This window comes from Mustela nigripes, chromosome 9, assembly GCF_022355385.1.
Source record: "Mustela nigripes isolate SB6536 chromosome 9, MUSNIG.SB6536, whole genome shotgun sequence".
Taxonomy (NCBI): Eukaryota; Metazoa; Chordata; class Mammalia; order Carnivora; family Mustelidae; genus Mustela; species Mustela nigripes.
This window is the reverse complement of record NC_081565.1, coordinates 7314913-7382980: the sequence shown is the minus strand read 5'-3', so window position 1 is coordinate 7382980 and position 68068 is coordinate 7314913. Positions and strand designations below refer to the sequence as shown.

Genomic DNA, 68068 nt, shown 5'->3' with positions numbered 1-68068 from the left:
CAGCCCTGCCCTTGAGCTTCCTTTGAGTACAGGCCCACCTTGTCCCTCCCCCGCAGCCTGGGAACAGCTAGAAGGTAGTGGTCCAAGTTCAATCTCTCTCTTTGTACTCTCCTATTCACTCAAGGCCAGGCACACAGTGGGTCCCCAAAGCCAGAGTTCTCCTGCATCCCCCCCCAAGTCATCATCCCTCAAGGGTCTCTCTTTGTAGCCCCAACCCTAAGGGGACAAAGGTGAGAAATTCCCTAAGGATTCATTCATCACCCACAATGGCTGGTGAAGTGACCATTCTTTCCCCAAACAGGCAACTCTCTCCTTGTTAGGATCACATGGAGACAAGGACATGCCCAAATGCCCTGGACTTGCAGAGCAGACGAGGATCACACATCCACAGTAGAACTGTCAGTGGGAAGTTCCGCAGGCTCAGATAAAGGTCTTCAGTTTGGTTTTGGCAAAAGACCACTCTCTTTACCATGACATACAAGGCCCTGTACGGTGGGAACTTCCATCTTCTTAACCACCTTCTACCTACCCTGGGCATGCTTCTGATCCCCAATCACATTGAGCTCATCCCTACCTCAGGACCTTTGCACTTGCTGTTTGCTCTACTCACATAGCCAGCTCCTTCCTGTCATTCAGCTCAAATGTTACCTCTTCAGAAAGGCCCATGCTAAGCACTCTATGTAACACTACATGCCCATCCCTCTAAGTCCCCTTCTTGGTCTTTTTCATAGTACCGGTCACAGTCTGAAATCATCCTGTGTACTAACTGGTCCACACACCCACTAGACTCTCAGCTACATGGAGCAGAGTCTGGCCAGTCATGGTCTCGGGCATTTCTAGCAGCTGCACAACACCCAGCACACACTAGAGGCTAGATAATGTCTTTTGAATGACCAAGTGAGGAGAACCAGGAATCCTGGGTCCCCATAAGACCTTGGATAACTCACATTCCCCTCCAGCCTCAAGCTCTGGCTCAGGCCCTTGCCAGAGACCCCAGGTAGGTGAGGGGCTGAACCATCCTTATCTGTGAGTGCAGGACTTAAAGGCTCTGACTCAGTCCTGCCGGGTCCAGAGCCTGGGCCCACGTATGGCCAAACCCCCCGTTTCCTGCTGTGCAGCCCTACCGCTACTGTGCTTCCTCAACGCACCCACCTCCTGACTGATGGCCTCTAATGTGTCAACTTCCTGCTGAGCCAAAACAAGAAATTCTCTGTGACTTGGGCCAGTACGGAGAGCTTGAATAATCATCCAAGGTCACCCAGACCACTAGGGGTGAGGTCAATTGTATACATATTCCAGGAGCCCCCACGCCAGTGCCTGCCCGCTCCCTCCCCGCCCTCCATTTTGCCTCATTTTCTCTGAAGGCTAATGGACTGGCAATGTTTGGTATTAGCTGAATGGCTCTCCCAAGATCCGGTTCCTGTCCTGGGGGTCAGCTATTGACGCACAACATTCCCCCTACCCACCACATTGTCCCTCCTACTCCAAACTCCGGCCACAGTGAAATGTTTCTTTCTCTCAAGTATCAGGCTCTCTGTCACCCCAGACCTTTGCCGTGGTCTGCCATGGCAGACCCTCCCAGGGCTGCATCTGACTCTTCTGGTCTCAGTCAAGAAGATAGAGCCCCACCTTCATCCAGTTATTAGGGGGAGGCCCCTTCCCTCAGCATAGTGCCCCCAGGCTCCTTCATGAGGCTGGGTCACATCAGGCTGCTTCTGTCGCTCTCTCTCCCCAGGCTCTGTGAAGGTGGAATCTGCGAATCTTGCCCCACCCCCGGTTCCCATCACCCAGGAGAGGGCCTGTCACATGATAGGAGCTCAATAAATATTTAATGAGTTAATGAAGTCATTTTCATCCTTCCTATTGTACAGATTAAACCACTGAGGCACAGAGAGGTTTAGCACCTTGCCCTGGTCACAAACACTCAGGCCCCAGAGCAGCTCTAGAGGAAAGGCCTACTTGGGTATGGTGGGATTGGACCAGGGTCAGAGGCCAGACTGGAGTTTCCTGGAGGAAGGAGAAGGAATGATCAGAGGCCATGCAAGTACTGCGTTTCTTTGCTCCTGCTAATTTCCATGCTGCCATACCCTTGGTCTGACCCCTACTCCCACTTCACAGATGAGAAAAATGACTCCCGGTATAGGGAAGAGCTTACTCAAGTTCAATGGTCGGCCTCAACACAGTGTCTTCTAGAGATGCCGGCCCCTCAATCCTCCCCCCTTCTCCCACCTGCATCCCTTGTGCAGGACCGAGGGGGAACACCCCAAAGGGAAACCAGTGAGCAGTAGGTAAGGAGGAGGGCTGGGTGCTTGGGCAGGTCTTTCCACTTACCCAATAGCAAGCCCCTTAAAGTCTCTGGGCCTCAATTTCCCCATCTGGACGACAAAGGCGCTTGGCTGGAGCCTTCAGCCTTGCCCCCTACCCCAAAGCAGGAGGCCAGGGCTGAGGGAGCTGGTGGGTAAGAATACAGGCTCCTGAGTCCAAAAGGCAGAGTCGAGTCCTGGTTCCAGCATTTATTGCTGAATGATCTTGCTCAGTCCCTTCACCCCCTGAGCCTCCATTTCATGGTCTGTAAAAAGAGAATAATAGCTTTTTTTTTTTTTTTTTTTTTTTTTTTTTTTTGAGGGTTAAATGAGCTAACGTAGGAGAGTCCCTGGCACAAGACCAACACGGCATCGCCACCAAGTGAGGCTGTGTTGTCATGGTATTAGTTAGGGGGATACTGCCCTCTGGAGGCCAAAGGCGGAACGGCAGGCGAGGGGAGCCCAACGCTGGTTCCTGGCATGCGCCCATTGTCCAGATGCGGAGAGCCGCGAGCGCGGGTCACTCGGTATGTGCCTCCACCCACTGGCAGAGGCGACGGGCGTAGCGAGCGGGGCTGACGGTAGAGAAGGTCCGGCCCGGGTAGCGCAGCGTCTTCCATAGGTGCTCCAGCCTCTTGCGGAGCCCATAGACCGTGGCCAGATCCACGAGGCCCAGGAAATAGCGTTGCTCCGGCCCGTCCAGGATGTGTAAGGCGTTGGGGGAGTCAGGCAGCAGCCGGCGGTTCTGGGATCCCGGCTCCTCCGGGCTTTGTACCCCTCGCACAGACCTGGCGGCCGACAGGAGAGTGAGGCTACTGCCTCCTCCAGGGGGCCCCAGCAGCCACGGGGCGCCCAGGCAGCATTCTGCGCTGTCCCTGCTCTTCCTCTGTTCATTCCCACAACTCCTGGGTGCCAGGCCTGTGACGTCAGATAAACTGGGAGGCTGAGTAAGGTGTAGACGACGGACTAGAGCTGTTCATTCCGTAGCCACTATCCACATGCGGCCACGAAGCCTTTAAATGTGGCCAGTCCCAACTGAGGTGCGCTGTTAAGTGTTAAATACATGCTGAATTCCCAAGACAGGATGAGAAAAAGAGTGTAAAACACCTCATAATGGTTTATATTGATTTGACGACGAAATGATAAAAATTGGGGGTGTGTTGAATAACAAATATATATATATTTTAATTATCTTTACCTGTTTCTGTTTACTTTTCTAAAGAGGCTAAATTTTTAAAGAAAATTTAAAACCACATGTGTGACTCACATTACATTCTTTCTTTTCAAAATTTATTTATTTGAGAGAGAGAGCACGCACAGAGGGGAAGGAGAAGCAGACTCCCCACAGAGCAGGGAGCCCGCCCCCGGCCCCCCGCCTCCCCCGCAGGGCTCCATCTCGGGATGCCAAGATCAAGATCCGCAGCGAAAGGCAGCCATCTAACCGGCTAAGCCCCTCACCCCGCCCCTCGCATTGCATTTCTGTTGGGTGGTGGCGCTCTAGGACTTTTGGGTCACACAGACACTGGCTCCTCATTTACCTACCATATGACTTTGGCTAAGTCTGGTATTGGGGTGTTTCCTAAACTTCTGTTTGGGGTCGTCCAACCCTGGAGGTTTCAGGGAGGCAGAGCTGAAACTGTGTGAACAAGGTTCAGCCCCAGTTTATAGATGGTGTGAGGGGGCGGTTTGCCTTCTAAATGTATCCCAAATTGGAAGCCGCTTTTGGCTGGGCCCCAGTCCCAGCCAGAAGCAGGTTCAATTCCCTAATTTTGTCCTCTGGGAGGTGGAGGGGAGTTGGGGAAGTGTCGCTGAGACAAATAAGCCAATGAGAGACAAGCCCTGCCCAGACATCGACCAATCAGAACCCAGTGGTCTGGGTGCCTGGGCAAAACACGGATGCTCTTTGCGGTGCGCCTTGGGGATGGGGGGTGGGAGGCGAAAGTTTATCCTGAAAGAGGGGCTGGGAACTGGTAGGCGTGGGCCTGGGGCAGTGGGCACTTACCAGCCAGCATATTTCAATATGACAACAGCCATTATAAGCGAACTGGGGCTTACTGGCTGAAAGATGACCGAAATCTAAGCATCAGCTGGGGATAGAGGGAGCAAAGGAGAAGCTGACCTAGCTTGGATAGTCAGACCTTGGGGGGCAGCGGGGAGGGGAGCGTGTCTGAGACCCAAGGCAGGATTCCACCCTCTGGTCAGGATGTGTCCAGCCAATATGTGGGGAGCCCATAACCTGGATTCAGCCCACACCTCACCCATCTCCAAAGGGTGGGTTGGGGGGCTGGGTGAGAGGATGTCACTTTTCCCTTTTCCACCCACCAGATGATTGGACTTCTTTCCTTAATGTGCCTTCCTTAACCCCTACTTTATTCTGTTCAGCCTTGGAGGACAGAAATCCAAGTAACTAACCAAATACTAACATGAATCCTCAGGAGCCATTCTGCCTCCTCACTTACCCTCTCTGAGCCTCAGTTTTCACATCTCTAAAATGGGAATGAGCCCACCTTAATGAGGTTCGTGGTCAGCATGCAAAGAGCAACAGATACTACTATAAAGCAGGGGACAACATGATGGTGGAGCTAATGGTGATGCCCTTAGGGTTCTAGAAGTGGAAAGACTGGTTTAAAGGTCAAGGGCTTTGTTGGGTGCCTGGGTGACTCAGCTGGTTAAGCATCTGACTGCAGTACAGGTCATGATCTCAGGGTCCTGAGACAGAGCTCCACGCTCAGCAGGGGCTGAGCCCATAGCCCCTCCCCCTGCTTGTGCTCTTTCTCTCTCAAATAAATAAATAAAACCTCTCATTTTATTAATAAAGGGCTCTTTCTAAAGTAGGAATTAAATAGGTCTGAAAACTGCTGTGAAACCTTCAGTGGCTCCACATCCCCTTCAGGATGGGGAGAATTCTTTACACCAAGAAAAGAATCCTTTTCTTGGGCAGATTCTTTACACCAGCACTGAAGCCCTTGTCCAGCTGGATCTCCCTGGCTCAGTCCTGTGCAGTCCACACATGCCCACCAGCCTTGCCAACCAGGCTTCTCCAGCCCTCTACTCTTCCTTCTCCACACACACGCACGCACTTTCCAGTCTCTAAGCCTTTGTGCGGTCTCCCCTCCCCCCATCACCCATCTCTCTCCTGCTCTCATCACCTCATTCTTGCCCTCGCCCCTGTAGGGGGGCCCACCTGACCGTGCGGAAGAGGAGGCTGCCTCTCTCATCCTCGTGGAGATGCTGGAAGGCCATCAGGAGGCTGTAATCGAGCACGTTGAGCTCCCGGAGGAAGGCGGTGTCCAGTTCCATCTGGTGGAGGAGCCAGCTCCGCTGGGGCCCTGCGGGAGCATCAGTGCCCCCACCTGAGTGCTCCTCATGTGTCAGGCAAGGTGCTGAGGGCTCCACACATCTCTGACCCAAGAGGGCAGGTGTCATTAACGGTCCCATTTCACAGATGAGGAAACCCCTCCACAATTTGCCCTGGTTGTCTAGCTCATACAGCGTGGAGGCAGGATTTGAACCCTGCTCTGTCTGACTCTAGAATCCCAGCTCTAAATGGATCAGGCAGAGGGCAGGGCCGGGGACACCCTTCTCACTTGACCCTGAATGGAGGAAAAGAAGGCACAGACTGTCTCCATGGCTCACCCAGGTCGATGGTCTTGCCTTGAAAGTTGAGGTCCTTCAGCACCAGGACAAGGGGGCTACCCTCGGGGGCTGGCTCCACCCATCGGCTCACCTCACAGCCCTTTATGTCATACCTGTGAGTGTGGGGGGTGACAGAAAGGGGGCAACAATTCAGCATTAGACAGACTGACACAGAGGGGGAACCAAGAAACAAGAGCTTCTGCTGGGTGGATGTTTGAACCCTCAGCACAAGCCATTCCATTATTGTCCCCACGTCAGAGATGAAGAAAAAGGCTCAGAGAACTTCTTTGACTTGCCCAAGACCACACAGTAAGTATAGGGCAGAGCTGAGATTTGAACTCAGGCTTTTGGAAGCCCAGTCCAGGCTTTATCCCCGCCTGCGCCTGTCTCTCTGCACCTTGTCATCCCTAGAAGTGTCCCCGACAGGAGGTCCAAGCCTAGACTGCAGCCCCAGAAGGGCTTGTAGGAAGTCCTCCGAGGAGGCAGAGGGTTTGAATCTTTGCTCCTCACGTAGTAGTGGTGTGGGCCTCCCCCTCCTCAGCTTCTCATCTACAAAACAGGGATGATAACCACCCCTGCCCCTCAGAGTTGTTCTGGGAATAAAGTAGGCAATAAATGCAGACTCCCCAAGTGCTCAAGGGACGCTGGTCGTGCCTATCTCTGTCTCCGACCCCCTGGGAGATCTCGGGGATGTGCCTCCCATCTTCTCCCTGGGCCCCAGCTTCGCATCGGCTAGTGAGAATGGGTGCTTCAGGTGGCACACCCCGCCTGGGGCCGGGGCCCTGTGAGGGGACTCGCCTCTCGGAGATGCGACCGGCGGGGTAGAAGACGCTCAGCATGATGATGAAGAATTCCTGGGGGTGGGGGTAGGGAGTGAGGGACGACAGGATCTCACCCTCCAGCCGCCCCCTCTAGCCCGGCCCCCTCGCCTCGGCCTCACCCACCTTCTTTCCCCGTGCCACCCGCAGACTGTGCACTCCTGGAAGGGGAGAGGGCGCCAGGTCAGGGGCCCCCAACTCGACAACCCCTGGTCCATCCCGCCCTAGGCCCAACTCCGGGCCACGCCTCCTCCTCGAGGTCCCGCGTCTCCCGAGCCCTCCCCTCCAGGCCGCGCCCCCGGACCTCTGCCCTAGCTAGGGTGGATGTCCCGACTGGCCCCCGGCTCTAGGCAGCCCCAGAGAGGCGCGGTCCTCAGGCGCCACCCCACCCATATGCCCTCCCGCCCGCGGTACTGGGCGATCTGACCCCGCCCCCTTCGGGAGGCCCCGCCCCAGGGCTCGGCGCGCGCCCACCGAGCCCGCCTTTCCTCTCCCCCCACGTCTAGGACACGCCCCCCCATGGAACTCTGCTCGCAGCCCGACCCACGCGACCAGCCGCCGGACCCGCCCGCCCAGGCTCCGGCTCAGGTCCCCAACGCCCCCCATCCTGGGAGCCGCCCCACTCCTTGGCCCCCTCCCCCGCTCGCTCTCGGTCTTCTGCGCCCCCCCCCCCCCCCCCCTTCCTCCGTCCCGCAGTCCCCGGTCCCCGGCCAGTCGTACCCAGCAACCGGGCAAGGAGCGAGTGTGGGTGCCTCTGCAGATGCTGCACGTAGCGGGGCAGGTGGGCGAGCAGCGCCCGCACCTCCCGACGCCGCTGGGTCTTCAGGAAGAAGCGCTGGTCGTGGCTGTGGGGCGGAGAAAGAGGTCACTGGTCAGGCAGGGCTGGAGCGGCCCCGTTGGGCCCTCTGCCGGAGTGCGGATCTGTCTCCCCTTGTCTGGGCTTGAGGCCTTCCCGCCGGCCCTCACCTCGCCCCGGTCACCCCCCGCCCTCACTCTCCTCCACCTGACCTCTAGCTGGCCCTGACCGTCCCTGACCTGGCCATTCCATTTCCTTTCCACCCATTCCCGTTCCCTCCACCCAGGGACACCACTCCCACCCCTTCCCCACCCCTGCTGCCAGCTCACGACAGGAAGAAGCTGGCCTTGCTCTTGGAGGTGCTGAGGAACTGCAGGTAGGGGCCGCCGGGGCCTAGGGCTGCCTGATAGTCCTCCTCAGCCAGGCCTAGGGAGTGGCGCAGCCAGGCGAAGGCGGGGCCAGCCAGGGTGCCCAGCTCGAAGCCCTGTAGGAGAGGAAGAGCAGCCCCAGCAGTGTCCACAGGGGCCCAGGTGTGTGCTGTAGGCCCTGGCGTGGGAGGATCAGGGTAACCACACTCTTTCTGCAAAGACCTGAGGCAAGCCAGCCCACCCATTACACGGATGGGGAAACTGAGGACAACAGAGAAGGAAGACCAGGACACACCCCACCCCATGCAGCAGTCTTGGGCTTCCTACCTCGTGGACCTGGGTCAGGACCTCAGAGAAATCCTCCTCAGTAGGCGGTCCCTACAGGGAGGGGTGGAGGGGCTCAGGTCAAGTCTTAGCCCCACACTGCCAGCTCCAGGATCTCCAAGAGTCCTGCCCCTGGCCTCACCCCCTTCCCTCAATGTGATTGCTCCAGCAAACAGAGACCAGAACTCAGAGCTTTGTCCATTCACCGAGAAGTACCTGTTGGCCAAGTAAAGCCATCCCAGTGAAAGGGGATGGCCTTAAAGCCAAGGGACCTGCCTGATTCAGTGTGAGAAGGGCAGGATCAGAGAGGCTTCCCGGGGGAGGTGACCTCTAAGCTGAAATCTGAAAGGGGGTGGAGAGGAAGAGCATGATGTTCACAGCAGGGGGAACAGCATTGGTGGTCACCAGAAGGGCAGGAGAGCTCAAGTGGTTGAAATAATTAAGGGAGGGAGGGCGTGTGAATGCAGCTGGACAGTTGGCTCTTGGACTCGAGCCAGCAGGATCCTGAGGCCGTGCTGAGTACTGGGGAGCCATGGAAGATTGTTAGGCAGGTGACGAAATTTAGAAGACTGTCCCCCTTCCTCCCCCCACCCAGGCTCCTACACTCTTCTTGGACCTCTAGTTCCCTGTGCCAGGACTTGGCCTGTGGGATGCGGTCATGCTGTACACTGTGCACATGTGTGCACACACACAAAAACACACATGCTCGCCCTGGCCTGTCCAGCTGCTGAGACTGCAGTCGGGTGACCCTTTCTGCTGAGCCAGCCTGGCCCCAGCCCTGAGCTCCGGGAGGATGGGCCAGGCTGGCGGGATGGGGGTGGGGTCCTTTCTCAGCCGTGCACCCTAGCAAAGCCAGGAGGGCATCAGAGACCATGGAGTACAATATCCACCCCACACCCATTATACAGATGGGGGCACTGAGGACCAAAGAAGCAGAGGACCATCTAGAGTCACACAACAACCACCTGGGTGAAGGGGTTCCTCACATCCCTAGTACAGACTGCACTTTGTGGCTCTCTGGTCTCAGCCCCCACCCCAGCATGTCCCTCTCCCCCTGAACTGAGCCCCTGATTTCCTCCTCGTATAGCCCTCTCTGATCCCCGACCCTGCAGTATGGGCAGGACCTGGCCCCCAAGTGGTCTTGCCCTCAGTACCGGGGAGGAAGGGACACAGATGGGCCACTCACGGTGGGCGGGTGGTCCATGGAGACCTGGGTGGCAGCCCACAGCCCTGCTTGCATCATGCATGTCAGCTGGTGCAGCTCATGCCCCGGGCCAATCTCAAACAGGCCTCGGCGAGCCTGCTTGTCTCGGAGGCGCCAGAGGAGGCCACGGCGGCCAGACGTCGAGGTGGCTGCTCTGCATCCAGCCTCTGGGGAGGGGGCCAGGACCTGGTGGCAGAGGCACAAGGAGAAATGAGCACATGGAAGCATCCCAGAGGGGAAAGACCCAGGTTTGAGTCCCACCCGCAGTACCTGTGAGCCCTCCTATTATCGCTCTCTGCCTCAGTTTCCTCTGTTGTCAAACAGGGATAATGCTGCTACCCCCACCTCACTGGGTGTTGTGATGGGCCATGCAGTGCCTGGTGTGCAATCAGCACCCAGGAGATAATTATTATCAGTAGGTAGAGAATGCTTTCCGCAGCCAAACCTGTCTCTCACCAGCTGTATGATCTTAGGTAAGTCACCTAACCTTTCTGCATCTCCTTTTCTCATCTGTAAAATGACAACTCTAGTAACTCCTTCGTGGTGGCAGTTTGATATTTGCTCCAGGCACAGGAACCCTTGATAGTAGGAGCTGTGACGCCAGGGACTCGGTTTCACTCATCTATGCGGAGTTCCTCCTGGCTGAGCGGAGGGTCAGCTCGAAGCTGAGCTCACAGCCGCTGACCCATTAGTAGTGAGCACCCACCATGTGCCCAGCACTGGCCGAGAGCTTGACTAGCTAACAGCCCTAGGAAGGAGGAGCTTTTTCCCCCGCGATGAGAAAACCGAGGAAGTTCTCTGGGGACACCCGCCAGACTTCCCCCTCCATACCTGCGGCCCCGTGTGGGGCGTGTCCTGGTCCCCGCCCAGTGCTGGACCCCTCCAGGGCTTGGATGGGGGTGTGTCCGCGCTGCACGGGGAACGGAGGCCTGGGTCCTGTCCCACAACCCTTCCCTTTTCTGTCCTCTCTTGGGTCCGCACCTACCTCGTGGGGCCCCGGGCTCGGTGCGGCCATCACCCCGCAGCAGCTTCCCGGGCTCCGGCCGCGTCCCGGTCGCCGCGCTGCAGGAGCCAGTCCCCGCCCCTGCTTCCGGACCGACCAATAGCGCGGTGCCGGTCACGGCTGCACCCAATCCGCGCGGGAGGCGCCGGCCATCGCCTGCGGGTCCCGCCCCCGGGGCTGCAGCATCCTTCAGACCGCGGTCCAGGACGGGGTGGGGCCGCCGCGCGTCGCTTAGGGTCCCCCAGAGGGATGACCCCCCCGCAGTCCGTCTCCTCTAGTGGAGGGCTCGGGTCTCGGGGCGGGCTCGGGTCTCGAGGCCGCCTGGGGAGGCGGGAAACCTAAATCCAAGTCCCGCCCACCCACTCTGGCGTGAAATTCCCACCGACTGTCCCTCGGGTGAGGAAACTAAGGTCCAGAGAGAGAAGTGAGTACCTCCAGGTCACACAGGAAGTCCGGGGCATGCATTCATTCAAGGCCTATTTTGATCACTCACTATGGGCAGGAGCAGCTCTAGGCCCCGGAGATTCAGCGGTGAGTGAGAGGGAGGAACACAGCTGCCAGCGTGATCTTTTAAAAGCATAAATCAGATGATGTCACTCTCATGCTTAAAGCCTCCAGTGGCTTCCCTAGGCCCTGGAACAAAATCCATACCACTCACTATGGCCCCAGGCCCATCTCAAACCACTCTGCCTACCCCCACCAGACAGCCACAAGGAGATGCCCTGCTGGTCCCTAGGCATAAAATTCTTTCACACCTGGGGCTTTTACAGGCCCCCTTCCCATTGCTTGAAAGCCTTTCCCCTAGGCTCTCCTTTGACCTATTCTTTCTTGTCACCTTGCCAGACTCAGTGTCCCCTCGTTCTTTTTTTTAATTTAAAGATTTTATTTGACATAGAGAGAGAGCGTGCACGTGCACACAAATGGAGGGGTGGGTAGTGGTGGAGGGAGAGAAACAGCCTTCCCGCTGAGCAGGGAGCTTGCTCGGGGCTCCGTCCCAGGGTCCTGGGATCATGACCTGAGCAGAAGGCAGATGCTTAACTGAGTCACCGACACATCCCAATGTACCTGCACTCCTGATTACATTACCTTGTTTTCTTTTCTTCATCACACTTAACGCTGTCAGAAATCCTCTTGTTCATTTATTTATTAATTTTCCCCCATCCTAGGGAGCACCAGGAGGGCAGGAACTGTGCTGGGCTCCTTTCTTGGCTCAGTGTCTGGCACAAACTGGTGTCTTGTATGTATATATACGCAGAACCCATTTGAGTAGGGTGTGCAAAGGGCCCCAGAGAATCCCAGGAAATGAAAGGTCGAGCTGGAGTGAGACGTGAAAAGCATTCAGGTTCTCTTATGTGTATGAGAAAGATGCTCCGATGTCCTTAAAAGGTCATGGTTGTCATGTATAGTCACATTGGAGGGGTGGGAGGGAGGGTCGAGGAATCTTTTGGTGACTTAGGGCAGAGGATGGTGCCTTTGCATCAGGAAGGTGACTGGTGGGAGGAGGGGAGAAAAGGGGAGAATTGACAGGTCCTGGGGTCACGTGGGTGGGGGCTGGGAGGAGGAAGCCAAGGTCAGCGATGTGTGCCAGGCTTCTGGCTGGGATTAGGGCCACAGGATGGTGCCAGTCATGGAAGGGGGTAGGAGAGGAAGCTGGGGAGGGGGAGTCTGAGGATTCAGATCATGACAGGAGGAACTTGAGGTGCCATTATGACACCCGATGGCGGTTAACTGGTGCACGGGCAATACGCTGGGGCTCAGGAGGCGAGCCTGGTTAAGGACAAGTGTGGGGAGAAAAGGCTTGTGATCAAGTTCCAAGGAGCCCCACCCCCCATATGAGAATGAGACCCCACGGACACCGAGAGCATCTGAGGTGCACCAGGGGGATGGGTGGTCCAGGTGGGCACAGCCCCTCAGGAGTGAGGCTGAACACAGCGATGGCAAGGAGCTGCGGGCAGTGGGTGTGGATATTCTGGGAATTTGGCCATTTTGGGGCAAGGGGGAGAGACCTAGAGGGAATTACTGGGTTGATGGAGGGTCCTTTATGTGGGGGTCTGGGGCATGCTCAGGAAACACGAGGAGGGGGCTGGTGAGACGCAGAGGCTGTCTCTGTGAGAGCGGGGGACGATCAGAGACAGGACACTCTTGCTATAGGAGGGGGAGAGGACAGAACCCAAAGCCCAGGCGGCTCAGCCTGGCCTGCAGGACAGGAAGAGGATGGGACAGGTGAGGGCACGGCAGGTGTGAGGGAGATGTCTCTGCTAACTAGAGTGAACATCACGCAAGGCGTGACAGAGGCTTAAACTGGGTGCTGTGGACAAGAGACCTGGCTGCACAGGGCAGGGGGCATGGCGGGACTGCTGGGGAGACAGGGCTGGGCCTACCCCAGAACAGTCAGCCTGAGCAGAGAGCCAGCCCTGCTCTGCTTCCCCCAGCTCAATGCTCGGAGCCACGCCAGGTTGGGCTGCTGGGTGCAAGAGACAGACAACAAACTTGGGCTTTCTGGGGCTGGCCCAAGGGTCCCTAAAATATGCTGCATGCTAGCTGGGCTGGCGCAGGGCAGGCACAGTAGAGGCTGTTGTGGTGTGTGGCATGTTGTCATGCCTCTGCCGGAGCCGCATCCGTTTCAGTTCCCACTTTATCCTGGGTCCAGCACGGGAACAATCTGGGAGGCACCTGAGGCACCCTCACCGCGCGAACCAGAGTCTCCTGACCTGAGACCAGCCCCTCTTGGGCCCCGAGCAGCCCAGCTCCCCGGGCAGGGATGGCACAGAGACAAACACGTCACCAGCGTTTATTGCTCAGCTCTTCCCAGCTGGCTGGCGCTAGGGCTGGGGGGGCTAGGCAGTTGGTCTGGGGGCCCACTGTGGCCACCCTAATGGACCCTGAGGGCTGCTGGTAACCCCAGAGCCTGTCAGTCCTCCCCTTATGCATTCTAGGTCCAAAAGTCCTTGCAGGGCCTGGGGCTATGTCAGACCTGGGAAAGCCACCCCCGAGGAGGAGCAGGACCTGTGGGGAAAGGTCACGTGCTACCTGAGAACCTACCAAGTCCGACATCAGCAGGTAACAGGAGGGAAACGTTAACAAGAGGGTAGAACCCAGGGGAGACGGCGACCGGGAGCGTGAAGGTGAGGTGGGTGGGGATGACCAGCATCTTCCAGGCCCTGAGCCAGAAAGGGTAAGGGGAGGCTTCCAGGTAATCCTCCCTCCTGGCGTCTGGAATGCTGGGCTGGGAAGGAGCAGGCCTGTGTGGTAGGTCCGGAACAGCTCCACCCCATGGGGGCCAGGCTGGAGGGGGCTGCTGTGCCTGGATGGGTCCTCTGCACTCCCACCGCTGGAGGGGAGGCACAAGAAGGTCCGGCAGCCTCAGCCCCGCTGGGCCTTCACTGAGCCTTTTTGGTCACCTTCCGGTTCTTCAGCATCACGTACGTGATGAACATTCCTGAATACACAGACCAGAAAGGCCAAGTAAGATCCGGGCTTGGGGCTGCTGGGAGGCCAGACGGGGCAGGTGCCCACGGAGCCAAGCACCTGCCCAACCACCCTCCAAGGCCACGATCACCTCCCTGGTCAGTCAGCAAGTCACACACCCACCCCCATGCATTCAACGAACACCAAGGGGGGCCCACACAGGCAAACGGCTACACTTAGTGTTTTAGACTCTACAGGGCACAAGACCCACTCAATGACCCATCTACCTGTCCACCTGTCCACCCACCCACCTGCCTACTCGACATCTCCCACCCACCCCACCCCGCGGTCATCCAAGTGACTCATCCAAACCACTTTCTTGGGCACCAACTCAGTGCCACAGCCTGGCCAGGAGCTGAAAACATACTAACAATGACAAAGACCCAGTCCCTGCCCCACAGAAGCCCACACATAAATGCTGGGAGAGAGAGAGAAGGGCAGAAATCACGAGCCAGTGATGACAAGGGGGTGAAAGGTGACAGTGATGATGGTGGTGGTGGAGGGAGCGGGGAAAAGGGAGACACCCCATGAGGGCCATCCCATTTGAAACTAATGAGCCTGAGGCGTGGGGAAGACCAGAAAGGCTACTGACTGGCAGCCTGGAAGGATGAACAGGAAAACCCTGGGGGGTAAGCTGGGGGCCAGGGGCCTCAAGCAGGTGTACTGCAAGTGCTGTGGTGTGGAAGCATGTTCAGGGATGGGATTCCCAGACACCCTGCTAGGGTGGAGGGAGAGATGACTTACCCACAAACAGGAGCAGCAAGAGGCCGACGGCCAGGGGGATGGTGACAGCATAGGCTCGGGGCAGAAAGTACTTGTGGATGACATGCTGGCTATCGATGAATGGCTGGTGTGGAGGACAGAGCTCTGGTGAGTGTTCCCCGTGCCTGGCCCAGCGCCTCAAGGCCAAACATGGCCCTTCCTCCATCTCAGGTGCTAAACACGCCCCCCCCCCCCAGTCAAAGCACTGGGACAGCGCCTGCTTTAAGATGATGGTATCTAGGGTGCCTGGGTGGCTCAGTTGGTTAAGATGATGGTATCTGGGGTGTTCTGGTTGGTTTCCTTCATTCACTCACTGAATAGTTGTTCACTGAACACTTGCTGGTGACTGCCCTAAGGTGGTGTGGGGGACCTGGCAATGAACAGAAGACGAGGGCCTTGCCCTAAGGCACTCACAGCCCTACGGGGGCAAAGGTGCAGGAGAAATCTTCAAGTAGGCTCCAAGGTCTTCTTTACTAACATTTCCTCCAAAGTTCTGCAAGTTTTTGCCCTCCAAACACACTGCACTTCTTAAGCAGTCATCAACAAAGAGTCCCACAAGGAAAAAAAAATCCTAAAAGCCCTCACAAGATCTCTGGGCACTCATCACGCCCGGGGGGCCAGCAAGATAACCCAGAAGGCCCAGAACTCCAAGCACAGGCAAAAGCGAATCAGTAACAGGGCTTCATGGTGTACCGCCCCACCCTTCTTCCTGAGCTTTAACTTCCTCATCTATCAGCTGGGACACCTCTGCCATCGTCCTCGTAGTGCTGTTCTGGGGATATCGGGAGATGAGGGCGGGGAAAGCACCTGACACAGTGTCTGGTACATAGTAGCTGCTTAAATGATGCTGGGGTCGAAAGTCAGACACGGGGGACTGGGAGGAGCACACATACCAAGAGAATCACCCAGGCCGTGTAGTAGGTGAAGATGATCAGGCTAACGACGACGAGGCCGAGTCCCACCACCTGGTCTGTCCCCGTGGCCTGGAGGAAAGGAGGGCTCAACAGACGAAGGAACTCCCCATTCGGGTGCACTACTGGCGGGTGGCCTCGCAGCCTGATTCCGCTCTTAGCTTCCCATTCACTCAACAGATGGAGACAGGCCTGACCCGGTATCACTTTCTAGGCTCGGTGAGTGCGGGCCACGGCGTTTTCATTCTTACGGTGCGCCCGCGAGACAGCAATCCGGGCTCCCAGTGCCTAAGCCCGGACTCCCGGGAAGACCCCCTCCCAGACTGCCCCCCTCTAGTCCCCCAAGCACTCGGCCCAGAGCTCACCATCTCTACCGCGTTCCCACTCCCGAGCCGCAAGCCACAGCCAGATCTGGATCCGGGCCCTTCAGGCCCTGGGCCGCAGGGCACGCCGGGAGTCGTAGTCTTTAGGCGGGCCGGGATTACGTGGCCCTAGACAGGCGGGTGCCGCCTCCCGCTTCGCATGCCGGGAAATGTAGTTTCCAAGGGTATCCTGGGTCGCGCTGTTCCCCGACTCTCCCTAGGGAATGGAATCGAATGGGGACCTAGATTGTCTGGCATTTGTGCATCAGTCCTGCCGGACTCGCCCCAGAAGCAAAAGTCCATCTCCAAATATCCCAGGAGGCAGAGCCAGACGGCGTGGGAGGTTAGAGGTCCCGGGTTTCAGATGGGGAAAATGAGGCTCCGAGAGAGGTGAAGACTTGATAGGAACCCGCGGACCATACTTTCTAGTACCGAGGCCCCAACTTGTCTGTCGATAGGGATGCAGAGTGTTTGTTGCCCCACCTGGGGTGGGGATGGAGACGCGGGCCCAGATCCTCAGGGTTTGGAAGACTCCCATTGGCTGTGAGGGGAGCGCCCCTCACCATCACCTGGCTTCCTAGGGAACCCTTCCAGTGTCTTCTCTTCACTGCAGGGATGAGGTCAGGGTAAACCCCCAGCCCCTTCCTTCACCATCTGCCTTTTGAACCCTGGGTGTCGCTGCAGCTCAGCGAGCAGCACAGACAGATCATCAGAAGGGCCCCCCATGCAGGTCACCTCCCCAGTCTGGAAGTCTTCCCACAGCTTGCGGGGCTGGCTACTCTTCACCCATCAGGTCTCACTGGCATGCCACACATCCTAAGGAAGCCCTCTCACAGCTGGGAAGAGGTTCCCTCCTCCATCCACAGCCCCCAGAGTGTCTCTGTGATAACGCTTGTCATCATCTTAGCTCATTTCCTTGTTGATCTGGCCTGTGAGCTCCATGGGTATAGGGTCTGCGGTCACAGCGGTATCCCTAGTTCCCACATGGGGAGTGCAGGAGGGGCAGACACACTTGCAGAGATGCGTTAGAACCAGGAATGGCTTGCTCCTGCTGGCAGCATGTCTCTTTGAGTCACCTGAACCCGTCTCTACGGGGACTGCACTCCTCAAAGCTGAAAGTAACAATTCTTCTTGGCCTACAGCTTAATGCCATCCCTCTCATCTCACGACAGACTTTGGGCTCAGCCAGGAGCCAACTTTCCCCTCCCCAGGTGTGCTGTGCAGAACAGAGGAAGAGACTCAAACTCAGCCTCCAGAGTTTAAAGGGGCCAGGAGTGGGTGTCCGCCCCGAGGAGGGGTGCAGACAATGCCACGCTGCAGCAGGGAGGAGCCCTGGAGGTCTGGTCCCTTCTGGCCTGTCCACAGCCGCTGAGGCTTCCTGCCACTTCTGAGCTAATTAAAGGCCAGGCTGACTCTGCCTTTCTGAGCTTGGCAAAGTTGTTGGCTCCCCTCTAACTTGAGAGTGTTGGGGGCCAGAAGGGAGAGGCTTAGATCTGGGGACAGTAGTGGCCTGGGACTTGAAAGTTGGGAACAAACTCAGCACGTCCTGTGCCAGGCTGTACATCCACTTTCTTCTTTCAACCACAGGCCCATTTACAGCTGAGGAAACTGAGGCTGAGACAGTTACTCGTCTCAGGCTGACTGCTGGAAAGTTCCATGCTTAGAACTTGCACTCTGAGACCAGAGCAGCTACGTAAGTAGGTGCAAGGGTGGCAAGAAATTGCCCTTCTGGGTCTGTTTCCTCCCTGGGAACCTGCAGTAGTAAAGGTGGTAATGATTGTGACGGCAGCCAGGACACGGAGGACCCTGGCCACCTGTATCCTTCCCCATTCCCGGATGTCAACCCAAGCATCCGGCTTTCTTCTGATGCTGACCATGCAGTAAGACAAACAAAACCCAACACGCCGTAACAAACAAAAACTGCAACATTTAATTTTTTCTCCCGAATCAAGACATTGACACTAGGCTGATTTCCCCCTTACAATGTGATTTTCTACAACAGAAGCCGGGACAGAGATACAAACACAGCCCTCTGAAAAAGGGGTAGTGGTGGCGGCAACATTCTGTTAGAAAGGAGGGGAATTTTTTTTTTTTTTAAGACCAAAAACAAAAACAAAAAAACCCAAAAAACCAAAACCAAGACCCCACCTCACCCCCCACCCCCCCATTTCCCAGCTCAAGAGAGAGGAGAACATGGCGGATCTCCATCCAGGCAGATCACACCCTGTGGTCCATTTGGGGGGACCAGAAAAAAAGTAACCTAAAAATATTGTAGACTTTAATTTTCTTTAAATCTCCTAGTAAAAACGTTAAACTGTCTTTCAAGAAGATTCCAAACTGGCATTGCATAGACTGATTCCTTTCCAAAAATACCTCTAATATAGTCTATCTTTCTCTACATATAGAATTTTAAGTCCAGGAGCTATGTGGGCCTGGCGGGAATTCACTGAGCTTGAAGGGACCCAGAGGTCAAAGAAAGGGCTCCCACATGGGGATGAGGCTGGGGCTCCAGGACTCTGGCTCCAGCTAGTGTTAATTTGGATGTGGTCAAATTCTCAGTCCAGTCACCCTGGCCCACGACCTGGCAGGGGAAGCTGTGGCAGGCTCTGTGTCCCTTCTGGGGTGAACTGTCAAGCCCAGACCATGCCTTGGGTGGGACTGGGGTTCCTGGTTTGGGGGACTCCCCAACAGCACCAGAGCTAACTGCTTTATGTCTGAAGTCCAGAACTTTGAGCCAGATCCTAAATACACCCTGAATGCTCTTCCCCACTGGGCTGAAGTCACGCAGACACAGAAGCGGAGGAGTGCTCTCCCATCTTCTGGGGGTCACTTCATCTGGAAACAGCAAGGCCAGCTCCCTTTTAAAGTGCCAGATGCCTGCCAGGCAGGAAGGGACCTGCAGGGCTAAGCAGAGCCTTCTCCAGCCACAGCAAATGCTCTCCCCTGTCTCAGCAGGCAGCTCCACACATTCATTTTCTAAGAGTTAGGGGATTAAAAACAACAACAAAGAATCCTAGAAATGCTCTGCTCCCAAGGCCAGGAGGTTCCAAGACAGCAGCTCCAACTCTTGGCAGCTGGAGCACAAGGGCAAGGAGCCCTCCCAGCCTGGGGAGGACACCCCCCTGGCACCCACACCCCTTCCAGGGAGAGAGCCAGGATTCTGGCCCCCCATCCAGGTCCCCAGCCCTGCTGGGACCCAGCCAGCAGGTATGGAAGGGAACAGAACCACCTCCCTCACCTGGGGGAGGAGAAAATACCAAACTGTGAAATTTAAAAATTTAAAAAAAAAAAAAAAAGGAACAGACGGGCAAACTTTAAAAAAAGAAAACCGATACAGGACTAGGTAAACACCAGCCCGCTGGGTTCACACAAAATGAGTGAAATTTCAGAGTGGCAGGGAAGTCTGTCCAGGGACTGGTGGGCAGTCAGAACCCACCTTCAAGCAAGTAAGGAAGACTGGGGGGGGAGGGGGAGGACATGGCAGAAATTTAGCGAGGGGCGGGGGCAGGGCCAGACTGCTCCCCGCCTCTCCCCAGCCCAGAGAGAGGGATGCTTCCAGAGGAGGGCTGAGGCTTTTCCGGCCAGGAAGCCAGCTCCAGGCTGGTCCAGTCCCAGCCCACCTGCCTCTCCAGCATCAGCCCCAGCCTGGGCTAGCTGACCCTGCAGGGACAGAGAAGGGGCTTTGCTTGCCAAGCCCAGCCCAGCCCGACTGCCGACCTCCAAGGATTTGGGAGGCACCTTCCCTGGCTTCCTAGGAAACCAGCTGCTCAGGATCCAGCCCCGAGCAGAAAAGAGCCACTATCAATGCTCAGCATGGGTGTCACGCCTGAGCTGGAGCTAACCGGGGGGAGAGGCAGTGCCACGTTCCAGCCGGGCTGCTAGAGGCAGGCGCTGACCGCACAGCAGGCAGTGCCCAGAAACCCTTATGAAGGGCTCAAGGGAAAGGCAGACAAGGGCCGGTGGGGCTGTGCTGGAGGCAAGCATGTGCAAAGTGCAGGCTGCCAGGGCAGCAGGACAACATTCTTTGGGGGCGGGGGTCTCAATCTGGAGTGTGGACGGGTCTGAGGTCTTGGTTCCCAAAAGAAGGCCGCCAGCGGGTCCTCAGGGACACGGGGAAGGAAGAGCTGAAGCACTAAGCAGTCAGAGGGCCATGGTGGCGGGATTCTGGGGATGGACTGGCCCTCCCAAGGGCGAGGGGGCAGTGGAGCAAGGCCCTGCTGGGGCATGGCTAAGCCAATGCTCCCGGAGTAAGCAGGGACACAGGGCGAGAGGCCCCTCGGCCACAAGCATCCCTGCATGTAGGTGCTGTTGCATGTCCTCGTCGAGGGACCAGTCTGGTCTCCAGAGGGGCAGGCCTGGCCATCTTTGGTCCACCTGCTTCACGGACCTGCACCGTCCTGCCCCCTAGTGGTTCAGAGGAGAATATTCACAGTGGTGCCCGGGGCCTGGCAGGCCAGGAGGGTCCCGGGATGGATGGGAGGACAATGGAATGATGCGGGGCTGGAGTGCATGGAGGAGGCACAGATGAGATGCGGCGCGGATGACGATCCGAAGGGGAAGGTCCCTCGTGGAATGATGCGGGCTTGGATGCCCGCAGAGGCAGGGCCCTTCTCCAGCGTGGACACCCGCTCCTCAATGGCTTTCAATCACAACAGGCTCATAGACTCCAGAGGAGACCCTGTGGGGGAGGGGAGGAGAAAACCAGGTCAGCTTGTCCTCCCTGTTGCTCTTCTGGGACAGGCCCTGGGAACGACTTCACAAGTCGGACCCGTGAACCAACTGGCCCTGCTTCACAGAGGGGTAAACTGAGGCTCAGAGAAGTCGAGTCACTTGCCCAGGGCAACACAGATGCCAAGTACTAAAGCCTGTGGGATCTCAGAGCTGATGCAAGCTGTGCCTGAGCCCGTCCTGAGCACCAGTGTCTGCTCACACAGAGATGGTGCCGCACCCATTCTCATGGCAACCCTGGCAGGCAAAGTCTGAACCCTGCCCCGTTTGACAGATGAAGAAACTGAGGCAGCAGAGGGATGATGAAGCTCACCAAGAGGACAGAAGGCTGGGCAGCTCTTCTTTCTGCTGAAGCCAGACCCACCCACAGGGTCACGGACATTCAGGGATCAGTGTGCAGCTCTGCTAAGACCTTGCTCCTGATGAAACTGGTTTCTCCCATCCCCGGAACCCGTTTCCTCACTGTCTTAGGGGGCTAGGGAGGGGTGTGTAAAGCTCCAAGGAGGTGTCCTCTGTTTTCCTCTTGCCCACCTCCTGGGGGACAGCCCAGGAAGTCACAGGGAGAGGGTGGTTGCAATTTTGAGCCTTGGCCAGCAGGTGTCAGCATAGCAGCACCAGAGGGGAGGTTGGGCCCCTGCGCCCCAGACCTGCCCAGCCAAGTCTCCACACCACCACCACCCCAGCCCCCCACGCTCCCAGCATTATATGTTAAAGAGCACTTTCCTGGCCGCTTCAGGGGAACAGGGGGTTACGGCTTTGGCACAGCTCCTCTACTCACTCAGTGAGGCAGTGGACACGCTACAAACTCTAGCAGAAGCAGCAGCTTCAGCCGCCACACCCACATATGTAAATATCACGCAGGCACGAATCTGGGTTGCTCACTGCTGTATCCCCAGCACACCTAGCTCAGTGCTTGGTGTGTGGCTGGTGCTCAATAAATATTTATTCAGTAAATTAAATGAGTTGTTCTCGTCATCATGTTTAGGAGTTCCCAGATCCAGAAGGAAGGGAAAAGCAGGTCCCAAATAAAGACAGATAAAGCCCAGGCGGTGCACCGGGCCCTGTGCTAAGCCCTTTCCAAGCTACCCTTGGAACCCTGAGAACCAACCCCAGGCTGCTGTCCCAGGTTTCTAGAGGAGACGGTGTGGTCCGTGACATTTGACAAGCAGGGAAACTGAGGTCCAGAGAGGAGTGAGTGCTCCCAGGTGATGCTGTGTTGGAAGGAACAGCTATTCAAAGCCAGGTCAGCGTCTACCATGCCTGGGCTCTCAGCACCGAGCCCCATGGCCACCCTAGGGACCCATCCCCAAACGGCACCCCCTACCTGTTGGCCAGCTGGATGCCGCTCAGTGTGGTGGAGCCGTCGCGGCTCACAAACAGCCGGAGATTGCTGTCTGTGGGGACACAGGGGAAGACAGAGGCTGAGTGGGGCAGGGGCATCTGGGATGGCCCTGGAGCAGGCAGCACCATCCCCCAGGCCTCCCTGTGTGGGCAGCTTACCCTCAGTGTTGCTGCCGTCCGTGAAGTCCTGGCTTTGCATGATCTTCTCCACAATGTCATCTGCGTCAATCCGAGTGTCATCTACCCAGGTTGGGTGGCTCTCCACAGAGTCCTTCTTCCTCCTGGGGTGGGGCAGAGCAGAGTCACAGCAGTCCAGCTGGCGACAGGTACGAGGGCGACCATGGTAAGCCCGTACAGAGCTCAGGCTGCTCTGCGTGCACGTGAGAACCTATTCCCTGTCGTGCTCTTGGAACCCTCTCCTCACCCGAGGCCAGGTTTTGTGGATGAGGACTTGGAGGCCCTGACAGGTTAGCTGACCTGAGCCTCTGAGAGGCCACGCCACAGGTAAACGGGGGACGTAGGTCACGAAGCCTCCCCCGACAGCGCGTGTCTGTCAGGCCCAGGCTGTGCCCTTCGCGTCCACCCATCGGCTGAATCATCGCCATCCGACCCTCTGAGGCGGGACCCTGTTGTCCCCGTGCTACAGGGAAGAAGCGGAGGTTCCGGGGGCGCCCAGGAGGGGCCTGTTCTCCAGGAGCACCAGGCAGCGCTGCTCACCGGAATGAGCGATCGGACAGATGTGGCCTTGGCGGCCGCGGGGGCTTCTCAGGGGGCCGGTGCTCGCGCTCGCTGCCCTCGGGGCCCTCCACGGTCATGCCAAGGCCGCCGGAGGTGCTGCTGCTGGTGGACGTGTTGCGGCGGTGCGTCAGGTCCGAGAGGCTGGAGGAGCGCGAGTGTTCCGTGCTGTAGCCTGGCGGGCATGCGGGGAGGCCCGTTAGTGGGGGGCCGGCAAGGTGTGTGGAAGGCCGGGGGTGCGGGGCCAGGCGGGCACTCACCAGAGATTTTGGACTGCTGGCTGGCATAGCTGGAGTTGCGGGAGTGGCCGGAGTGGAACACCTCCTCCGGGCTGGACAGGTTCTGCTCGGGTTCCTCTGGCACCCCTGGAGAGTGGGGAGAAGGCGGGCTCAGCAGCAGGCCAGCCCTGGCCGTCCACACATGGCCTCTCACGCAGTTGGCGGCGGGCAGAGGGGGGCACGCTAGGTGCTTCCCGCTTTACAGACAAACCCAGAGGCCCTGCTCCCACCACAGTCCACCCCTGGAGCCCAGGTCTGCTCATTCCACAAATATCTGTGAGGACGTCCTCTGCATAGTGCTGTAAATAGGAGATGGGGTGTCACAGGCCAGCGGGAAGGGAGAGTGTTGAATGAAAAATGACCCCCAATTAACCATGCCTGAAATGAGATGAGTGGTACACAGCAGGCAGCAGTGTGCACTTTGACCCAGTCTGGGATCAGGGAAGATTTCTAGGAGGTGGCCTTAATGGGAGGCCTCATGGGAGGGAACAAGCCACAGAAGGCATCAGGAAAGGGGCCTTTCAAACCAAGGAACAGCGGAAGCAAAGGCCCTGAGGCTTGAATGAGCTTAGGTCAGTGTGGAACGAATAAGGGGAATGGAGAACGGCGACCATCCTGTCGCAAGTCACCCGTAAGCCCAACTTCAAAACAAACTTCCCAGCACTCGCCAGCAGGAGGCGCAAGGGACCTGGTGTGTGTTGGGGTGGTCCACTCTGGGCCCCATGAGTGGCTGCCTGCCCATAACTTCTGGTCATAAGAAGGAAGAACTCATCTCATCCACCCCCCTCCTCAGAGAAGAACACACCAGGCCCCAGGCTGGCCCCTAGGCCTGCCTGGGTCCTCACCCAAAGCACAGGGTTTCTCAAGACAGGTGCTCCACAGGGTGGGGCGGGGGTTGCAGGAGGAGAGGGCTAGAAAACCAGTCACAGAGGCATATGGGGGCTCAAACCCCACAATGCCTAGGAAGGTAGCTCCTTGCCTGCGGCCCTGCGTCTCTCTAATTGCTCTCGTGGTGCAAATTAGGGTGGCGCGAGCCGCCCAGCTCGCTCAGCAGCTCGGGGGCACTGTGCCTCCGGGCTGAGTCCACCCCCAGGGATGGAGTACAGGGGCGGGGAGGGAGGGGGGGAGGCTGGAGCCTTCTCCTGGACCATCTCCTCCCCCTAATCGCCATGCTGTCTCCACTGCATTTTTTATAATGTTCATAATGATGACAGTTTAGTAGAAACCCAACGCTGGGAGATACCCAGAGAATACAAAATACAAACTGTGTGCCAGGCAAGGGCACACTCGTGCACTCGGCTCAGCTCCACAGCAGCCCAGGCTGCAGGGGCTGCTGCTGCCCCTCTAGTCGGCAGTGGGGGTGGATGCTGAGACCAGACAGGCAAGACAGCCAGGCATGGCGGCACACCATCCCCCTGCCGGGAACCCTGCCCCACAGCTCAGGCTCAGCTCAAGTGCCAGCTCTTCAGTGCCAGTCACCGCTCCTGTCCCACCTGCAGGTGACATGGGCTTATTTACTGTTTGATTGACTCCTGTCTCTCCTGCAAGATGGAGCCTCAAGGTAAGGGTGCTGCTGTGATCCTGGCGCCCAGCATGGTGCCCTGCCTGTGGGAAGGGCTCAGACGTGGGCCTCATGGAAGCACTGATGGACATAAACACCATCCCACCACCCGTGCTCAGTAAGCATCCCCACTGGGACCTGGGGAGACGGAGACGAGGGCCATGGGGAGGCGCAGGGAGGGCAGGTGCAAAATGATACCTGAGTTGAGGATGGTGGGCCTCGTCTTGGGGGGCCGGGTGCCACTGCTGGTCCCACCGCCCTTGCGCGTCAGCTGCAGGGAGGAGTCCTGACCCGGGATGGAGATGGACTTGGCGGTGGACGGTGGCCTTGGGAGGACAGATGGCTGTGATTGGGGTGCCCCATGTTCGGGGGTCAAAGACAGGAGGCCAAGAGCCCCGAGGAGGGAAGAGTCCCTGTGTGGCACCCTCCCAGCCTGCGCCCACACTCACGTCTTAAAGCAGGGGTCTCCGGAGAGCAGAAGCATCCCGATGGTGACCTGCACAGAGGGAGAAGTCAGCCACACGGCACCCACCTGCAGCCGGGGTGCCTCCCCATGGCCCCTCTGCTCTGGCTGCCAACAGGCTGGACTCTGATCCTATCCCTGCCCCTTGCTAGACCTGGCAAAGCCATGGAAACGCACTAAGCCCCATTTCCTTAAGTGGAGGCGAGGACCAGTCCTGGCGCCTGCCTCCTGGGATAGTGGAGAGGACAAGGGGAGATGACGCTCTGCGTGGCTTAGTGCCTGGCACACAACGCAGGCGGCAGAAAAACTTAGTTACTGTTCCTCCAGAACCACGGCCAGGACAGAGGCCACAGTCCCTCTCCAGTCTTAGGTTCTTCTCACAGCCTGAGAGTGGGCGTGGGCACACAAGCTCCACGCAGCAGGCAGGGAGGAGGGAGGTTCACAAAGCCCACCCGGGTGGGGAGGGGCTCCCCAGGTATAACACAGGGCACGGGAGTGGGAGATGGGGTGCACACAGACTCTGACAAGGGGGGAGGGGTGAAACTTTGTTGAGTCAAGTAAAGCAAGAAGCCACCAGAAATTCAACACCCACTTTGGGCAGAGATTTCGGCAGTGGTCCGAATGAGGCAGGGTTGGGTCCCCAAGTCTGGGCCGAGATGGAGTGACAGGAAACGGGTGATAGGACAGGAAAGGGGGCTCATATCCCAGGGTCGCCACTGACAAAAATGGAGATCACTGGGCTGAGAGTTTTAAAGATTTTATTTATTTACTCGAGAGTGAAAGAGCGAGAGAGAGAATGTGCACAAGCAGGGGAGGGGCAGAGGGAAAGGGAGAGAAACTCAAGCAGACTCCACGCTCATGGCAGAGCCTGACATGGGGCTTCGATCCCTCGACCCTGAGATCATGACCTGAGCCGAAACCAAGAGTCTAATGCTTAACCAACTGAGTCACCGAGGCACCTCCCCGCCCTGTTTTTGGGGAACTAAACTCTACGTCCAATGTGAAGTTTGAATTCATGACATGAGGTCCAGAGTCGCATGTTCTACTGACCGAGCAGCCAGGTGCCTCCTGAGACTTTTTTTTTTTTTTTTTTAACTGAATTATTTCATCTGGCGGTGATAGCAGCCTACAAGTGGGGGATGGCCCCAGGCTGCAGACAGGGAAGTGGCACTCAGACAGACTCCAGGGGAGTGAGGGCCCACGGCGCTGCAGACAGGACGTGGGGGAGCTGCCCCGGCAGCTGAGGCCACTGAACCCCCTCACGCCGTGATTTGCCTACGGGTACACAGGGTCACTGGGGCGAGACTGAAAGGCCCTAGCCCCCACCAAAACTAGCCTCGACCTTTTTGGGTGCCTCTGGTTCCCTCTGCGAAGGGTCCGGGAGGCTGCCGAGCCCCCCGCCGCCGCCTGCTGCCGAGCTCTGCTTCAGGCACAAGTGGCTCCCTCTGGGTCAGCTCGCAGAGGTGTGGTTACGCCAAGGCTGTTTTCCCAGGTGGAAGGGTAGGGGACAGGAAGAGAGGCGTGCTGCTAGCGGCGGACGCCCAGATACCTCTGTCCTGAGAGACCCGAGAGCCAGCGGCCTGGACGGAGGGAACTGGAAGGGGGCACGCGGCTGGGCTCGAGGGGCAGACACACCGGTTTGCCCCGGCCGCCCCTCGGCCGGTTCTTCCACTCACTGATCCTCCCCTGCAAGCTCGGGCAGCCTCATGTCACATGGGGCAATGGCTGGGAGCTGGACTGTGAAGCTGAGCAGCTGGGGGTCAAGTGTCACCTCTGCCTGTGACCCCAGGCAAATGATCTATCTAACCTCTGTGCCTCAACCCCCTCCTATGCAAAACTGGGTCCAAGAGCAGACACTACACCCCATGGGGCTGCTGTCCGGCATCATGAGATGAGAGGTGGTGAGCGCTCAGGGATGCGCATTTCAGCCAACCCTTAGCGAGACTGCTGGGATGCACCCCATCCTGGATTAAAGATGGGGACATGAGGCCAGTGCAGCGCCAGGCTTCTAAGGGTGGTTTCCTGGCCCTGGGACCACATCTTCCCTGTGTCTAGGAGGGACATCTGTATTTTTTTTTTTAAGATTTTATTTATTTATTTGACAGGGTGAGATCACAAGTAGGAAGAGAGGCAAGTAGAGAGATAGAGGAGGAAGCAGACTCCCCGCCAAGCAGACAGCCCGATGCAGGACTTGATTCCAGGACCCCGAGTTCATGACCTGAGGCTCAACCCACTGAGCAATTCAGGTGCCCAGGCATCTGTATTTTTAACAACCCTCCAGGGGACTCTGATGAGGAGCAAGTTGGCCCCCCGCCCCTTGGTGGGAGGGGACAAAAGAGGGGGCGGGGCCCTGGTACCTTGAGGATGGAGTTGTCCTGACGAGTGTTCTTCGTGTCATATCCCTCCAGCAGGCAGCAACGCACTGTGGAGCCTGAGCCTGCGAATTCGGCCAGGTTCAAGTCGGCAAAGCCCAGCTAGGAAGGACAGGAGAGAGTGTGGGAGACTGCAGGAGATGTGGGTGCCCAGCAAGTGGCACAAGAGTTAACTTGGCAGCGGGGGAGGCAGATCCCCCGGGCCCACCCCACAGCCCAGACTGAGTATTGCATAATGGCACCCAAGGACAGAGGCTGGTCTGGAGCTCTCACATCCCTGAGCCACACAAAGCGCCCTTTGTGCAACATCCCAGAGTGCACTGGGGCAGCGCCTGAGATGAAAGGACATTGTTGTCTGTGACACAGAGGCATTGTTCCCTGGGAAACAAGGCTGTGCTGTGGGAGCCGCCAGGCCAGCGGGCGGCGGGGGAGGGAAAGCCCGTGGGAACTCGGTGTGGGGGTGGGGGTGGGCAGGAGGGCCTCCCGGAGGTTGGAGTGAGGGGCTTGTAGGAACACCTGGCTGCTCCTGGGATGCAGGCAGAGGCACCAGGGATGCACAGGAAAGTGGTAGCACATTCGAGAACAGGGTATAGGAGCTGGGAAAGCCTTCGAAAGAAGCCAGGTCTCCAGACCTTGGGGAGGAAACTGAGTTGAGGTGGGAGGGTGCTGGGATTAGGACAACCAAACCAACAGGTGGCATTTATTGAACACCTACTACATGCAAGTCTCTACTGCAGAGTTTAGGCACACACAAGCCAGAATCAGAGACATGGCAGGTTCAAATCCCAGCCCTGCCATCGAGTCAGAGGGACCCCCATTTGGCAGGGAAGGAAACTAAGGTTCCAGTGGGGAAGTGATTTGCCTAGGGCCCCACACAGCCCAAGACCAGGCCCAACCAGTGTCCAGACCAGCCGCCCTCTGGGCCCCAGCTTTCTTCCCTGGAAACTGGGGGCAGGGCCTGTCATGGGTGTTTGCTCACAGGACAGAAGGGAAGGACCTGTAGGTCTGACCTCTGCCGGGCGCCTGGTAAGTACCCGCTGTGTGGAGGTGGGAGGCCACAGCTGTCTGCGCCTATGTGACCACGGGAGGAGAAATTTCCACTCTGGCGGCACCTTCCACAGCCAGTTGTAGCCACCCTGCCCTGTTTCTGGAGAGGGCCACCAGCACCCGGGCCAGGGCAGAGCAGATGGCCCAGAACACAGAGCTTCCTGAGCTCTGGTCAATGGGAAAGAACACACCTTCCACGCAGGGCAAGGTGAGGCAAAGGCATTTCCCCTCCGGGTAGTCTGAGTTCACCGCCTGCTGCCAGGCCGCATCCCAGGGGCCAGAGGATGGGCAGTATGTCCCTACCAAGAAGGGGGTCTAGGGCAGAGCGGGCTCATTCAGAACCAGAGGCAACCCCTGCAGCCGCCTTCTCCCACTGGTACCCATGGGTGCCGAGCAGACGGCAACAACACAGATGGGCCACAGCAGGGGACCAGCTGGGTGCCCGCCACCCAGCCGCACAGGGGGGCATGGCCACAGTTAGAAAGCAAAAGGGATCTACGAAAACGTGCCCACGGCTTACTGGCAAGTGAAAACCACGCTGCAGAATCTGTTTAGAATAAGTCCCTTTTGTGTATGTAAGAAGCCTACTGTCTGCGCGCACACAAGTCCACACACAGGGGCTCATTTTCCGTTCTTCCAAACCGCAAGCGCGTGGGTTTGACTCGCTGCTCTGTGCATACATCATAATCTTCTTTTCCTTAACAGGTCTGGGAAGACCTTAACGAATCCAAGGATGGGGTCTGGGGAGGAAGGCTGCAGAGGAGGGTGTGGAAACTGCCCCTTCCACTCTGAACTTCTGTACCGTTTGTGCTACAAGAAGCCCAGGGTAGTTTTGTACTAAATGCAAAGACTATCAATAAAGATATTTCTAAGAAAGATGACATCTGCAGAGCTGAGTGCCTCCTGTTTGGTGCAGAGAGGGGCCGAAGCTCTTCTCACACCTCTGATCTATCTCACTATCCCTTCCCAGCCCCACTCACCTTGGAATAAGCCTTCCCGCCTTTCAGCTCCTGCAGAGAGAGACAGAAGCAGCAGCATGAATACAGAACCCAAGGGACCTCATGTGTCTCCCCAGCACCTCCGCCCCGAATCTCACTGCTGGGGATAAGTCAAGCCAAGGAGCAGAGGGGCTCACTCCTTGCCCTCTGGAGGGGACAGGTCAGGGGACGGGGCCAAAGCCATTGGATTGGTGGCCTCAAACCCCCAAGCCCTAGCCCCCAAGCCTTACCTTGCGCACCGACACGCGGAAGATGCAGGGGTCCAGCAGGCCGGTGGCTGGGTTCGCGCTCATCTTACACACGAAGGTGAACCTCTTCCGCCACCGCACACAGTTCTCCTGCACCTCCTCCCTGCGGGGCAGACAGAGAGGGGAACACAAGCGGGCAGGTGAACACAGGTATCAGCGACAGGACCGGCCTTTAGGGATGAGGCAGAGGAGCGCAGCAGAGCTCTCACTTTTTACTTTGTATCACGAAGTGACTGTATTTTCATAAAAAGGACATGCTTGTATAGTGTTGTAAAAACAACAACAAAAAAGTAATAAAAAAAATGAAAAAAAAAAAACCACAAGGTAGGGGTGAGGTCAGGCAGAGGGGAGGCTACTCCTTGCCCCTGCTTCCAGCACTGCCCTCTCAGTGCTGCCCTTGTTCTGTGGCTTTGGGGGGCTCCTTCCTCTGCCAATATCTCCCTGGCCCCTGGCCATTCAATCGACCCTCACAACAGTCTTTCCAAACTGGCCCCAGAGCCCATTTTACAGATGAAAAGTGAGGTAAGCTACTTAGTGCCACTCAGTCAGGAAACAGCTGGCCTTCTGCTCAGGGCTGCCTGGCTACGGAGACCCCTTCTATACCACGAACAACAACAACAAGGTTAATAGTAACAGTAACACCGTCTAAGGCTCATATCCCGCTTCCCCTGTGTTAGACAGCACTCATGGCACTTTGGCGGCACTGCTCCAAGGGCCAGAGACCCATAATCACACCAATCCTTCCAACAACTGTCTGAACAGCTACTGCCATTAGGCCAATCCCACATTCACAGACACCGGGAGCTGGAGCCAAGACGCTGGCCCAAGGCCCACTGCATGCACAGCAGAACAGGGACTTGAACCCGAGCTGTGGGCTCCCAGTGCCGCATGTTTCACTCTCACCATACCAGCCTGAGATACCAACTTGGGGTCCTCAGCTTCCCGGATGGTAAGTGGGGAGTTGGTCTTCAGCCCAAGTTCCTTCTGCACCTGGGGGGGAGGGTATTACCACACTGAAAAATTCAGCACCCCCGTAACAGGGCCATGCTTTGTGCCCTGGGAGTGAGTGGAGCCTGCCCCAGCTGCTCAGCAGGATCTGGGGTGGCAGCGACAAGTTCCACAGCTCCGAGCAGCCCCCAGACCCCCACGGCCCACCTGGCAGAGCCTGTGCTCAGGAAGGGGTGGCCGCAGAAGGGACGGGACGGCGCAGAGATGTTATCTCCTGCCCCATCATCCCATCTAACAGGACTGGCCGCGTTGGACAGCTGAGGAAGTGACCGCTCCACATCCCGGGGACCCCGGGGTCACAGGTTAACTGCCAGACTGCGGCCTGAGGGGAGGGGCTCAGCACAAATGCGGCAGCGTCTGACACGGGCATGTTCACTTCGCACACAACCCTGATGGCAGGCTCTGTGCACCCTCTTCCACAGCTGAGGGCACTGAGGCTCCAAGAGATGGCCCCAGACCACACCCCCAGAGACTGACAACGCAGGATCTGAAACCAGGACTGTCCCATTACAGTCGGAGCGTTCAGTCATCCCCCTGGTTCTCGGGCTCCGGAGCCTGGAGAAGCCTGGCAGGCAGGATGCACTGGGGATTCCGGGCCCGAGACTCGCACCCGAGTCTCCAAGGGCCAAGTACAAGTCAGGCTCCGAGCTTGCAGGGGACTTGATTCACAGACTAACACTGACAGTTACCCCCGTGATGACTCAGTGTCACCAGGAGAGCGTGGAGGGAAAGGGTGAGTCAGATTAGGTGACTGGCCACAGGGAGGTGACATTCAAGCTCAAAGGGGAACGAAGAGAGGGGTGTAGCCGGGGGGGGGGGGGGGGGGGGGGGGGACACAGTTCCAGGCAGAGGAAACCGCGTGAGGGAGGAACAAATATGCTTTTGGTTTCCATGGCCTTGCCCCCGCTGCGCCGAGCCTCGACGAGGAGCCCCCTCCTGACTGCACACGAGGCTCCTCTCATATCCTGCCAGGGCTGTAACAAGGGGCAGCAGGAAGCAAGTCAGGCAGACTTGGGCTCCCAGCCCTCACATCCCTGAATGACTCAACCAGGGCCTGACTCTCCACCCTCATGGGTAAAACAGGTGCACCACCCACTCATTTGTGGGCACCTGGGAGCACCCGCAAGCCCCACAAAAGGCCCGGCCTGGGGAGTCTGTGAGACGTGTCTCATCTGGTGAAGACACGGGGGACCCCAGCAACTCCCTGCAGCCCCAAGACTGAGAACTAGCACAAAATGTGAGGGCCAGAGATGAGAGGGAGAGAGAGAGAGGGCCAGGCCTCCAGCAGACAGGGACTGGGACGCGGTCCAGAGCAGTTGTCACAGGAGGAGCCACAGCCCTGGGCCGGGAGCATCACCTGACCCAACCTTGCGGGTTCCACCCATTCATTCAAACATGTGCCCGGTGCTGTTCTATGCACGGGACCCCGGCAGTGACCAACTTACACTGTGGTGGGAGGAAAAATAATGAGGTCAAGCAAACAAGAAAAAGTAGTGCAAGGAGAGAACTAGAAATCTCTCTCCTGGTGGACACTCTGATCATGTACGTAGAAAATCACAACGAATCCACTAAAAACTATCGGAACACAAGAGCTTGGCAAGGTTTCAGGATACAAGATCAATATACAAAAATCAATGTTCACTACATCCTAGTGAACATCCACAATGAAGAAAATAATTCCATTCACAACAGCATCAAGAAGAATAGACAGGATTACATTTAACAAAAGAAGTACAAAATATATATATTCTGGAAAACTAGGAAAATTACTGAAAGAAATTTAAGAAGATCTAAATATATAGAAAGACATCACAGAGTCATGTTTCCAAAGATCAAATGCTGGTAGGACAATGCTCCCAAATTGATCTAAAAATTCAACACAATCTCAGCGGGCTTCTTTGCAGAAATTTGACACATTTATCTTAAACCCTGGAAATTTAAGAGACCAGAATAGTCAAAGCATCTAGAAAAAGTAGAAAAGAACATAATTAAAGGATTCACATGTCTTTGACTACAAAACTTCTACAAAGCTACCATAATCAAGGAAGTATGGTTCTGGCATAAGGACAGACACATAAGCCACTGGAATGGCACTGAGTTCAGAAAAAACCTTCGCATTAAGGGTTGATTGATTTTCAGAAGGGTGGGGGGGGGTCTTTTTAACAAAAGTTGCTAGGACAATGAGATATTCACATGCAAAAGAATGAAGCAGGACCCATTTCTAATACCATATATAGTAACTAACTCAACAGGGATCTAAGAGCTAAAACTACAAAATTCTGAGGAAAGAAATACAGGATAACTCTTTGTGCTTGGGATTAGGCAACAGTTTCTCAGATATGATGCCAAAAGAACAGGTGACAAAAGAAAAAAACAGAAATACTAGACTTGATCAAAATTAACCTTTTTTGTGGCTCACAGAGCACCCATCAAGGAAGGGAGAAGACAGCCCACGGATGAAGGAAAATATTTGCAGACCCCACATATAACAAGGGACTTGTTCCTAACAATATATAAAGGGCACTTAGAACTGACCAGTAAAAGACAACCCAATTTAAAAATGGGCAAATGATCAAACGCGAACACACACTTCTCTAGAGAAGATACACAAGTGGCCAGTAAGCACAGGAGATGCCCAGCGTCACTGGCCATCAGGGAAACACATCAAAACTATGATGAGTGACCCTTTCACATGCACTAGGAAGGCTATAATCAAGACTGATCATAACAAGAGCTGGCAAGGAGAAACTGGGGCCCTCACACACTGCTGGTCAGAGTGTAAGGGGGTGTGGCCCCTTCGGAAAATCGCCCGGGCACTTCCTAGAAAAGTTAAACACAGTCCCCTTAGGACTCAGCAATTCTACTCCTAGCTGTACATCCAAGAGAAATGAAAGGTAAGTCCACAGTCTTCGTAACAGCAATTTGTATGGCCATCTACCGTGAATGCCTCCACACACGACAGGATATGTAGGATTCAGCAGTCAAAAGAAACAAAGCACAGCCCCGCATCAGGCTCTCTGCTCAGCAGGGAGCCTGCTTCCCTCTCTCTCTCTCTCTCTCTCTACCTGCCTCTCCATCTACTTGTGATCTCTGTCAAATTAAAAAAAAAAAAAAATCGTTAAAAAGAAACAAAGCACAGATACCCCATACTCAACCTTGAAAAACGCTATGTGAGAGAAGCCAGTCACAAAGAACCACGTATTGTGTGATCCCACTTACATGAAACGTCCAGAATGAGCAAATCTCTTGAGTCAGAAAGACTGGTGACTGCCAGGGGCTGGGGGAGTCAGAAGGAAATGCGGAGTGGCTGCTGATGGGTATGGGGTCTCTTTGGGGTGATGAAAATATGCTACAAGGGACTGTGCCCATGGTTGCACAACTCTGTGCATAGACTAAAAACCAGTGAACTGTATGCTTTAAATAGGTGAAAAACCAAACATGGTAGGTGGGATAAAGAGAGAAACACGGAGAAAACAGAGGGGAAGGTGGGTCAGGATTGCTGAGAAGAGTTAAGAAGGTGAGCGTTGCTACTTCTGGCAGATGGCTGGGTAAAGCCGGAAGGCAGTGACATCTGAGCAGGGCCAGCATGAGGAGTGAAGACATAAAAGACTAGGGAGAGCTGTCCAGATGCATTAACGGCAAATGCAAAGGCCCTGAGGTAGAAACATGTTTGGCAAAAGTGGCCTGGAGGCAAGGAGCTAAATGGGACTGGGGAGGAAAGCAGAGGGGATGTGGTTGGGGAGGGGGCAGGCGTCATGCAGGACCTCAGGGGCCATGGTGAGGTCTTTGAATTGAATTCTGATGGTGGCTCTGTCTTGCCTCAATGGCTTGAGGCAGAGATAGAGAGCAACCCCAGAGTCGGTGGGTGGAAGGGAAAAAAGAGTAGAAACATTTCCCGAGCAGCCTAAATGGGGGACCTGGGGGGCGGCCATGGCTTCCACAGGGACCCTCGGATCTCCACCCAGCCCCTCCACTCAACTCAGCCCAGGAGCTGGAAGCAGCTGCTGGAGACCTGAGGAGGAAGCTCACAGTGTTGGGCGTGTGGAAACACCCAGAGGAATCAGGATTAGTGTCTGGGAACAAAAGCTGATACATGGGATTGTAGGCTCTCTCCCTTCCCCTTGTGAGTCTGCCCTGGGAACAAGGGCCAGGAAGCCTGAGGCCCTCTCTGGGTTCCTGTGGGCCTGCCAGGCCCGGCCACACGGTACCCTCCCAAGCTCAGGTAACAGGCGCCTTCCTCTCCCTCCACAGGAAGATGGGCCGGGACAGGACTCCGGGGATCAGCGCTGGGCCTCCCCGTTGTTTCCACAGGGCTCTAAACACACACTATTAAGCACCACCACTCCCACGGGAAGAGGCTCACAGCCCCACCCCGGCCCAGCCCCAGAGGTCACGGCAAGGGCAAAACAAACACCTCGGCAGAGGCCCCCCCTCCCAAAGGCCTACTGTGTGCCACCCAGCACTCCTCAACCCTGCCAGGTGGCTGTTACCAGGCCTGCCTGGCCGGTGACAGGGTGAGGCTCCAAAAGGCTGAGTGACTCTCCCACATGCTGCGAGGACCAGAGGCCAGCCTGCGCCCTGAGCCCCAGTCCCAGAACCTGAGATGATGGCCCAGCCCAGCCCCGGCCCCACAGCTGCCTCTGCAGAGAGGGAGGCAGGCCCAGGCTCAGGACAGGGGCAAAGGAGGGAGAGCAACACGAGCATGGGGCAGGGGAGGGGTGTTCATAAGAACTGCAGGAGTGGGGCACCAGTGGTGTTCAGTGGGTTAAGCCTCTGCCTTCGGCTCAGGTCATGATCTCAGGGTCCTGGGATCGAGCCCCGCATCAGGCTCTCTGCTCGGCAGGGAGCTTGCTTTGCCCTCTCCCTCTGCCTGCCTCTCTGCCTGCTTGTGATCTCTCTTCAAATAAATAAGTAAAATCCTTAAAAAGGGGGGGGGGGGGCAGGAGGCCATGAGCGCCAGAGAGGGAGCTGGCCAGGCCAGGTCTACGGGAACCTTAGGAGCTAGACTCCCTCGTGAACCTTTTACTGAGCCCTTAGTGGGTGCCGGTACTGCTGAGGCCCTGGGGATATGACCCATCTCCGCCTTCCAGGAGCTTAGTCTGGCAAACCGAGGCACAAAGGCCGCGAGTGCCCTGGAGGGCCGGGTGGGGGGTGCGTGAGGGAAGGAGACCAGGGACGGTGACCCCTGAGCAAGGAGCTGAAGCAGGTGAGGCAGGGACCCGCGCCCTGGGGGAGCAGCAGCCCGGCAGGCCAGCGTGGAAGGAGCAGGGCAAGCAGGGGGTGCTGGGAGGGAAGCAGGAGAGAAGATCTTGGCCGCAAGCTTCCAAACCGTGGTGAGGTGCCAGCGGTCACGGGCGCCCACGTGTGCTCAGGTAGGTAGGGAAGCACAGCAGAGACCAGTGGAGGAGGAGTTTTCTCTTCCTTTTGAACTGAATGATCAGTATGGCTTCTTTTAAAAGCATGACTCGGGGCACGCGTGGAGATAGGTGCCGGGTTGTTATACACAACTAATAAATTGTTGAACACGACATCAAAAACTAATGATGTACTGTATGTGGGCTAATTGAACAGAATAAAAATAAAAAATAAAAATAAATGTACAAAAGCATGACTGGGGGGAGAAACGAACTCCTCTGGGAGGGCTCAGCGTTGCCATGAGGTCCGAGGCCACAAAGCCACCATAGGGAATGACCCCCAGGAATAGCAGTGGCCTCGTGCAAGACCCCTTAAGGGTGACTAGGACTGCGAAAGCCAAGTGCTACCTCACACCACTGTGACCTTGGGGCACTGTGGGTGCAGGGGACAGGGACCTGGCTTGGGCGCTCATGTCCATCTGCAATGACAGGAAGCACAGTAGCGCCTGTCTCAGAAAGACAGGGAGTGTGGAAGAATTAAAACCAATGAGTATTTATGAAGAAAAATCACAAATAAGACATTTGTTAAGAAAACACAGGACTGGGTGTCCCCACTGTTTGCCCTGCCGATGTGGCTCAGGATGGGCTGGAAAACAGAACCGTCCAGATGGCGCAGCCAAGTCCAGAGAGGAGGCCATCCAGAGCGCTGGAGCCTGGGCTCCCAGGCAAGGGGCTTGTTCCTTGGCACTCTGGCATGAGGGGACAGTGGTCAAAGGAAGGAGGGAGCTCACAGCGGGTCTGGCTAGGGACACCAGGGCCCATCTTCTTCATTTCTGTCCAAGAATCATTTCTACCATCAAAATTTAAATTGAGGGGACCTGGGTGGCTCAGTGGGTTAAATAGAGCCTCTGCCTTCAGCTCAGGGCATGATCTCAGGGTCCTGGGATCGAGCCCCACATCGGGTTCTCTGCTCAGTGGGGAGACTGCTTCCCCTCCACCTTTTTCTGCCTGCCTTCTCTCTGTCAAATAAATAAATAAAATCTTTTTTAAAAATTTTAAATTGAGAAATGAATAAAGGGAGTGAGGTTAGAAGGGCTGGTCAAAAGCCAGAGGGGGTGTGACCCCTCATCTCCCTGATTCAAGGCCTGGGCCCAGACCTTCCCACAGGACCAGGTGCTCCTGCCTGGGGTTTCAAGCATGAGTCCCCAGCTCCATACTGCCAGGGACAGGTAATTACAGAGACTGCATTTTCAGGGGAGTTTTGTTTTTAGCTTTAAGATATACAATTAGACATCCGAATCCCAGGGAGGCGTGGGGAGCCCTCCACCCACCGCAGCCCACGGTGGCCAGCCCCGTGGCAGAATTCAGTTATTTCTGGGTTGTCCTAAAATAGGGCAGAGCACCGCAGGAGGCTGCTGTCCTCAGCCCAGCAGAACTCCCTCGGAGCACCCCTGGCCCCAAATCCCGACCAAGGCCTCTATTACGCATCCACAGAGACTTACTGTGGGTGCCGGCTTGGCGTGGCGCCTGGGTGGGTGTGGGGACGCAGCAGGGGCAGACCTTGCAGAGAAGGCCCCAGTTGAGTGGGGGAGACAGACACTTCCCACGTGACTAGTAACTGCCACCAGCCTCTGAGAGGGCAGAAAGGGTTCTGAGCTGATCTGGAGGGGATGGGCAGTGACACTGGAGCTGGGACCCCAAGGTTGAGGTTGGCCAGGTAAAGATTAGAGGAGATGTCCCAGGCAATGGGAACAGCCCAAGAAGACCCCAAGGGAAGGAGGGGCTCCTGGGAAGAGGTGAGAGGCCAGTGTATTAATTAATTGGTAGTAAAAGCAGGTTCTGTTCATTTAGCTTGTGCTATAGGATACGTGCTTCATATACGTGACCAACCGAACTCTATCACAATCCTATGAGGTATGTGCCATCATCATTCCCATTTTACAGAGGAAGAAACTGAGATCTAGAGAAGACAGGATAGGCCCCAAGTCACAGAACGGGGTTGGAAGCTGATCTGAGGTGGCCTGACACCAAGGCCACACCTTCAGTTCTTCCCCGTGTCGGTTCCCCTTACAAGCAGGAAGGGTAAGTGGGCACACCTGGGAGGAGGGAAATGCTTCTTCCCAGACCCCAGCCTCAAAGGCTGTGATGGGTGGCAGGTCAGGTTGACATGAGCCACCATCCTCAGCCTCTCACAATGAGAGGCTGGTCAGAAATTCAGGATTCCCAGCAGGAGCGACCCCAGAGTCCAGAACCTCCCCCCAGTTCCCCAAGGCCGGCCCACAGCCACATCCCCAGTCCCTGGCCCAGGCCAGCCTTACCACCCAGGAAGTGCAAAAAGATCCCAGAGCCGTAGCACCCCCAGGGTCTCCATCACTCATGTGACAAGGGGTTCCCAAGTGGGAGCCACCTCCTGGCCACAGGCTGCCAAGCCCACAGGGTCCTTGCAGGCAGAAACAAAAGAGGCCACTTGGTGCCTCTCTCTGGAGCTGGAGCGAAGATGCAGCACGGCCTGCAGTCAGCAGAGGAACAGAAAGTTTTAGGAGAAGGAGGCCGGGGTATCAGTGGGGCAGCCCCTGGAATGGGCTCCAGCGGGACCCTGCGCCCACCATTAGCCTTCACCCTCCCAGCCAGATGGCCTCGTCTGCACGCCTGCCTCGCTACCACCTCTGCTCAGCACGGAGCCCTGGTCTGGCAGGGAGCAGCTCAGCCGTGGCCACAAGCAAGGCCCAGAACAGGGCTTCTCAGACTCAAGGGAACACTGAAAACCCTCAGCTCAACACACAGATTCCCAGGTGCTGCCACAACTAGACTACAGGGCAGGGGGTCTCTTTCAATCTTAGCACTACTGACGTTTGGAGTCAGAGATTCTTGAGGTTCTGGGGGGAACCCTGTGCACTGCAGGATATCCAGCAGCATCCTGCCAGTAGCGTAACATCAGCTGTAACGACCAAAAATGCCTTCAGACACTGCCGACTGTCCCCCCAGGGGACGAAGTCACCACCATTAAGAATCACTGCTGCAGGCCTTGGGCCAAATCCAAAACGGGGCTGGATCTCATGACCCTGAAATCACAACCCTAGCCGAAATCAAGAGTGGGATGTTTAACTGACTGAGCCACCAGGCACCCCATGGGCCGAACTTCTTAAACAAGCTAATGTGGGGTTCTGATGCAGGAGGTGGGCCTCCAGCTAAAAGAGGGGCATAACCAGGAGCACTGAGGGGGACCCCAGGGACCTCCCAGCCCCAGCTGGGGTCCTGGATGCCTGAGTGGGCTGGTCCCTGGATTCTTCCCATCCGGCCCCTACAGTGACAGGGAACCAGAGCAAGGCTGCATCACTAAGTCCCTCCCAGCGGATCCAGCAGCCCCAGGGGGCAGGAGGGCTGTCTTGGAGCCCAGGAGCCCAGCCAGTGCCTCCCCAGCCACGCCCACTCCATGATCTCGAGTCCTTGGCTGGGATCCTGGGGGAGTGAGCAGTCGGTCGCAGTGATGCAGCCAAGGTTCCGGGCTGATGAAACACAGCCCAGGCCGGGAGAGGCAAGAGTCTAATAAGGAAACAATTTAAATCGACAACATCTGCCTGTGCTTCCCCGAAGAGAAGAGTGTACAGCCGCCTGGGGAGGGGCCCGCTCCAGGGACCGGCCAAGGCGTCCATCCAGGAGCCGTGGGGCGGTGGAGCTTCCATCCCAGCGGCCAACGTGGCAGCCCAGCGGCATCTGGCTCCTGCCAGGAATCCAGGGCTGCGCGCAAGGGAAGCAGCTTGCAGCAGTTCTGACACAGGCAGCGACTCTTCCTGCAACAGGATGAGGCAGCAGTCAGCTCCGAGAGGCCAGCCAGCCTGCTGACACTGGAGTGCTCGGGGAGGTGGTGGGAGGGATGTCACCAGACACCTCAAGACCCCTCTTCTGCTCCCCTGCTCCTGGCCAGCGAGTGACCCATGGAAGTCCAGACTGGACAGCTCACTGGGGGCTGCAGCAACTCTAGATTGAAAAAGGAGTAGGGGGCCAGCCAATCACTCAGGCTTGCTGGGGAAGCATCAGGGTCAGGGGTAAGGACTCTGGAGCCAGGCACAGCTGAGTTGTAATCCTGCTGCTCACCAGCCCCAAAGCTCGAGCTGGATCAAAGAGCCACAGCAGCCAGGGACCAGCTTCCCCGTTTACAGACACAGGCTCATAGCCTCCCTGCTTGGCCTTCTGTATCCAGTCAGGCTACAGGGGCGGCTTCCCCACCACCTGGGGAGACCTGTGGATGCTTTTCCCATCTGACAATAATGGGCCACTCCCTCTTGCTCTTATAGCCCAAGAGGAGTTCAAGCCATTGAAAGGATCCAAAGTAAACCTCTAGCTTTGACCAAGTACCAGTCCAATCCCTCGCACTGGGACAAAGATGCCCTCTGTATCCAGTGTTGCCCAGCAGGGCTCCTGTTTCCTAGGCATCCTGACCCATATGTCAGGAATTAACGCTCTGTGAGCATGACCACCGCCTACTTCTCAGATGAGCAAACTCTCAAGAAGTCCACTGGTCACACAGGACATGCTGACCTGCCCTCCCAAGCCCTACCTCAGGAGCCCACCCTGAGAGGGCACGCACGTTGAATGGGGGATGTGGCTGCAACCATCAGAAGCAACTCAGAGGGTCCAGCAGGAAGCCAGGCACGCCAGGCCTCTAACGGAGCCTCCCCTTTCCCACCCCAGACCATATATCTGAATGTTTCCCCCAGCCTTGAACCTTGCTGGGGTATCCCAGGAGGTAGACTGGCAGGTGGCCCAGGCAGGCATGTCCAGGCCGCTCCTGGCTGACTCACATCTGAGTGGCATTCAAATCCTCCAAGAAAGGAAAGAGACAGGCAGGCGGGAGGGAATCCCAACCTCAGGGCCTGTGAATGGCTGGTCGTAAGCAAGTCAGGGAGATGTCTCTATCCTCTGAGTCCCTACCCAACCCCATCAGGCCTTTCCAGAAAGTACCCTTCCCCCAACTACTGCAGCCAGACAAATCACTTCCTCTTCTGGGCCTGGGTCCTAGGTATGGTGAAAACAGAACAAGGCTCCTGTGTCTCAGAGCACAGAGCTCCGAGAGGCGGGGCCCTTGTCTCACTCACTGCTGCTTCTGAGTCCTGAGGAGGGCACCTGGCACGCAGTAAGTACCCAGGAAGTGTCTAATGACTAAATCAGTGAGCTTCACAGCCCTGTTCCCAACAAGGGCTACCACAGGCCTTCTTACAGTGCTGCTTCCCAGGGCACCTGGGTGACTCAGTGGATTAAAGCCTCTGCCTTCGACTCAGGTCGTGCGTGGTCTCAGGGTCCTGGGATCAAACCCCGCACTAGGCTCTCTGTGCAGCGGGGAGCCTGCTCCCTCCTCTCTCTCTACCTCTCTGCCTACTTGTGATCTCTGTCAAATCAATATAAAATCTTTAAAAAAAAAAAAAAATGTTCCTTCCCCCTTTAGGAAAAGGGCCTTCGGCTGTGGTTGGGCCATGTCCTCTGCAGTGTCCAAGGGGTCAAGGGTGATTGTCACCTCTGGATCTGTCCTTAGGTGTTCTCACTGCCCCACACATGGCTCCCTGGTCTTCTCTGAGGTGACTCGGGGATGCTCAGCGAACAGTCATTCAGAGTCACGTCTCCTCACAGACTCAGATGTCTTTTTCCAGCCATCTTCAGCATCTCCCCAAGATTCCAACCACAGGGCAAAGGGCTCAGGGTCAGGTGGGACCATGAGGCCCTGACTCACCAATCCCTACCTTCTCCTCAACACCTGATTCTCCTGCAGACTCATGCAGACCCTAGCCAATCACTGCCTCTGTCATTCACTCATGCCCCACACATTTACCAAGCATTTACTGTACTGAGTCCAACCCTGAGGAGGACCCTAGAGAGACATCCAGAATAAGCCTGGGCCTCAGTCTTGTCTGCAGCCAAAATGCATGTGGCCATTCTCATTCAGGTCCATGTGATTCCTCTTTAGTCAATTCAAAACCTTTAGGAGGTGCTGGAGCCTTCTCTCCGCATTCAGGGAGAGTACCCAGTCAGTCATTCCCAAAGAGAGGGGTCAGGGCCAGAGCAGGCGGGAGAAGCCAATGCCAACCCCCCCCCACCACCGTGGTGCTCAGAACTCCTCTGAGAGCGGATGCAGCTAATGGTCTTCCCCTGCTCATGGGCCCCAGGTCAGGGATCACGGCTGTCTTGGTCATTGCTGGGTCCAGTGCCCAGTGCAAGGCCAGGGCAGCAGCCTGGCTCTAATCACAAATGTTTGCTGACTGGGTGAGTCACAGGAAGAGAGAAGAGAAACAATTAAAAGGAGAGACAAAGGAAAATGGACCTTTCCCTTCTGCTCCTGCCCTTGGGTTCTCTCCAATAACTGTCCTGGATTAATATCGATCACAGCCAGTCTTGGCTGAGCATTTACTCTGTGCCACAGGCTATGCTGGATATACAACCAGCATTAGTCCACTTAATCCAAACACCAAGCAGCTTACCACCCCATTTCACAGATGAGGAAAAGCAAGGCTCAGAGAGATCCCGTGGTCTGGCAGCCTCAGGAGCCCATCCTCCCTCTGAACTGCCAAGCCCCCACAGGCCAGCAGTCCCTGCTGGGGTTTTGCAAGCAGCAGAAGGAAAATCTGCAGCCAGAGAAGACCGTTGGCAGCTGCCAAGATGAGTTACAGTCTCAAACAGGAGCGATGCTTATCAGGTCAGGACAGCTCAAGACTGCTCCACCGGCAAGACCCTGGAAAGACAGAACCGCCTCCAGACTTCCAGGCAGCCAAGAAAGCACCTCATTTTTGTCTAGAGGTGCCCCGCACTCCCAGAGGCGTAGATGTCTCACGGCTGTTGCTGACACACATGTGTGCACATGCTGTCAGCGTTCAGCTCACAGATTCTCAGAACAGCCCCCTAGAACCAGCCCCCAAGAAGCAGGACAGGCCCCAGAAGCCCCTTGCAGGCATGACTGCCACCCCAACAAAGAGATCATCACCCTGACTCATATTAGGGTGGGTTTTTTGGTTTTGTTTTTTTTTTTTTTAAGATTTTACTTATTTGACAGAGAGAAACACAGCAAGAGAGGGAACACAAGCAGGGGGAGTGGGAGAAGAAGCAGCAGACTTCCCACAGAGCAGGGAGCCTGACGCAGGGCCTGAACCCAGGATCCTAGGATCCTGACCTGAGCCGAAGGCAGATGCTTAACAACTGAGTCCCCCAGGCATCCCAAGGGTGGGTTTTTTTAATCACATTGCTTTTGAACTTTCTATCAACAACAACACACAGCTCGCTCTTGTCTGCTTCCTTCCCTCCACGTTGTTCGTGACGCCCATCCTGGTTGTGAGTCGCAGTGGCTTGTTCATTCTCACTGCAGAGGAGGCTCAAGCACGGTCTGGAACCATTCCATGAGGACAGCTGACAGCCACCTCCCCTTCTGCAAACCATAGCCCCAAGTGGATAACCCCATGGCTGCCCTTGGTGGTACTAAAATACAAATCTGACTCTTCTGGTGGCTCAGTGGGTTAAAGCCTCTGCCTTCGGCTCAGGTCATGGTCTCAGGGTCCTGGGATAGAGAACGCATCGGGCTCTCTGCTCAGCAGGGAGCCTGCTTCCCCCTCCCTCACCCCCCCCCAACCTCTCTGCCTACTTGTGATCTTTCTCTGTCAAATAAATAAATTAAAATCTTTAAAAAAAAAAATCTGACTCTTCTGGGGCCCCCCCTTCGGAAAGGTCCAAACCCCTCCCCGTGGCCTGCTGCCACTTCAGGAACTCCCCCACCTCCACCCCAGGAGGCTGGCTCCTCCCCACTCAGCACACCTGCCCTTGCCCTCCTTCTGCCCTAAGGCTGCTCTTCTCTCAACCACCTGCCCCCTCCTCACTGGGACCAAACCCAGCACCGTTTCCCAGGGAGGGGCTCTGTGATGACAGGGCTTTGCCCCCAGGAGCCCCCACACCTCCCCCACCCCAACGGAAGGTGTTCAGGAAATCGTGCCCTGCAGGACTGGGAGCCGCAGGTGTGCTCTGCCCCCACATGTCTGCTCTCAGATAGGAAGCAGCGGCAGGAGAGGATGCCCAGGCTGCCTTCCCCCCGAGCCCTCCCCAGCACGGCACCATGCACTTTCTCCCTACTCAGCAAGTTTGCTCTGCTTTCAGCTGCCAGGTGCGTGGCCCTGTGCCGAACAGGTAGCCCTCTCACCGTCACAAGAGCACCCCCACACCATCTGATGGAGGAAGAAACCAAGGCTGAGAAGACAAGGCCTCTGGCCACTGTCAGAGAGCCAGCAAGCAGCCGCCAAGGTCCGACAGCAGAGTCCGGGCTGGGCCCCAGCCCCCTCCTCCTCCCCATCCCACCAGGAGCATCCCCAGCTCCCACAGAGGCTCCACCCCACACAGCCCATCGGTGTCCCCAGCTGCCTCTCAGTCACGGCCTCTGAGCCCACGGCGGTGCCCAGCTGCCTGGTGTGCGGGCGAAGGCGGCTCCTGACACGGACTGACAGCTCCGGCCCTGGGGCAGGGAGGGGCCGGACCCGAGCAGCTGGCGGTGGCCGGCACACGATCCAGCACCACCAGTGCCCACGCTGGTTCAGTGCCAAGGAAGAAAACTCCCAGCCCCGTGCCAGCACCAACTGGCAGCAGGAAGCTCCAGAACTAAGAGGCAACAGAGGCCGCTCCTGCCCACGGTCTGGGGACGGAGCTAAGGGGCAGGGAGAGACCGTCGTATCCTGAGATGAGGACCCACAGTGGATAGAGAAGGCAAAAGAGTCCAGAGAAGGCTTCCTAGAGGAGGTGGCTCTTGGGCTGAGCAGGAGTTTAGCCAAGTGCAGCAGTGGGGGAAGGGAGCTTGCGGTCGAGGGAACAGCAGAAGCGAACAACTAGGAGAGTAAGGTGTGGTGGAAGCAGGGGGGCACCGGGAGAGGCAGGGGCCTCCCACCCACTGAGGGGCCCCTGGCCTCCCCACCCACTCCCCTGTCCCCGCTCCCCTAACTGGGCGCTTCCACCTCGACTTAGGAGCTGTTGGCCTGTCAGAATGGGTCCCCAAGCCAGCTGTGGAGAAGGTCCTTTCCCACAGGCAGACTTCACCCCACCTCCCAGCCCAGGCCCTCCTGGGGAGAGGGCCCCAGATCTCACGGGCTCAGAGCCACGTGAGGTGGGGCAGGTTCAAAGCAGTGGGGGCAAGAAAAGCACCGAGACCCACAGGAGACCCTGTGCTCCAGCGCGCTAACAGTCCCCTTAGTCAGGAAGTGTCCTGGCCCATTCCCACCCCTCTGAAGGGCAGAGAGCCCCATGGAGGAAATGCCATCTCCCACAGCACCCCAGAGAATTATGAGAGAGACACAGCACCCCAGAGTCAGTCCTGGCCCACCAAGAAGCGCCAGCTGCCATGGGACAGGTCAGGGGTAGGGGGGTGGGGGAGCTGAGGTGCACCACCCAGCCCACCGCTGTGACTCAGCCCAGGGACCGGACGATGGACTGCAGTGTGTCCCGTGCTTCTAGCATGTCCCAGAAGCCAAGCTGGATGTTCTCACTGTGTTGTCCCAAGAACACTTCAAGGTGGGCACCACCAGCCCCGCTTGGTAGGATCTAAGGGACTAAGCTCCTTGCCCGAGGTCACACAGGCAGCAAGAGGCAGGACAGAACGTCCTTCCCAGCCCTGTGTCTGGGGCAGGGCACCAGACTGACCAACTAGGCAGCAAGTCCTCAATTAGAGCCGCCTTTGGCTGGTGGCTGCTGGCTGGTGGCTGGTGGCTCTCAGTTGACATCTGGGCAGGGTCAGGGGTCAGCGGCTCCAAGCCTGCATCTGAGAGCTATTCCCTGACCAAGGTGCCAAAAGAGGCTCAAAGTAGAAACCGAAGTTTTGCAAGCACAGTCCTAAACAGACACCACTACCAGGCGCAGACGGCCGCAGTTTCAGTCCTCATCAAGGCCACGACTGGCTCAGTGGGACCTACAGAGGGCAAGGGGCCCAGGAGATGACAGACTTTGGGTCACAGAGCCCATCTGAAACCACGGGAGCGGGTCTGGTGTGCCCATGACCAGAAGCACTTGCCAGACAAGGTGGAAATGAAGAGAGACACCCCCCACTGCCCCCACCCGGTCTCTTTCTGAGCAAATCTGATGTTTCTCGCCTGCTCAAACCACGCCGTGACTGTCTGGCAGGATGAAGATAAACCCCCTCTGGCTGCCAGGGTGTTGGACCGCCCACCCCCAGCAACACCAGTGACCACAGGGTCGCCCCATGGCAGCCACCAGACCGCACACACTGAGTCCTCAGGCTCCCGAGACACGCGAGCAGACATTAGCGGCCGTCACAAGGCTCAGCACAGCTTCCCGAATGTGAGTCGGGACTTTTAGGTACTAAGCAAGCAGAGTTCAAGGGCACTCAGGGCGCTCAGACACCCGATATCATTGCTGCTGAGAAACCACGACCAAGCTCAACAGGAGGAACAGGCCTCGGGGAACAGCCTTGGCTCCACAGAGCCAGATCACCTCAGGTCAGGGCTCGGCCACTGCCAAGCTGGCAGACGGGTGGCCGGGGGTGCCAGGATGGCACCTGCCAAAGGTGTGGCTGGTGGGCGGCAAAGGCCAGGTCCAAGGAGCAGACATCAAGGCCAGGCCTGGGCTCGGCGGCTTTGAGCTTCACCACAGGCACCAGCAGCACAGTCTGACCCCACAGGGGCACAGCAGCTGGCCTGCTGCCCCCCTGGCTACCCAGGGAGGTTCCTGTGGTTTGCCAGCAGGACTCTCTCCACAGTCGCCTGCCTCCTCACACCCCCCAGGGGCCAGGCAGGACCTGGTAAAACGAAGGCGGCAGACTACGGTGAAGATCCAAAGGTGTGTGGTGGGGTCAGGAGCCCAGAGCAGGTACCTTGTGGAGAAGGCAGCCACAAAGCCTGGGGCCAAGCACTGCCACGTGGCACTCTTGCCAGATACCTAATTTAAAAGAAACCGAAAGTCTAGATTTTTATTCTGCCAAAAACTATTAGGACACCGTATGGGGAACCAAAATCCAGGCTACATTTCTGGGCGCCCTGTGAACTTCCATCTTCCAGCAGCCACTAAGCACTGGCTGTGGTGTCAGGCACGTCAGCACCAGGAAACCCACCTACCCTCTCTGCCAACCTTCCCTCCAGGCTGCCCGCTCTTCTCCCACTGCCTGTCACCTCGAAGCCGGGCTGGCAAAACCCACCCAGCCAACTCCAATGATCCCTGACAGGGTGCTGGTCAGGCCCCCCCGCCTCTTCCCCACTGAGCAGCCAAAACCCATCAGCTGATGGGCAAACCAGGCCACGCTGCTCCCCTGCCCCTCAGCTGGGCCCCCAAGGCCAGGAGTCAGGCCTAGCCGCCCCCACCTTCATCTGCACCAGTCTCTTCCTACCGTGCAGGCCAAGAAGGTGCTCTCTGCCTGTCTCCTCCTGAAAGGGCTGGCTAGAAGGTAAATCAACACCTCCCTCTCGCTCCCTCCCCTGGCACCACCAGCACGTGCATGGGCCAGGCCACAGGACCCGGGCCAGCTGGGCACAGAGACCTCTCAGGATGTTTAGGATTCTTCTTGCCTGAAGGATAGATTGGCTCAAGGCTGGAAGCCCGCACCCAGCCTGCCCTGGAGAGACTAATGCTGCCTCCCAACTCACCAGACTTGGCTGGGACCTCTGCATCCCTCCCAGGACCCCTGGGAAAGCCTCCCAGATGCCACTTGGATGCATCTGCCTGGAGGGCATCCAAGCAGGGACCTTGGCAAATGCCCACTTGCCCCAGGCACAGCCCAGACCTGGCCCCAAATCCACAGGAATGATTTTAGCTTCATCCCCATCTATGGCCCTAGGGCCCCTTTCCCTCGGGATCTAGCTTGATGCCTCAAAAGTATCCAGATTTGGACTTTTCCTATACCACCCCACCCAATAAAAGGAACCTTCTTCAAAGGTCTGGGGACATCACATGGGGCTGTAGCTGCCTCCAGCCCTTTGCCACAGAGACAAAGCAGGACTTTGGAGCTGGGCCTGCCCAAATTAAATCACAGCCCTGCCACTCCCCAGCTGAGTGAAATGGGCCCATCACTTCAGCTCTCCTGAGCCCAATGTCCTCATCAGCTCAAGAGGTGGTTCCAGGGCTCAACCCATCACACCTCCGAGGTGCTCAGCAGGTCCTGAGCATCCAGGACGTGCACATAAAGGCAGTTTAAACCCTAATGATAAAAAGGCTATCTTCCCAATTACATTACGAACTGGGTGACTTCTGGCAGATGGCCTCACCCCTCTGGCTTTGGCACCTCCCCGATCCCCAAGGCCAAGAGGATTAATGGGCACACCGCTTGCAAAACACTGGCACAGAACACGGACCCTCAGAACACTGTAGCTGTGAGGATTATGGTTTGTAAGGAGGCCTCAGAAAGACGAGGCTGGGGAACAGCACGACATACCACCTGTTCTACCTGCTCAAATTGGGTCAGGCTGGAGCTGTGTACCCGGCTGTTGCCATGGCACCCAACACAAGGAAACACACCAGCTAGGAAGGCGGGCACTGCAGGAGTGGGGCCTCAGGCCTGCTCTACTCAGACAACACCCATGCAGCCACCAGCAGTCCCTGGGCCATCCCAGAGATCCGTGGGGTTGGGAAGAGGACACTACTGGATCTGGGCCCAAGATCTAAGCAAGTGTCATCACCCCTGACTCTACCCCAACTCCAAAACAACAGGGCCTTGGCCATCTCGGGGGGTGGGCTGGGAGGCGAGGCTCCCTTCCAGGCCGCAGAACAGGACGGGCGGGATGGGTGTGGAGGAGGTAGGAGCCCAGGAACCCCTATCTCCTGGGCAAAAGCCAAAGCAGCTCTAAAGCAGCCTCAGGTCCCAATGTCCCTGTCTGCTCCCTCCAGCCACACCTGCCCAGCAACGGAAAGGTACCCAGAGCCCACTAAGTGCCCAGCCTGGGGGGCTCAGTGTCAGCTCCCCCCTCCACAGCCCTGTCAAGTTTCAACCAGGATGAGGGCTGCGAACGGCTGTTTGGGCTCAGCTGGGATCAGGGAATCCATGGCCCCTTGCCAGGAAGGAAGAAAGGGAGGCAAAGAGATCCAGACTGTGGGCCAAAACCTGGAACTTTCCAGACTTTCCCAGATGAGGGGGTAGGTTTAGGGCAATGGAAAGGCTGACAGGTAGGATGACAGCGGCCCTATTGCCTGGGAGGACACCTCAGTCTGGAGCTAAATATGTATTCCTCAGGGGGATCTAAGACCCTGTCCACCCCCAGCTCACGTGTGGGCCCTCTGTTGACTCTCACTTGTACCTGCCAAGAAGTAGGAGGCCTGGGGCCTGCGGGCCTGGACCTCTCTGCCATAGTAACCACGACTGCTGTGACAATTTGCCTGAACCAGACGTGGCACAGCCGTTATCAATTACCCTCACAACTCTAGGGGCGGGTATGATTTCTCCCATTTCACAGACAAGGAAATGAAGGCTTAGAGGTAGAACAGGGTAATGGTTAAAAGCACACCCTGAAGGAACTTGGGCTCTGCTGTATTAGCTCAGGCAAATCCCTCCCTCCCTGAGCCTCAGTTTTCACCTATGTAAAATGGGGATAATAATCCTACAGTTTCCCCCACACCCCCACCTCCACCCCACTCCGTGGCATAGTCCAGCAATTAAGGAAAAAGTGCTAGTAAAATGGGAGCCCCACACCAACAATTGCTGGTTCTTGGAATCCGAGAGGTTAGGTAACTAGCCCAAGGCCACCAGTTAGTGAGTGGCCGACCCCAGACCCTAACTCTGAGCACACCCTTTCCCCAAACCCTTGGGCTGCTCTGTGGGTGGCCACGGGATCAGGATCACAGCCTTCCCAGGCAGCGGAGGACTGCCACCAGCCCCCACAGCAAAGGGCAGCCCTTCTCTGAATTCCTCAGATAAGCAGTTCCCGGCGGTCTGGGGAGCCTCTAGGCCTAAGTGGGCCCAAGCACAGAGAAAAGGCACCCCACCCTGTCTGCACCGGAGATTTCTAAATCTGGGTTACGCTCTATGCCTACCTCACCCCCCAACCAGCCCCCCTTGCCCGCGTCCTCCCAGACCACCAGATTCATCCAACAGGTCTCCAAATAGGCCAAGTTCAGTTGACAACTGCCTCCTGTGAGGTCCCTGGAAAGCCACTTACTTCCTCTTTCTGGGCCTCAGTTTCCCCAGCTCAGAACTGCAAGGCAGCTCCAGCTAACTGGGCCCACAAGGAGGCCTGGGGAGCAAAGGGACAGACCAGGGAAAGGAACCAGCATGTCCTAGGCACTGGGCCAGGCCTGTAGTGCACTCTATCTACAGAAACTTCTCCACAGCTCTGACAGAGACCTGTACTGGGCCCAGAAAGTGACAGCGCTAAGAATCGAACCCCCATCTGTCAAACTCCCAGGCACTCTCCCCCAGCAAGCCTCAACTATATGACCCTAGATGGGCCCAGTCAGCGGGTGCAGCTCGGGAGCTCAGACACCCTCAACACTGAGCCGGACGGCTGGACCTGCAGAACGGGGAAGAACCCATAAACCAAACTGGACGGAGCCTCTTTCAGAGAGGCTGGCAGCCTCCTCCACAAGGGCGTTTGCCATGCAAAGCAGCCCAGCCACAGCCAGGAGAGGACAGACACTCAGAGAGGGCAGGCCAAAATCCAGCCACCTCCCTCCAGCCAGACCGGCAGTGCCTGGGAACCTGTGGCTGGCCCAGGCTCTAAATCATATGACAGCCCAAGCGCCAGCTGGGAGCAAGGTGGCCTGGAGTACTCCTCCTGTCCCAGGCCCTCCAGGCACAAACCCTGGTGGGCTCTTTGTGCAAATCTGAGGAATGGGCCAGTGTGCAGGACCCCCAAAAGGGCTGAAAGAATGAACCTCCAGCTATCCAGCTGGTCACCTGCAGACGGGGGTGACCGGCACCCTGCCAGTTTCCTCAGGCCCAGACCTCCCAGCTCACTCAGTCCTGCCTTGTGCAGACCTGCCCCAGACACACATAATCCCCAGGACGATCTGGGCCAACAGGGGCGCTTCCAAGTGCCAAGGGGCTAGACCTGGCTCATTCCCACCCCCCCGCAGGCGCGACTGCCCCAGCTCCTACCGTGACGACAAGCTGACAAAATCCCCGCCATCCAGCAGCCGGACCTTGCAGAAGAGGACTCCGTTCACGAAGGGGACGGCAGTCAGCTCCTCCAGGGTGAAAGTGGTTTGGAATTTGAATTTCTTCTTCTTCATCAAGAAAGCCATGAGCAAGTTCCCTGAGTCTGAAGCCCCGAAGGCCAAAAAAGGGGGGGAAGCCAGAAATCCCCAGGATTCCTTTCCCTACACCACACCCCCTCCTCAAAACATCAGAGCCGGATCCCGCCCAGATGGTGGCGAAGGCGGCCGAGCAGGCGGGGATCTAAGTCCGGAGGGCCCAGGTCTGAGCGACCAGTCCAGTTCGCGGGCCGGCTGGCTTCACCGTCGAGGCGCCGGGGCTCGGAGCGGTTCGGAGCGGCCGGGGGCTTCACCGGCATGTAAACAGCGGGGCATGGCCCAGGAGTCAGGGGCAGGGGCGGCGGGCGGCGCGCGAGAGGCCGCGCTGGCGGGCAGCATCCCGCACCGCGGTCTCCGGGGAGCTCTCGCCGCGCTACCGGGCGCGGCTGGCGGACCGGTGAGGCCGAGGGCGGCGGGCGGCCCCGCCCCCGCCCCGCTGGCGGCCGGGGGAGGCGCCCTCGCCGCGCACACGCCCCCGCACCTGGGCGCCCGGCGGCCCGCGCAGGTGACTCCGGGGCGGCTGAGGGCCCCCGGGGGGTGACCGGGAGCTCTGGCGGCCTCTTCGGGAGGCGCGGCGAGGACACTCCGGGCCGGGAACGGCCGGCCACGGCCCCCTGCGGCCGGGCACCGGGCCCGGGCAGCCGGGGCGCCGCCTCCTCTTCAGTCCTGGGTCCCGCGCCGCGGGCCCCGGCAGAGCTGAGGCGCCTTTCCGGCCGGCCGGTGGCACCCGCCTCGCTCGCCGCCTCTGTCCAGCACCCCGCGAGGAGCAGCGCCGCCCCCTGTGCTCCGGACACGGCCGCCCGAGCCCGACGCTGTGCGGCGCCACTGGGAGAATGCTGAGGCCCAGCGCGGCCGCCCGCGGAGCCGCCGCCGCGCGCGGGAGGGGCGGGGCGCCGGCGGCCCAGCCTGCCGGCAATTGGGTGATCTGGCGGGGCGGGAACGGAGCGCGATTGGCGGACGGGGCGTGGGGCGGGACTCGCGGGAAGCTAAGGCGGCTCAGGGCGCTTGGATTGGTGCGCCGCGCGGCTGGACCCGCCTCCTCGGTCCGGACAGAGCAGAGGGAAAGGGAGAGGGGCCCCGAGAAGGCAGTGGGAGGTCGCGGGGCGGGAAGCCGGGGCTGGTCCGGCAAGGAGGAGGGCGCGAGCAGAAGAAAGGAAGAAACAATGAAGAGAAGAAACGATATGAACACCGGCTATAACGGCCCTCCAGCGCACCCCCAGACGTGAGCTCGTTAGCCACTAAATCAAGGCCAGAGGCAGTGAGTCCCATTTTCCCAAAAACACCCAAAGAGGTGGCCAGGACCAGACCAAGCAGGTCTTTCGCTTGGGAATCTGTGGTTCTGCGCACGGAGAAGGAAGTGTCTGCAAAGGCTTCGCCCAGGGAGTGACTTGGAGAGCAGTTCATCACGCAATCTGTGCGAGACCCAGCTTCTCCCCCAAGCTGCTTTCCAAGCCTTTTGTTGTCGGTTAGCTTCTTAGCTAGTTATTACTGTTCTCTCTGACTACATTAACTGCCCTGGATAGAGACCGCTTCCAGAGCCTCGTACCTCCTAGGCCCTGGACACATTGTAGTTCATTCATTCAGTCTCCAAATGTTAGGGCGCAAACTGCTTGGAACCAGGCTCAGACCCAGTAGTGAGCTCCTGGTGGCCCTCCGGTCTCCAGCCTAAGCCCAAGATCAGATCCAGGACGGCGCGGCCAGGAGCACACGCAGCAACAAATTTGGTAGCTGAGAACTGTGACAGGCACTGGAGGAGCTCGGTTGAGGGAGGATGTATGCCCTGAGTTAGGCAGAGGCCATGCAGAGGGAGCCTCTAGAGGCCTGGAGGACAGAGATGGAGGTCCCCACAGAAGTTGTGAGGACTTCATCTGGCTGCATTACGATTTGAGAGAGGCAGGGGCAGGGGATGCGGCTAGAAGGCCTCCTGTAGTGGCTGCATCTCACTGGGTCTTGTCAACCAGAGTAAGGAGGGGGGCCACTGACACATTTTGAGCAGGAGAATGAGCCAAGCCTGTTTTTTGTTGCAAGAAGCTGGCTCTGGCAGCCTGCAGTGTGGAGGAGAAAATATGGGAAAGAGGGCTGAGGGGCCTCGTGTTGATCCAGGCAAGAAATGATGAAGGCAGAACCTCAGAGCTGAGAGAAGACGAGAGGATGGATTTGAGAGGCATTTGGGAGACAGAAATGGATTGGACTTGGGGCTGAGTCCGATCCAGATGTGTAACCGAGGGCTCAAGTTTCTGATTTCCTTAAAATGAGGCGGTGACCTCTACTTCCCTCCAGTTGATCCCGTAATTTAGAAAACACCATTGAGCCAGACAGGTGAAAAATGGCAAGAGCAGCTCCCACTGCTATTCTGTATCCCCATATACAGCCTGGGTAGTTGAGGCCTAGAAAGTTTAGATCACTGGAATGGGGTCTTAACCCTGGAGCACTAGAGGGCTAAACTATGCTACCCACTCTGTGGGGTGTGTTCTCCTTGCCGATCCTGGCTGGGCCCACTCCACGGGAAGAGCCTGTGCCCACCTGACCCCAGGAGGAGATTTCAGAGGAGAAGACCAGCCAAGGAGGTCTCAAGGCCTGCCTGGCTCTTCAGCTGTGACCACGAGTAACCCCAAACTGCTCTAACAGGAAGCAGGGTGGGCCCGGCCGCCAGACTTAGCTCGGGTCTGGTATTTATCTCTCTGAGGCCTCAGGGCTGGGAGCCCAGGAAGTTTCCCTTTCCTCATTTCCCAGATGGTGCCTGGGGAAGGGAGAGAACCTGGTGCTGGTTCAGGATGCTTCATTTGGGGTGAGACAAAGCCATATTGGAATCCTGGCTCTGCTGCACATGGGCAGTGTGGCCTTGGTTGGGGACACTGAGGCTTGGGGACTCCTCATGAGAGGGGGTTCAGTGTGATGTGGCTAGGACCACTTGCCCTGAAGCCATCAGAGCAGGATTTAAAATCTGGCTGACTTAACACTACCAGCTGTGTCACACAAGCTTTGGGTGTACTTTTGCATGCATAGAAAGGAATCTTGGGGCTCCTGGGTGGCTCAGTGGGTTGAGCCGCTGCCTTCGGCTCGGGTCATGATCTCAGGGTCCTGGGATCGAGTCCCGCATCGGGCTCTCTGCTCAGCAGGGAGTCTGCTCTCTCTCTCTCTCTCTCTGCCTGCCTCTCTGTCTACTTGTGATCTCTCTGTCAAATAAATAAATAAATAAATCTTTAAAAAAAAAAAAGAAAGGAATCTTGAAGGATACACCCCCAAAACATTTTTTTTTTTAAATCTCTGAGTCATAGTTTTTCACCTGTAAAAGGGGACTAAGAATACCAACCTGGGGCGCCGGGCTGGCTCAGTCAGTAGAACATGCGACTCTTGATCTCAGGGCCATGAGTCCAAGCCCCACACTGGGTGTAGAGCTTACTTAAAAATTAAAAAATAGAAAACCAACCTTTTCAGAATGTTGGGAAGACTTCAAGAGGCCACACCTGTAAATGGCTTAGGCCTGAAGGGACATGGAGATCTGAGCAAGCAGTCAGACAGAGGCCCAGGCCAGCACCCCCAAATCCCCAAGCGTAGCCTGCCCTCCCTACCTGAGGCCCTGAGCAGACGTAAGGCAAGTAGAACCTCACAAGATAATTCAGACAAGTGGCCTGGAGAGGAAGACCCAGGAAAATGTGAGAGAGGATGTGAGGTTGGGGTCCCTGGCTTGTGTGAGGGATTATCTCAGCCTAGGCCTACATAATAAGGAGGACCCTTGGAATGCCTGGGTGGCTCAGTTGGTTAGGTATCTGCCTTCAGGTCAAGTCATGATCCCAGGGTCCTGGGATTGAGTCCCAGGCTCCTTGCTCAGCAGGGAGCCTGCTTCTCCCTCTGCCTGCTGCTCCCCTGCTTGTGCACTCTCTCTCTCTCTCTGACAAATAAATACATTTTTAAAAAATCTTTAAATAAAGTAATAATAAGAAGGAGGAGGAGGAGCACCCAAGCACAGGAAACTCTGCGGGCAGAAGCAGGGACTGGCGTGTTTGGGGAGCTGCGTGTGAGGGGACGGAAGTGGGTAGAAGGAAGGGAGAGAGGCATGGGGTCAGGCAGGAACCTGCTGACATGGGCTGCGTGAGCCTGGGAGTTTAGATTTTATTCTCAGCCCAAAGGGACACCCCTGGAGGATGTAAGCAGGTTAGTGACAAGATCCAAAATGCCTCTTTCAAAGTCCTTTCTGGCTCTGTTGGAGAATGGATTGGTTACCAGCGGGCAAGACCAAGCCAGGCACACAGGCGAGGAGTCTAGGACAGCCATGCCAGCAGGAGATGGGCAGCTTAGACTAGCAGGGTGCCAGGGCTCTCGGAAGGGAAAGGGGACACGTGGCAGAGGAAGAGCTCAGCACTTCCTGAGCAACACTGGCCGTTTCTCAGGTAGAGCTTTCGGAGTATCCCCAGGGTTTCGAACTTGACTCTGTGCCACCTGGTTTGCGAAGTCAGGATGTAAGTGAGCATAAACACTGGGGTGGGAATGGGGAAGGAGGAGGGAACGGAGGGATCTAGTGGGACTGCAACCTCGAGACTAGAATCACAGCTGCAGAAAACGGGAGGCCTGAGAGACTCCTCGCCCTTGTCTGACCTTGGACAAACTCTTGGGACGCTGTGGACCTCTCTCTCTCCCCTCGACTGCAGCACGCACTTCACAGGGTCAGACAGCTCATCCAGGTGGCTGGATGTCCATTTCAGGGCCTGCTACATGCAGACACTCCACAAATGACTGCCTAAGGGACAGATGCCCAGACACACACGTGACGTATGTGTGTATATGTGCACGGGCGCTTGGGTGGATGGGTAGACGGCTAGATGGGTGGGCGGATAACTGTAGATATAACCACACCACCTCCTACTCTAAAACTCAGTACTGCCAGTAACTAGCAAAATTCAGTGTGCATAATTCCTTTTTTTTTTTTTTTTTAAGATTTATTTGTTTATTTGAGAGAGAGAGCATGTGCTCACACAGGTGCGTGAGCAGGGGAGGGACAGAGGAAGAGGGAGAGACGGTCGGTCTGCAGGCAGAATTCCCGCTGAGCGTGGAGCCCAAGGCAGGGCTCAACCCCAGGACCTGGAGATCATGACCTGAGTTGAAATCCAGTGTCGGCTGCTTAACTGACTGAGCCACCCAGGTGCTCAGAGCATATTTCCTTTTAAAGTAAGTTATCCAATAACAGCAGTCACACATGCAGGCGAAGATACACCTGCAAGATGGTCCCTGCACCCTTGTATATTACACAAAATTACTGAAGCAGCCTGATGTCTCCCAGTAGGAAGAGGGAAGCCTTGAGGGCAAAACTGCATTTTGTTCTTTGCCCCATACTCGGCACCCAGAACAGTGTCTGGTACACAATGGAGTTCAATCAGTGTTTGTCAAATGAAGGCAATTGTGGTCGATGAGATGCCGCATGGCCACCAAGAAGACTGTAGGAGATGTGTGTGTGCCGAGGGGGGAAATGTCCAGCCTGCCATGGCAAAGCAGGTCACAGACCAGGATGTAAAGAGTGAGATTATTTTCGTCTAGAAGAACAGATGCATTTATGTATGCATAGGAAAGAATCTTGAAGAATACGCCCTACACTGTTACCAGAGGCTTCCATCTGGGAAGAGAGTTTAGAGGGAAATTTTTCCTTTATTTATTTATTTATTTATTTAAGATTTATTTATTTATTTGACACAGAGAGAGAGAGACAGTGAGAGAGGGAACACAAGCAGGGGGAATGGGAGAGGGAGAAGCAGGCTTTCTGCCAAGCAGGGAGCCCGAGGCGGAGCTTGATTCCAGGACCCTGGGATCATGACTTGAGCCAAAGGCAGATGCTTAACAACTGAGCCACCCAAGCACCCCCTTTATTTTAATGGATATTTGGGGTATGTATGTTTTGGAGTGTGATGAGTTCGTTTTGTAATTTAGTAATATGTCCTTATAAGGATTATGTCCTTATAAAAATCTTGCTATGTTTCTCCGTCACACCCTGGATAAACTCAAAGGTCCTTAGCCTGCCATTCAAGATGCTCTTGGAGCAACTGCTCGGCCTCTCACTGCCCACCTCCCTACAGCCCTGCCCCAAGACTCTGGCCTTGTCCCCTGCCCACCTGGTAACATCGACCTCGTGTTAAACTTCAGCTCAGGCATCTTACCCCCCCCCCCCCGTGTCAGGCACAACACTCGCTCCCCGCTCTGCGCCCCCAAGTTACCGGCCATCTGTGTCCAGGGAAAACAAGGGCTCTGCCTTCTGTTTGCTGTCACATTAAGTGGTGCGCACTTGGCACTCAATGGAAAGGGACGGAGAGAGGGAGGAGAGAAGAGAGGAGAAAAAAAAAAAAGGAAAAGAGACAGGGAAAGAAAGGGGAAACTGAGGTGGGGTGGAGAATGACTCTTGACCAAATCACCCTCAGGGCAGCTACCCAGCTGGCCTGCTCTCTGTCACCTGACACGCAGTCCAGAGTGCCACGCCAAGCCGCCTTCCCGGCCCTGCTTGCCAAGGGCGGTCAGTGCTGATTCACCGGTGACTGGGCTCCAATTATTTGCAGAACTGGAAGGGCAGCTGAGCCACCACAGCAGCTGGCCAAGTGCGTATTGATCGGAGCTGGGCCCCTTGCTAATATCGGAGCCAGTCACACAAGCAGATAAAGGCTCCAAAGAACTCGCCCACGGGGATCCATCCTGCTTAAACCTCCCACAGCCAAGTCCACAAGTCTCCCCATTGACCAGTGATTCTGCCCTTTCCAACCTAAGCCTATCACTCATGGAGAATAGTCATGGCTCAGAGCACGAGACCCGGAGTCAGGCGGCCTTATGTTCCCGCTCAGGGATTACTGATTCAAAGAGAATTTACATATTTACCATTGAAAAATGTGGCCAAACAGCCTTCCAAAAAGGTTGGACCCATTTATACTTGGGTATATTCCCACCAAGGGTATAAGATAGCACCCATTCCCACATTTTCTCCATCTTTACCAATCTGTTTGACCAAAAGAAAAAAAGCTATACTGTAGACATTTCTTTCACTAGAATCTTTTTGGCAATTTTCATTTCTTCTGTAAATTGCCTGGCCTATCCTTGTCCTTTTTTCCAGTCAGTCGTCATCTTTTTGTTATTTATTTGTGGCAGCTTATTACATATTATGGATATTAACTTTGGTTATAATTCAACATTAAAGTATTACTTCTACTTAATCAATTGTCTTTAGACTTTTTTATGGTGGGTTTTGTTTGTTTGTTTTTTGTTTTTTGCCTCACAGAAGCCCCTTATGAAGCCCCAGCTAAGAGATAGGAGTCAACCTCCTTTGGTAGAGAGAGCCCAGGCTGGGAGTTGGGAGCCCAGGTTTTGAGTTCCACCCCTATCACTGACTCACTGTGTGACTTTGAACCAGTCTCTGATCTCTCTTTATGTGTTAAATAAGAGCATTGAATTAAATGGTCTCTGACGACCTAGCCACCTTCGCAGTCTAGACTGGCATTATTAGTAGAACTTTCTGCAGTGGTGGAAATGTCCAACACCTGCACTATCCAATATGATAACCACTAGCCACCAGGGGCTATTCAGCACTTAACATGTAGCTAGTGTGACCGAAGAACTGAATTTTAAACTCCATTTAATTGAAATTTAAAATTGAAATCACCAAGGTGGCTAGTGTGACCGTATGGGACAGGGCGTAGAAGATCTAGATGGTCTAGAAAGTGCTGACCTCTGAGTGAGACGCAGTGCAGAGCCACAACAAAGGCAGGGATAGAGAGTTCCTGTGTGACCTGGGGCAGTTCACTCCACCTCTCTGAACCTCAGTTTCCCCGTCTGTCCAGTGGGGCCCACAGCCATCGCTGTCTCCTGGGGTCACTGAGGAGATGCAATCAGCGAGTGTGGGAAGGCCGAGGCCTAGTGCCTGACCCGACAGGGTGTGAAATCAGGCCAGATGGCCAGGCTGAAACAAGGCCATGTGTCTACTCCATTTCCATCGTGTCCATTGTGTCCAGAGACCCGTAGGTGGCCTCCCCCAGACCCACCCATCTTCCCCTATGGCTTTAAGGACAGCCCTAACTGCTTAAACCATGGCTTCGGCTCCAACATGCCTTAAGCCCAGAACTCCAAATCACTAACCAGACAAAAAAGTACAGACTGCAGCCTATGTTCTGGATTCCGAGCACTGGCTGAACTCTGAGAGTCCTGCCTTAGTCAGGGCAGCCCAGCAGCCTCACCCCCTTGCTCTTCCTGTCTCTGAGGTCTCCAGCGTGCCAAGCAAGGTCTGCCAAGCATTTCATTCCCTCATGTTTCATTCACAGGTGTTTATCACACCATCTGCTCTGGGTCCAGGGCTGCAGGGGTGGGGGGCGGCGGGCGGGGGTGGAGAGCAGACAGGTGTTTTGGGCCCAAGTGATGAGAGCTGGAGTACATCTGGGGGCCAAGGAAAGTTCGGGGAGTGGTGGGAATGCAGGGTAGACCTGACCTGGTGTGTGTGACCTGGGCAGGCCTTCCTGACTGGGAAAGGCATGTAAGGCCAAGCCTGATGAATGTGCAGAAGTCAGCCAGGAGAGAAGGGAGTTGGTGGAAAGTCTAAGCCAAGAAGATGTAGGAGCCCAAAATCTGTGAGAGGCAAGGGCAGGGCTAGGAAAGTAGGCAGGCCCCACCCCACAGGAGGGCCTGGCAGGTGACGATAATGATGTCATGCTTTATCCTAAAGGCAATGGGGAGCCATGGAAGGTGTTAGAGAGAGGGTGATGTGATGATCCCAGGTCAGCTCTTTACATGGTCTTTGTCTCCCTGTGAGAGTCAGGAACTTAACTCCTTTCACTTTCCTTTTTCTGCCTGTCACTTGGATCTGAAGGTATTTCTTGAGCACACAGTTCCCGGAGCCTTCCTTCTGCCTAAAGGGACCTGGGTTCAAATGCCAGCCCTGCCACTCCCTGGCCCTGTCGCTTCAAGCAAGTTATTAACCTCTTTCACCTTCATTGTCCTCACCCATAAAATGGAGATAATGACTCCTTTGCACAGTTACATAAAGTATGAGGGGAAAGTGCGTGGCATAGAGCCACTAACGAAAAAGGGTCCCGTTGAACTCTTGTGCACAGTCAAACAAAAGCCAGGGAGGGGGCTCAAGGGGGATCCCAAAGAACAGGCAGCAGTCCCATTTCTGGAAAGTGGCCCTGTAGTCTGGCTGGGTCGGCTGAGGCTTTGTCCGGGCAGCTGACCATATGGGAGGTGAGCTCAAAGAAGAACTCCCCACCACCACCCGCCCAGGCCTGCCAACCCCCTGGAGCTCGACTTCTGGACTTTCTTAGACCCCACCCAGGGGGCCAGGAGTCGGCAGGTGAACACAGCTTACATAACTGGTCAGGAGTCCGACACCTTTCACCCAGTGATCAGGGTCATGTTTACCGAGAAGAGGTGTTCCCAGTCCTCCTCCCAGTCCTCCTAGGCACACACACAGCCCCTCAGCCCTGAATTTCAGAATTCTTAGTTACAATCCGAATGTTATTGTCAGCAACAGCTATGATTATTTATTTATTTATTTATTTATTTGTCAGAGAGAGAGAGAGAGCACGCGCACGCGCACAAGCAGGGGGAACGGCAGGCAGAGGGAGAAGCAGGCTACCCGCTGAGCAAGCAGCCTGACTGGGACACAGTCCCAGGACCCCGGGGATCATGATCTGAGCTGAAGGCAGATGCTTAAGCGACTGAGCCACCCAGGCATCCCAACAGCTATGATTTTTGAATGTCAAAGTCATCAGTGGTGTCATTTAATGGTGAGGCATTGGAGGAGCAGTGGGGGGACAAGGCCTCCAGCAAGGACCAGAGAGCGGACCAGGGTATGCGTCCTAGACTCCTCCTCCTCTTAGCTCAATGACCTGGAGCCAGTCGCTAGGAGTCTCTTAGCCTCAGTTTTAAGAGCTATAAAATGGGTTTAGTGGCCGGACTTAACTCATGAAATTCTTTTGAGGATTCAAGGAGTGACATACCCAAAGCACTTTGCAAATTACCTCGCTCCTCAGAAGTGCTCCTCGAGGGTCAGCTGCCAACATCACACCGTGTTTTGTAACCTGTCCTTTCTACTCAACTCATCATGAAGCTCTCTCCAGTGACAGTAGGAACCTTAACACGAGATTTCCTGACACTTCCTGAACCCCTAACTGCCTAGGCTCATAGGGTTACAAGCTGGGAATCCCAAATTTCAATCTCCTGTTTAAAATCTGGGGTCCCACCTTCACAGACCTTAGTCCCCACTTTCCACTTATGGAACAAGGGGGGTGAGCGTGAAGACCAATGTGAGGTCAAAGCTGAGGCACAGAGCAAGGATACTGCACCCAGGGTCACATGGGTTGTCAGTCAGCGATAGACCTGACTCCATGTCCAGGCAGTATGGATCCCGAGGCTCTGCTCTCTGATTCTGCATTTCAGAACTACAGACACCAGAGTCCACACATCACCCCCTCCTTCCTTCCTTCGACAAACATGGCCCAGGGTTCACATTCCGACTCTGCCGCTTTGTGGCTGTGTGACCTTGGGCAAGTAATAAAACCTCTCTGTGCCACACCTTCCTGATCTCTAAAAGGGGAATGTATTACCCACCTCCCAGAAATGTTATGAATAAAGAGTGAGTGGATATTTGTAAAGTGCTTAGAATAGTGTTTGTTTGACTACAACAAAAACTGAGTACCCACACTGCCAGGAACCAACAGAAGCACCAGGACACAAGCGTGCACAACCAGACAGAGTTCTGACCTCAACGAGGAATCTGGAAGTGGGGGATTAGAAATCAATGCCAGGGATGAGCCCCAAGGCAAGGTGGTATTGGCCATTCTCCTGCAAGGGCATTGGCCTTAGAAAGGGCCTTGATGGGGCGCCTGGTTGACTCAGTCTATAGAGCATTCACCTCTTGATCTTGGGGTCATGAGTTTGAGCTCCCCAGAGGGCACAGGCCTCACTTTAAAAACTGGGGCACCTCTGTGGCTTAGTCAGTTAAGTGTCCCACCCTTGATTTCAGCTCAAGTCATGACCTCAGGGTGGTAAGACTGAGCCCTGCCTAGGTCTCCAAGCTCAGCCCAGAGCCTTGTTGTCCCTTTCACTCTGCTCCTCTCCGTACTTTCTCTCTATCTCTCTCTCAGGTAAATAAATAAAATCTTACAAAGATAGATAGATGATAGACAGATAGATAGATAAAGGGGCCTTGAATACTATGACTTCTCTTTCTAAACACTAGCTTCTGTTTGTTGACCTCACCCTGGGGGCCCATGCCCTGGGCTAAGCACTGTGTTCCCAAGATCCCCTCAAGTGCCCACAGCCTGCAGCCCGTGGTTATATCATTGCTAGAGACAGAACATGTCCCCCCCCAAATTCCTATGTTGATATCCTCACCACCAAGGTGATGGCATTACGGTTTGGGGGCCCCTCAGAAGTGATTAGGTCATGAGGGCATAGCCTCCGTGAATGGGAACAGTGCCCTTATGAAGGGACCCCAGGAGTCCCTCCCACATTGCGCCACAGGAGGACACCGCCCAAAGATGGCTGTCTGGGAACCAAGAAGCAGACTCTTGCCAGACACCCAATCTACTGTCTCCTTGACCTTGGACGTCCAGCCTCCAGAACTGTGAGATATAAATTTCTGTTGTTTATAAACAACCCAGTCCGTGGTATTTTGTGAAAACAGCCCAAGCAGGCTTAGATAATCATCATCCCCATTTCACAGAAGAGTTTACTTCTGTCCCCCTTCCCACCCCCATTGGCCCCAGGGCAATAGCACGTCAGGGAGGGGGACAGTAAGTGAGTGCTGAATGCAGGAGGGAAGGAACAAATGAACAGGGGCACAGACTGTCAGCAACCCTTCCACAGGTCAGGGCTTCAGGCCCATTAGGTCCTGCAGGGCAGTGAGCTCAAACGCACATGCTCGGGGCCATCACTCTGGGCTCAGCAGAGTCATCCCCAGACTGGGCAGCTGCTGGTGTCCTGACCTCTCCTTTTCCAACACCACAGGTGACAGATGTTTCCCTGAACGCTTACTGTATGTGCCCCAGGCACTGACCTTGGGTTTTCTTCATGTGAACTCTTTTAATCATCACAAGACCCCATGATGTATATCCATTTCACAGGTGAGGAAGCAGAGGCACAGACCAAGGATACCACACCCAGGGTCACATGGGTCGTCAGTCAGTGATGGAGCGTGACAACACCGTCCAGGCAGGGTGGATCCCACAGCCCGAGTTCCTACCCGCCGTGCTGCGTAGACATTCTCTCCTCCACTCTTCACCCCTGCTCCTCCGACTTCACACATAACATGCGCCCTGCAAGGGGAAGACACTAGAAATCAATAGCAGAAGGAACACTGGAAAATTCACAAGTATGTGGGGATTATACAACACACTCTTAAGCAACCAATGAGTCAGGGAAGAAATCGCAAGGGAACTGAGTAAATGTCTTGAGAACAGATGAAAACAAATTCTCTGGGACACAGAAGTACACGCAAGTTTATGGCAGTAAATGCTTACATAGAAAAGATCTGAAAGCAAAAGTAAAAATTCAAGCATTGCATAATTTTATGCTATAGAAAGCAAAAGTTTAAAAAACGGAAGGACCCTGGGATGCTTGTCCCTGGGGATAACTTCTGTTTAATGGTGTGGTCTGGTGCTTCAAGATCATTCTGTTTTGTTTTTGATTTGTCTTCTAACCTTGCAGGAATATTAACTTTAAAAAAAAGGTGGGGGGGCGCACCTGGGTGGCTCAGTGGGTTAAGCCTCTGCCTTTGGCTCAGGTCATGATCTCAGGGTCCTGGGATCAAGCCCCTCTTTGGGCTCTCCGCTCAGCAGGGAGCCTGCTTCCCCCTCTCCGTCTGCCTGCTTCTCTGCCTACTTGTGATCTCTCTCTCTGTCAAATAAATAAATAAAATCTTAAAAAAAAATAAAGACATAATTTTTTTAAAAAGCAAAAATGAGATAATGCAATACACATTGTTTTGCCACTTTTGTGGGTTTTTTGTTTGTTTGTTTTGCTGTACCTAACAGTGACTCTTAGAGGCTGCACCTGCTGGAACATTCTCTTCAGAGGCTGTAGTCTGGGATGAGGACTTCTGCACTGGATTCAGCCAGTTCCATCAGGATACGTCTGGGGTGTTGGCAGTTTTTAACTCTTTCCAGCCATTCTGCGGTGAGCGCCCTTGGAAATGGCCCTGTGTGCTGGTGGGAGGTATCTCGGCGAATAACTCCCAGAAGCAGAATCTCTGGGCCAAAGGACAAGAACATTTCAAATGTTCCCTCCTAGAAGGAGAAGCCAGCTTTGCCTAGAGAGTAGGAGAGAGTTGTGTCCCCTCCCCTCACTGTCCCTGCTGTCATCTTTGCCCAGCTGGCCAGTATGATCTCCAACTGTCATCTTGCCCAGCCAAGACGTGGCCCAGCCTCGAGAGTGACACAGCCTCTCGTGGTGACACCCCCATTGCTGCCCATTAGGGTCCAGAAACTGACCGTTCTTGTCAAGACCATCCTTCAGATTGCTGAGACGGGAGCACTTTCTTAAAAACCCCAGAGTTTGCTTTTTCACTCATTTAGGAAAGCCGGCAGTGTCCAAAATAAGCCCTTGGAGAGAGGCCAGAACTGTTCGGCACAACCTGCCAGAACCCCGCTGTCCAGGCCAGTGGTGCCTAGGCTGGCTTTTGATAAGCATCTCCACACATGGGGAGCTGGGCTGGCTGAGTACCCGCCAGAGTCCGGCTAGTAGCATTTTCCCTGAATCATCATGACTCCCGAAACCTTATCACTCACGTGATCAGAGTCCTTCTGGGCCACCTGGTATCAAACATTTCCCCCCAAAATATTCATGGGTTCGTCCTACCGCTACCTCTGAGAGCTGCAGGCAGTCAACTATGATTGCCAGTGGAGCGGGGGGAGTGTGGGGGGTAGGACAGAGTCACAGAGAGCCTGGTCAGTCACCTGGAGGCCAGGGCAGGGTCCTTATCATGTCCTGTAACCTTTGCTGGGGTAACTTTCAGCAAAGCGCTTACCCAACATGGGGCACATGGTACATTCTGTTCCTTCTCACCTGGACATCTTCCTGCCCCACACACCCCCCTTCACTGCTTTGCCTGGCCCATTCCTTGTCACTCTGCAGACCTCAGCGTCAGCGTCACCTCGCTAGGGAAGACATTGCTGACCTCCAGGCAAGGACGGTCCCTTTCTAGTTACTCTTGGAGTTCCAAGCTTTGTAGCACTTAAAACAACAGTGACCGCTCATTATGTGGGTCATTGCTATTTATGTCTCTCCCCACCCAGGCAGTGAGGCCCACAAAGTAGGGTATGTGTCTCGGTCTATATCCCATTGCCCAGAATAGGTGCATATCAGTACCTGGTGGGCAGTGGTTACAGCTGTGACGTCAGAGCCAGGCTGCCCAGCTTTGAACTCTGCCTCTGTGAACTAGGACAAGTTACTGAACCTCTTTGTGCCTTAGCATAGCCATCTGTAAAATGGGGGATGATAGCACCTAAACCATTACACGAACAGATCTAAGTAAGGTCTGTTCTAAGTAAGGCTTGGAATGGGTGCCTGGTCTGTAGAAGATGCAAATCAGTGCTAATGTCAGCATTAAACACTAGCAGTTAGACAAGGTTCTCCAAGGTTCAATCTGGAGCAGGCAACTGGTGTCTGCTACTCAGCACGGCCCTGCATGGAAACTGCTTAGTATGTTGCAGGCGTGCCTTTTCTTGTGCCTTCGTGGTGGTGGCTGTGTCAGTGTTGAGCTACAGGACTGTAATTCTGGTGACGGTGGTGAAAGCCCCTCGGAGTCACCGTTATTTGGCCTCCTCTGCTCAATCCGTGTGTCTGTCTGTCTCCATCCCTGCTACTCCTGACAAAGCCTGACCTTCCTCCACAGAACCTGGTTCCGAGTCCTCAAAGGACTTTGCTGAGACCTTGTCGGGGCTGAGCTCGGCTGCCCTGGGGCAGGGGTCTGAGCAGCTGTCTTCCGGGACAGTGCTATGGCAGAGGGTGCGGAACACCGCTATGGAGGGGGCTTGAACCAGGCTGGTTTTCTAGAGCTTGGGTCCCTCCGGAACAGCTGCATCACAGGGAGGCACCATGCTGTCTGGGGACTAAACCACGCAGTCAGATTTTCTCTGCTTGCAGGACAACGTGCACAGCTTTTAGGGAGCAGCCCTGCCCCTGCTTGCCCCTCCTCTGAGAAGCCCTTGTGAACCCCTTGGAAGACACTTTATTATATGGAGTCCCACCCCATTGGCTGACGGGCTTACTCACATGACCCAAGATAGACCAATCAGATTCTACCTTGGCAAATCGACTCAGAACGGGTCTTCGCTGGCACGTGACCTACCTACCAAGGTGGAGCAGTCTGTCCCGAGAAACAGGGAACCGAACAGGTGGCCCTTGGCCCTAAGAACTGTGGATCGGCATGCTGGTTTCCCAGATCTCCATTCTGGTCCCCATTAAGCCATGCAGCGCTGCTTCCCTTATACTACAGACCTTCTTACCCCTTAGAGCCAAGCGTGGGTGGGCGCCCCTTCCTTTGCCACCCCCCCCCCCCAGCTTGTATTTCCCGGCCACACTTGCCCTGCCTCTGCAGAGGAAACCCTGCGGCCCCTTCCGCCGCTGATTTACCGTCTAGCTCAGGCTGACCCCCGAGGCCTTCCGGGAAGCATCTGCAGGGCTGCTCTCGTCACTGCCCTTGGGGCCCTTGTGCGTGGGGACCAGTTCACAGGAAGCCCTGGAGTCTGGGTCAACGGGTGCCTCGGCTCCGGCTGGAGAGGACTAGGCGGGTGGGGGGGGGGGGGGGGGAGCTAGGCCCTGCCCCTGCGTAGGGCTCTTGTTTGGTTTTCCTTTTGCGAAATGGAAATTGTTTTACTTATTATAAACATAAATTCAGACGTGTGGTTGTACGCAGACACAGAAGAGTTTAAAGAAAAGTCTACTTCACGTCCGATCTGTCACCCAGTAAATCACACACACAAAGGCTTTCCCCGCACACCCCCACGCCCCCGGAAAGGAAGTCAGACTGTATATACAGCTGGAACCTGATTTTTTTTTTTTTAAGAGGCCATCTTTCCTAAAGTATAGCTTTATTGGAGTATGATTGACATGCAATCAACTGTACATATTTAAAGCGTATGGGTTTCAACATATGTGTACCCCCATCACCACATTCACAACGACAAGCTGATCTATCCCTCCTGAAAGTTTCCTTATGCCGTTTTGGAATCCCTCCTGCCACCCTCTCCCTCAAACACACACACCCACACACACACACACACACACACACACACACCAGTAAACCCTGATCCTGCTTTTTTGTCCTACAGATTAGTTTGTATTTTCTAGAATGTTATATAAACGGAATCACACACTGTGTTTTCTTTTTTGTCTGGCTTCTTTTATTTTGAGATTCATCCCTATTGTGTGGATTGATAGTTCCTTTCTTTTTATTGGTAAGTAGTGTCCCATCGTGTGAATATACCGGTTTGTTTATCCATTCACCTGGTGATGGACCTTTGGGTTTGTTTCGTTTGGGGCTGTTAGAGATAAAGCTGCTGTAAACATTTATGTATCTGTTTTTGTATGGACCTGTGCTATTATTTCTCTTGGGTAAATACCCTGGAGTGGAATGGCTGAATCACATGGTAAGTGTATGTTTAACTTTTTAAGAAACTGTTGTCTAAAATCATTATCCCGCCCCACAAGCACTGTATGTGATTTCCAGTGACTCTACTTCTTTGGCAATATTTGATATGGTCTACTCTTTTTCATTAAGAGTATTCTAGTAGGTGTGTAGTGGCACTAATGATGGCT

General features: G+C 55.9%; 3 protein-coding genes across 7 annotated transcripts; all 3 read right to left on the bottom strand.

Moving 5' to 3' along the window:
* Nucleotides 1-1879: 1879 nt before the first annotated feature.
* On the bottom strand, nucleotides 1880-10522 carry PIP5KL1 (phosphatidylinositol-4-phosphate 5-kinase like 1). 5 transcript variants are annotated; one of them, XM_059410722.1, is made up of 11 exons: nucleotides 10435-10522; nucleotides 9432-9635; nucleotides 8249-8299; nucleotides 7883-8037; nucleotides 7478-7602; nucleotides 6884-6918; nucleotides 6738-6793; nucleotides 5940-6052; nucleotides 5488-5632; nucleotides 2332-3091; nucleotides 1880-2007 (listed from the first exon to the last, which is right to left on the bottom strand). In XM_059410722.1, exons 1-10 carry the CDS (start codon nucleotides 10462-10464, stop codon nucleotides 2824-2826), a joined length of 1182 nt encoding a protein of 393 aa, XP_059266705.1. In that variant the 5' UTR covers nucleotides 10465-10522; the 3' UTR covers nucleotides 1880-2007; nucleotides 2332-2823. The 5 variants fall into 5 exon arrangements, with proteins under 5 accessions (XP_059266705.1, XP_059266709.1, XP_059266708.1 ...); XM_059410724.1 differs by lacking the exon at nucleotides 1880-2007 and having other exon boundaries at nucleotides 2935-3091; nucleotides 5493-5632; XM_059410723.1 differs by lacking the exons at nucleotides 1880-2007; nucleotides 2332-3091 and adding an exon at nucleotides 3104-3369.
* A 2705-nt stretch (nucleotides 10523-13227) lies between these two features.
* Nucleotides 13228-16047, bottom strand: DPM2 (dolichyl-phosphate mannosyltransferase subunit 2, regulatory). Its single transcript, XM_059410719.1, has 4 exons — nucleotides 15959-16047; nucleotides 15576-15665; nucleotides 14665-14767; nucleotides 13228-13891 (listed from the first exon to the last, which is right to left on the bottom strand). The coding sequence occupies exons 1-4, from the start codon at nucleotides 15959-15961 to the stop codon at nucleotides 13833-13835; spliced, it is 255 nt and encodes an 84-aa protein (XP_059266702.1). The 5' UTR covers nucleotides 15962-16047; the 3' UTR covers nucleotides 13228-13832.
* A 1815-nt stretch (nucleotides 16048-17862) lies between these two features.
* Nucleotides 17863-51705, bottom strand: EEIG1 (estrogen-induced osteoclastogenesis regulator 1). The gene is made up of 11 exons (XM_059410718.1): nucleotides 51135-51705; nucleotides 29709-29829; nucleotides 29461-29490; nucleotides 27419-27535; nucleotides 25048-25094; nucleotides 24797-24924; nucleotides 23020-23124; nucleotides 22742-22934; nucleotides 22184-22305; nucleotides 22008-22077; nucleotides 17863-20633 (listed from the first exon to the last, which is right to left on the bottom strand). Exons 1-11 carry the CDS (start codon nucleotides 51278-51280, stop codon nucleotides 20588-20590), a joined length of 1125 nt encoding a protein of 374 aa, XP_059266701.1. The 5' UTR covers nucleotides 51281-51705; the 3' UTR covers nucleotides 17863-20587.
* Nucleotides 51706-68068: the final 16363 nt, after the last annotated feature.

Excerpts from the sequence above, each read along its gene's own strand:
- PIP5KL1 (XM_059410722.1), bottom strand. The coding sequence starts at position 10,464 with ATGGCCGCACCGAGCCCGGGGCCCCACGAG. Across the intron at positions 7,603-7,882 it reads AAGGCCAGCTTCTTCCTGTC|CCACGACCAGCGCTTCTTCC; the intron begins GTGAGCTGGCAG and ends TCCGCCCCACAG. Across the intron at positions 5,633-5,939 it reads AGGCAAGACCATCGACCTGG|GGCCCCAGCGGAGCTGGCTC; the intron begins GTGAGCCATGGA and ends ATGCTCCCGCAG.
- DPM2 (XM_059410719.1), bottom strand. Across the intron at positions 14,768-15,575 it reads CGGCCTGGGTGATTCTCTTG|CCATTCATCGATAGCCAGCA; the intron begins GTATGTGTGCTC and ends CCTCCACACCAG. Across the intron at positions 13,892-14,664 it reads CTTGCTGCTCCTGTTTGTGG|GAATGTTCATCACGTACGTG; the intron begins GTAAGTCATCTC and ends CTGTGTATTCAG.
- EEIG1 (XM_059410718.1), bottom strand. The coding sequence starts at position 51,280 with ATGGCTTTCTTGATGAAGAAGAAGAAATTCAAATTCCAAACCACTTTC. Across the intron at positions 22,935-23,019 it reads CCAGCAGTCCAAAATCTCTG|GCTACAGCACGGAACACTCG; the intron begins GTGAGTGCCCGC and ends CATGCCCGCCAG. Across the intron at positions 22,078-22,183 it reads GGACGGCAGCAACACTGAGG|ACAGCAATCTCCGGCTGTTT; the intron begins GTAAGCTGCCCA and ends GTGTCCCCACAG.